Source organism: Clupea harengus, chromosome 16 (assembly GCF_900700415.2).
Source record: "Clupea harengus chromosome 16, Ch_v2.0.2, whole genome shotgun sequence".
Taxonomy (NCBI): domain Eukaryota; kingdom Metazoa; phylum Chordata; class Actinopteri; order Clupeiformes; family Clupeidae; genus Clupea; species Clupea harengus.
Window position 1 is genome coordinate 16,915,391 of NC_045167.1, and position 70,405 is coordinate 16,985,795.

The 70,405-nt window shown below is 42.9% G+C and overlaps 5 protein-coding genes across 10 annotated transcripts; 2 read left to right on the forward strand and 3 right to left on the reverse strand.

The window, feature by feature from the left end:
• Positions 1-14,558: 14,558 nt before the first annotated feature.
• On the reverse strand, positions 14,559-21,950 carry LOC116224148. Of its 3 annotated transcripts, XM_031583060.2 has the most exons (6): positions 21,700-21,932; positions 21,556-21,596; positions 18,774-19,082; positions 18,057-18,095; positions 17,430-17,566; positions 14,559-16,251 (listed from the first exon to the last, which is right to left on the reverse strand). In XM_031583060.2, the coding sequence occupies exons 1-6, from the start codon at positions 21,711-21,713 to the stop codon at positions 16,093-16,095; spliced, it is 699 nt and encodes a 232-aa protein (XP_031438920.1). In that variant the 5' UTR covers positions 21,714-21,932; the 3' UTR covers positions 14,559-16,092. The 3 variants fall into 3 exon arrangements, with proteins under 3 accessions (XP_031438920.1, XP_031438921.1, XP_031438922.1); XM_031583061.2 differs by lacking the exon at positions 18,057-18,095 and having other exon boundaries at positions 21,700-21,929; XM_031583062.2 differs by lacking the exons at positions 14,559-16,251; positions 17,430-17,566 and adding an exon at positions 17,581-17,946 and having other exon boundaries at positions 21,700-21,950.
• A 12,501-nt stretch (positions 21,951-34,451) lies between these two features.
• LOC105889589 lies at positions 34,452-38,311 on the forward strand. Of its 2 annotated transcripts, none has more exons than XM_012815461.2 (5): positions 34,452-34,626; positions 35,943-36,263; positions 37,051-37,317; positions 37,421-37,570; positions 38,096-38,311. In XM_012815461.2, exons 2-5 carry the CDS (start codon positions 35,963-35,965, stop codon positions 38,263-38,265), a joined length of 888 nt encoding a protein of 295 aa, XP_012670915.1. In that variant the 5' UTR covers positions 34,452-34,626; positions 35,943-35,962; the 3' UTR covers positions 38,266-38,311. The 2 variants fall into 2 exon arrangements, with proteins under 2 accessions (XP_012670915.1, XP_012670916.1); XM_012815462.2 differs by having other exon boundaries at positions 35,946-36,263.
• Positions 38,312-38,385: 74 nt separating this feature from the next.
• LOC105889588 (protein SON) lies at positions 38,386-53,790 on the forward strand. 3 transcript variants are annotated; one of them, XM_031582808.2, is made up of 13 exons: positions 38,387-38,898; positions 40,437-40,555; positions 40,657-40,846; positions 41,121-42,931; positions 43,126-43,739; positions 44,004-44,132; positions 44,683-44,934; positions 45,190-45,300; positions 45,719-45,835; positions 48,284-48,431; positions 49,790-49,855; positions 50,226-50,341; positions 53,024-53,790. In XM_031582808.2, exons 1-13 carry the CDS (start codon positions 38,816-38,818, stop codon positions 53,180-53,182), a joined length of 3,915 nt encoding a protein of 1,304 aa, XP_031438668.1. In that variant the 5' UTR covers positions 38,387-38,815; the 3' UTR covers positions 53,183-53,790. The 3 variants fall into 3 exon arrangements, 2 of the variants coding, with proteins under 2 accessions (XP_031438669.1, XP_031438668.1); XR_004165421.2 differs by lacking the exons at positions 49,790-49,855; positions 50,226-50,341; positions 53,024-53,790 and adding an exon at positions 47,614-47,702 and having other exon boundaries at positions 38,386-38,898; XM_031582809.2 differs by lacking the exons at positions 50,226-50,341; positions 53,024-53,790 and having other exon boundaries at positions 38,386-38,898; positions 49,578-49,808.
• Positions 53,791-56,201: 2,411 nt separating this feature from the next.
• LOC122133562 lies at positions 56,202-57,438 on the reverse strand. Its single transcript, XM_042710016.1, has 2 exons — positions 56,943-57,438; positions 56,202-56,655 (listed from the first exon to the last, which is right to left on the reverse strand). The coding sequence occupies exons 1-2, from the start codon at positions 57,253-57,255 to the stop codon at positions 56,363-56,365; spliced, it is 606 nt and encodes a 201-aa protein (XP_042565950.1). The 5' UTR covers positions 57,256-57,438; the 3' UTR covers positions 56,202-56,362.
• A 5,935-nt stretch (positions 57,439-63,373) lies between these two features.
• LOC105889566 (DNA replication fork stabilization factor DONSON) lies at positions 63,374-68,865 on the reverse strand. Its single transcript, XM_031582815.1, has 10 exons — positions 68,333-68,865; positions 67,903-67,983; positions 67,590-67,796; positions 67,074-67,252; positions 66,418-66,596; positions 66,040-66,139; positions 65,710-65,841; positions 65,173-65,371; positions 64,472-64,687; positions 63,374-63,923 (listed from the first exon to the last, which is right to left on the reverse strand). The coding sequence occupies exons 1-10, from the start codon at positions 68,750-68,752 to the stop codon at positions 63,789-63,791; spliced, it is 1,848 nt and encodes a 615-aa protein (XP_031438675.1). The 5' UTR covers positions 68,753-68,865; the 3' UTR covers positions 63,374-63,788.
• Positions 68,866-70,405: the final 1,540 nt, after the last annotated feature.

A 70,405-nucleotide genomic window follows, 5' to 3' on the forward strand; every position in this document is an offset into this window, starting at 1 on the left:
AAACATTTACAAGGAGATGCAAGAATTCAGCCCAGCTTTTCACATATGTATGATATGCCATAGGCCACCTACCCTGCCTTTCAATTCATCTTTCTCTTTATTGCTCTTCCCCTCTATCCTTGTGTCATCTGTCCATCCCTGTCGTTTATGGCCATGAGCTTTGAAGGTCATTACATAACCATCGACAGGCTAGGCTCCTTTCATTATTTGCAGTTATGTGATTCCCTTTACACTGATTTTCATTATGCGGGTGCATTCATTGAATTCAGCCACATCATTTTAAAGTCACTTAAAAAAATCCTCCCGTCTCTCTGTCAGCGATCAAATGATCCTTTTCTCCTCATGACGTCTTCTTTTCTCTCCTCACGTGCACTTATCAATGCTTAAGGCTCTCTGTGTAATTTCACTCTTGTGCCAGAAGAAAAAAAAAAGGCCCTTTTTTTTAATCTGCAGAAAGACTAGCGATAGGAAGATATTAGTTCTCCTCCTCTCCATATTATTCAACCTCACATACGCTTGCCGTACGTCTTTATCAAGCGAACAAATGGTGGAGAAATGAATGCGTTTCCTGTTTAGCCTGCTCAGGGATTTCAATTCGAAAGGGTGGCAGATAGGTATGATTTGGGTTGGTAATTTATTCTGTGAGTATAATGCTGTGAATAAGAGCGAGGGAAATGAAGCAGACCGGGAGGAGGAGTGCGTGGAGTGCCAGAGAAGTGATTACAGCTCTGGCACTTTTTTACTTTATCAGCTTTACCTGACGGAGCACTCATGAGGGGAAGTAGAGATGTTCACGCACGCGGCACACACAGAAGGCGAGAGGCGGCGGTGGAGTGGGGAGAGAAAGAGAGAGCCAGAGGTGTAGAAAGAGAGAGCGAGAGGTGGAGAAAGAGAGAGCGAGAAAGACAAATTACCACGCCCCCAGTTACTGACACATACCCTCTTTCTCACACACTTATTCGCACTCTTTTTTGGCACGTAACCAGTGTTGTGCACGTTCACACCTCTCATGAACTAGTTCAAAGTTCAGTTCATACAAGTAAACATGAATCGTTCACGTTCATAGTTCACCATTTAAATTCTGAACTAGTTCATAGTTCAGTTCATTTTCATTTTTTTTTAATTATTGCTAATTTTTCAGGAGGACATAATTTGCACAGAAAGGTGAGATTTTTACTGTCGGAAACTTTATCAGACAGTGTGTAAAAATCCCGCACATAATAATAAGGTGGATCGGATGTACTCGCTGAGTCTGCGTCTCTGTTTTCGCTTTCACTTGCCATTTTTATATTGAGACCGAGAGCTGTTGCCTTGGAATACGTTGCTTGTTTGGTACACATGTGTGTGCGATGATTCATGGGTAATGTAGGGCGAAGTCGAGTTAGTTGGTTTAGGTAGGCTATCGCAGAAATTATACGGGTACTGTTATAGAGGGGGTTCGGGAAATGTGTAATCACTGAGGGTCATCCGATTAGAATGGAAAAGAATGGAGACTTGGATAATCAGTTTGATTCTTCACTCTTTGTATTGCATTAACAACAATGGGATAAATTGTAGGTGGGTTTATGTTTGTATGTGTGTGTGAGTGTGTGTGTGTGTGTGTGTGTGTGTGTGTGTGTGTGTGTGTGTGTGTGTGTGAGTGAAAGTAAAGTACAAACAGAAAATATACATTAATACACAGCCCTGTAGTACCATTTAAATAATGAATTATACAGGGAACTAAAGGTAATAATTTAACCTCTTCAGCAATGACATGCTACTGGCTTAATCTCAGATCAACAAGGGCATGTACACTAAATGAAAAACCGCTCAAAAGTTAGCATAGGTAAACCCTGTAACACTCCTATTTGTACATTAGCAGCTTATGCTAAGCGAGTTCATGAACAGTGCATCATGCTAGATCAATTAAGTGACAGTGCTCGTAACAATTATGAGAAAGCTAAACTATAACAAACACATTGTTAATTGAATAATTGACAACTGATTGTGCTCCCAATTATTGCTCATGCATTTCAGGTGTGTGTGTCATGTGACGGTCTATAAAAGCTGATGCACCTGCACAAAATAAAGTGATTGAGTGTTCTCTGAACTTGCATCCAGTCTCGGTATGTTATTTGTCCTCCCAAAGTTTATATAGATTGAGTCTGTATATCTAGCAGTCAAGCTCTGTTTAACAGGTTATGGGCCCAGATGCGTTTGACGTTTGTGTGCAGAGATATCCAATGTGAGTAGCCACCGAGAGACATTTGTTTGTATGCGCGTTTGAATGCGTGTCTCACGGATTGTAGTGCCAGCACCATGAGCGAACGTACAAGTTCACGTTGGTCTCGTCTTGTGTTTAACGGAGACGAAAAGAACTATGAACTGTGGGAGACTAAGTTTTTGGGCCATCTGCTGTTGCAGAAATTGAAGGACACAATTTTGAATCAGCCTGCCGATGGCGCGGAAGAAAACGCACTGGCTGAGGATGCAGCGAAGAACGCAGAAGCATACGCGGAACTGATCCAATTCCTTGATGACAAAAGTTTGTCTCTGGTCATGCGAGAGGCAGCGGATGACGGCCGTGGAGCGCTCAAGATTTTGCGCGACTATTATGCAGGCAAGGGTAAGCCCCGTATTGTATGCCTGTATACAGAACTGACTTCTTTGCAAAAGATGAGTAGTGAGAGTGTGACTGATTACGTCATACGTGCCGAGACTTCAATCACAGCGCTGCGTAATGCTGGAGAGGTTTTAAGCGATGGACTATTGCTTGCAATGATTTTGAAGGGGCTGCCAGAATCATTTAAGCCTTTTTCCATTTTTGTCACTCAAAGTGATGAGACTCTCTCTTTTGCGGAGTTCAAGACAAAGTTGCGCAGTTATGAGAACACTGAAAGTATGCGCACAGCTGCGGCCGACGACAATGTCATGGGGGCCCGTGCGCATCCAAGGAGGGTTACCCCAGCAGGCGCAAGTGCGCGCAGCACCGAGAGCGGGGACATTGTATGTTTCCGTTGTGGCCAGAGAGGTCACAAGGTAAGAGACTGTCAGCGTGGTCAACAGTGGTACAGCCAGGGCGAGAGTACCGCACGGCGAGGAGGATGGCGACAGCGGCAGCAGGACAACGCGCACGGAGTGTCCGAGGAGACGGATGACAACACCTTCGTGTTCAAGCTTGTGACCAGTGAGCCAGGCAGTGGTGTCACCAGAAAGGGCCTGATGGTGGACACCGGTGCGACTTCGCATATCATCACTGACCTGGCGAAGTTCAAGAGCTTCGATGACCGATTCCAGTCCGAGACGCACTGCGTGGAGCTGGCCGATGGCACAAGCTGCACAGGGGTCGCGGAGCGCAGAGGAGACGCCGAGGTGTGTCTGGTCGACAGCAGGGGGCGGCGCCGCAGTGCCACACTGAAGCAGGCGCTTTACATCCCCTCGTATCCCCAAGACATCTTCTCTGTGAGAGCTGCAACTTCCAGTGGGGCAACGGTGATCTTCAAGGAAGGAGAAGACGTCTTGCAGCACAGAGACGGTACGCGCTTCCTCATTCATGAGCATAACAGACTGTTCTATTTGCCTACTGTGCCAGTAAACAATGATCAATGTATGAGCTGTCATGATATTCAGACGTGGCACGAGATTTTAGGGCACTGTAATTTTGATGATGTCATGAAGTTAGAGAATGTTGTGGACGGCATGTCAATCAGGGGTAAAGTGTCCAAATCCATGATATGTGAAGTGTGTACTCAGGGCAAGTTCACTCGGAGCAGGAACAGGAATCCTGATGTGAGGGCCAAATCAGCCTTAGAGCTGGTTCACACTGACTTGGCAGGCCCCATTGACCCAGAATCCAAGGAAGGGTATAGGTATGCACTTTCCTTTACTGATGACTATTCAAGTGCAGTGTTTGTGTACTGTCTAAAGCACAAGAGTGACACTGTAGAAGCCACCGAGAGGTTTCTAGCCGACACAGCCCCATATGGGAAAGTGAAGTGTATCAGGTCTGACAATGGTACCGAGTTCACAGGGCAGGGTTACCAAGCCCTACTGCGTAGAAATAGAATCAGACATGAAACATCAGCACCATACTCACCACACCAGAATGGCACTGCCGAGCGTAACTGGAGAACCCTTTTTGACATGGCTAGATGTATGCTCTTGGAGAGCCAGTTAGCCAAGGAGCTATGGCCGTATGCGGTCCAGACAGCAGCAGTGGTGAGGAATAGATGTTTCAACAACCGCACCAGAGAGACACCTTATTTTATGCTGACAGGAAGGAGACCTAATGTCTCCAGGATGCAGAAGTTTGGTACTGTGTGTTACGCCTACAGGCAGGACAGGAAGAAGCTAGAGTCAAGGTCTGACAAAGGCATCTTTGTTGGTTATGACAAGAACAGTCCAGCCTATATGGTCTACTACCCTGACAGCAGGAAGGTGATGAAGCACAGACTGGTGAGGTTCATGTCATGTGTTGAGGGACAGCAGACTGATGACATGTCCGACAATGACAGTGGTGTGCAGTCTAGCACAACCAGACCTGACCCTGACAAACCCGAGCAGAATGACATCCCAGAGGCTAGGCCAGGTCCAAGCCAGATAGGCCTACAGACAGGTGAGGCCAAGCCAGAATCCCAGTCTCCACGGAGATACCCTGCTAGAGAGAGGAGGAGGCCAGACTTCTATGGGATAGAGAGTGATCAGGCTCAGATCAACATTGATTATTGCTACAGGATAGTTTGTAATGTACCTCAGACGTTCAGAGATGCTGTGACTTCATCCAACTCAAGAGAGTGGGTAAATGCAATGGATGAGGAAATGAAGGCACTGAGGGATAACAACACATTTACTCTGACCACCTTACCTGAGGGCAAGAAGGCAGTGGGGGGTAGATGGGTGTATACTCTCAAAACCAATGTTGATGGATCTGACAAGTACAAGGCCCGCTATGTAGCCAAGGGATACAGTCAACAGATGGGTGTAGACTATGGAGAAACGTTTTCTCCTACTGCCGACCTGACTAGTGTGAGAGTGTTGATGCAGAAAGCTGCCCAGGAAGATCTGATCCTACATCAGATGGATGTAAAAACTGCCTACCTACATGCACCAATTGATTGTGAAATTTACATGGAACAGCCAGAGGGTTATGATGTAAAAGATCAGAAGAAGATGGTGTGTAGACTAGAGAAGTCACTTTATGGGCTTAAACAATCAGGTCGAAACTGGAACAAAATGTTGCATGACTATCTTTGTGAAAACATGTTTGTACAGAACCCAGCCGATCACTGTGTTTATCAGAGAGAAACGGAACATGACAAGGTGATCGTACTGATCTGGGTTGATGACCTGGTTATTGCAGCCTGTGATGAGAGTTTTAAAAGCAGTAAAAGAGATGCTTACTGTGAAGTTCCAGATGAAAGATTTGGGTAGACTGAAGAATTTTCTTGGTATCACTTTTGACCAGTGTAATGGATGTGTGACCATGTCACAGCAGAGCTATGTTGACAAGCTGCTTGACAGGTTTGATATGCAGGATTGTAAACCCAGGTCGACACCTTGTGAACCAAAGCTGCATTACACTGATGATGAGAAGCTAGGTGACCCCAGAAAATACAGAGAGGCAGTGGGTAGCCTAATCTACCTAACCTCATGCACCAGACCTGATCTGAGTTTTGTTGTAAGCAAACTGTCACAGCATTTCAGTGAGCCGACAGAAGAGCAGTGGACAACTGTTAAGCATGTACTGAAATATTTGAAGGGCACAAATGACAAAATGTTGTGTTACAGAAAATGTGATGGGCTGAGGTTGTTTGCTTACAGTGATGCAGATTGGGCAGGTGATGCAACTGACCGACGCAGTACAACTGGTTATTGTGTTAGTCTGAGTGAGAATGGTCCTCTGATTTCCTGGAAGACCAAGAAGCAGCCAACTGTAGCACTGTCAACTTGTGAGGCAGAGTATATGGCGTTGGCCGCCACCACACAAGAGTGTCTTTACTTATCTCAACTGCTTGAACATCTGGATGACTGTTTGTATGATGTACCTAAGATTTTTGAAGATAACCAAGGTACAATTGCATTAGCCAAGAATCCAGTCAGCAGACAGCGATGTAAGCACATTGATATAAAATACCATTTTGTGAGATCAACTGTTAATGACTGTAAAGTATGTTTGGAGTATTGCCCAACAGACCAGATGGTAGCTGACCTGATGACAAAACCAGCTACTAAAGCAAAGCTATTTACTTTTTCTATGTTCCTGTTTGGGGTATAGCCAGTTAAGTGCAGTTGGTTTCCATGTTTGTTTTATTTTTTATTTTTGTTGTTTTTTTTTTTTGTTTTTTTTGTTGTTGTATGATCTATGGTTGTCAATAATGTGTGATCAAGTGGGGGTGTTAATTGAATAATTGACAACTGATTGTGCTCCCAATTATTGCTCATGCATTTCAGGTGTGTGTGTCATGTGACGGTCTATAAAAGCTGATGCACCTGCACAAAATAAAGTGATTGAGTGTTCTCTGAACTTGCATCCAGTCTCTGTATGTTATTTGTCCTCCCAAAGTTTATATAGATTGAGTCTGTATATCTAGCAGTCAAGCTCTGTTTAACACACATAATGACAAGGTAGGCTACACAGTCAAACTCACGTATACATGGACGCACACAACTTCAACAAAGTGCAACATTCAATATGTGAAAATATGCCCGAAGTTAACTGCTACTCCATCTAAATATGCCATGTAGCGATATCAAAACATTGCACCGTGAGAAGTGGAGTCACATGACCAACGCAATTACCAAATATGGTCATTTACCCTAAACATGGTCTGTCTGGGCAATTTAACAAATAATTACTATGGCCTTTTTAACAGGTACTGAGCAACGACATGGTACACGCATTCGATTTAGACAGCGTCTTTCCTCAGTAGAAGGAAAACATTCGGTAATGTTTTAGCTAGACCTCAGTGGTGCTTGACCTCAGATAATATGAACGTGTTCACCGTTCAAATTCATTATTTGTCATGAAGTTGCGTTCAGTTCATCGTTCTCATAAAAATGAACGTGTTCAATGAACGCGTTCTTTTGAACGCGTTCATGCACAACACTGCACGTAACCCCCCACACACAAACACACACACACACACACACACACACACACACGCACAATCTCTCTTTAGTACAAGCACAGTGAACACTTTAAGCGTCTCCTCAACACTCTTTCACACAGTTTCTGGTGGTTTGGAACCAGTTGGTTTGCCTACATTATCATGTGTGTTGTTGGTTTTCCTACATTATCATGTGTGTTGTTGGTTTGCTTGCCCTACATTATCATGTGTGTTGTCGGCAAGTCCCACGGGTGCAGTAGGAGGCCATTTTAGCTCTGAGTCATTTTTCACCAAACAAATACTTTGACCTAACACACCAGCCAAAGAGTTGATAAGAGCTCTACCGTCCTTACACATGAGTTTTCTATAACTTGTACTATTTTACTTTGAGGAAGTTCATCGCATATCAGAACTAACAGGAAATCCTTAATTAATGCAGAAAATCTTACCTTCAGTCAAATTCTGATAATTAACCGAGCAGCAAGGAACGAATATCAATAATATGGCCATGTAGCCAAGGCATAGCAGTTGTGAAATATAACATATTAAGTCGGTAATTAAAATGGAGTATCCTTTTCCCCCCTTGTAGCACAGGGAAGAGTCAGCATGCCTCGAGTTGCTGAATTATGAGGTACGTATGTTCTATTTTAGATGGTGCTGCTCCACTCTGCTCAAGACCGTAATCCTGTGAGTCCTCTGTCGGCGCCCCTCTCAAACCTCTTCATTTCAAACCATGCTGATCTCTACCTCTCACTGATGAAGCCACTGAAGTTACGGGTACGCCTGAAGCACTCAACGTCTGTGTCTTTGGCTGATGCATACACACACTCTCTCCCACACACACATTGATGTATTCACACGCTCTCTGACAAACACACATGCGTATATACTCATGCTCTTACACACTCCGACCTGTATATACACTCTCTCTTACAAATGCACGCACACACATGCATATATATATATATAGTATATACACACACACTCTCTCTTACTCACACACTCATGCACACACACACACACACACACACACACACACACACACACACACACACACATTTTTAGTGTGTGTGGGTTTGCCGGTCACCAGAGAGTGACAGTGAGTCAACAGGCTCTCAGAGAGGCACGGAGGGGATCGAGCGCAGATCCCTCTCCAGCCGTGCCTCATCTCCCGCGGCGCGCTGAATTAGCTTGCGCAGTCACGACGCCGCAGAACAACCACCCGCACCAGACAAACAGCAGCTACAAGAGAGGGAGAAATTGAGAGGGAAGAGGGCATGGGTGAATGACAAGTGCACTGAAGAGAAAGAAAAGAAAGATAGGTAGATAGAGAAAGAGAGAGAGAGAGAAAGAGAGAATGAATGGCAGAGGCCAGCTGTTGAGAGATCGGAGAGAGATGTGAAGAGGCAGGTGACATTGTACATTGGAGTGTGTGAGAGAAAGAAAGATGAACAAAAGGATTAAAGGTCTGGTATTCATGCCTGATGCTGAACTGTAACGTTTGGAGTGCTGTAGTGTAGTGTGTGACATAATGATGGTAAAATCCAATTTCGATTTCTGATGCAATTTTGAAGTCTTTTTAATCTTTCATCACCAATTTCTTGTTTTTCAAGTTTTGTGCCCATGTATTGAAGCGACAAAGAAAATTGTGTGTGTGTGTGTGTGTGTGTGTGTGTGTGTGTGTGTGTTTAGTGCATGGCTTTCTTCACCACTCGGTATTGGTTCACAGGCCACGGCTCTCCTCTGTGTTTGTGTGCGTTATCTTGCACCAACAATTCACCATTACCTCCCCCAGGCAAGCCGCTCATTATTCTGTTCCATTAGCAGCTCCAGGATTGATAATGGAGTTAAATCTGAAACATGGCCGCCGTCCAGATGAAGGTCCCTCAGCCACCCTCCACCCTCCGAACTTCCCCTCGGTCCGTGTTGATTTTAAGTCACTAAACACCCAGCGGACATCAGACTCGGAGGTCTTTATTCAGCTTCAATGAAACGGCGCCTCCGCCTCACCGCACGAAAAGAGCCGGGGTTTTTGGGGGAAGAAGAAGAAAAGCAAGGCTCCTGCCGAGCAGCCAAATAAAACAATTTGCAAAAAAAGATGAGCGGCATCATGTTTACCCCCCCCCCACCCCTCACCCCCTTTTCAAGGTCCCAACCTAATTTGATATGTGGCCTTGTTGAAAGGAAAACATATGCGGGCACTTGTCCTCAGGAAAGAGACTCTGAAGAATTGTCTCGGCGGTCTCACTGGGGCAGCGAAATAATGACTTCATTCACCGAAAGCCCATTAGATATGCCTCCAGTCGAAGCAGCCGAACAGAAACACCAGCACAGCCCGACTCCCGCCTCACTGCAGGCAAGCATCTGTGCTTGTGTTTTTTTTATATATATAAAAGAAAAATAATAATTGCTTTGTTTGTTAGTTTTGATTTTTTTTTCTGTATCTTTTATTCTGTGTAAATAACTGATGGGCATGATCAGCTGAGCGGTGGCTTAAATCCACTCCCCGAGGGGTTCTTTTTACAGTGGGCTGGTTTGTATGAGACGAACCAGCATTGTTTGGCAGAACTGTTCACTGGAACCTTCCATGGGTTCGCTGAAATAATACTGAATTCTAGTTGTTCATTGTTGCATGTGCGGAAGATCCAAGGAAAACAGCACAGTAGTGACCCTCTCATTGACTAGGGTTGCTCACATTGATTGATTAAGATACGATTGGTAAGCTAACAAATGGGAAATGTCATCATGGTTTATTTTTTTTTAAATCACTGTCCACCAAGTCAGTCCAAACATACATGAAGCAAATCTTAGGAATGGTCTCTCCTTTTTCTCCCTAGGGTTTTATACTCCACTTCTTAATATACAGGTCCAGTAAGTCCAGTTAGTTTAATCAATAGAGTATTTAAAAATACGAACCACCTAAGTACCACTACTCACTGCATTCTGTGACTAAACGGTTGATTAACCTTAACTGGGGTTTTATATCATGCTTGGAGCCCCTGGTGTACGCAGAGTTCTGCCCGCCCGCCTGGTCACACAGGTCCTCTGACTGTTCTCAGGTCTGCTAAAGGTTTTAATCATTATTCATGAAGTGAACTGCTGACATCCAAGATAGATTAGAGGCAGGTTTAAAAAAAAAAAAAAAACATAATTACCTGCTTGACCAAGCAAATTCCAGGGCACCGACTTAATAAGAAACCTCACCTCACACCTTGTACATGAAACTTATCAGAAATTAGTAACCACTCACGCTCCAGCTCGCAATACTTCTTAATGTCAAAAGTAAGGTTGAATTCATTTTTCTTGCTTTCTGAATCGAGACCTGATGAAGAAAAAAAAAATGTCATTGCTATGTGTCAAAACAAGTATGTTATGTATAAAAGGATGTTAAGCATTCGTCTTATTTATTTTTTATAAACGTTTTTTTTTCATGCCCATGTGCCAAATGACAAAAAAGGCCAGTACACAGTTTCTCCTCCTCTCGATCAGTTCCATGGATACGTATTCCAAGATAAACTTTCTGAGGTATGTCTAGTCTTATAAAGGAAATACAAATCTGAATCTGAATTAAATTGAACATCTGTATGGCATTTTATGTCAAAACAGAAGTTGTCTGGGTGCTTGAAATGTCATTCGGACTCATTTCATGTGAGATCATTTCATTTTGTAATGGCATTCAAACATATAAACCCCTTTACTGTAATCACATCAAGGACGCCAATGAAATATGTTATATCTGTACAAAAAAAAATTGACTTTCTGTGCTTACACCACCATTACCTACCAATCTGTGGTGAGTATACTATCTTCGTCATATCTGGGTGGGTGCTACACATTGGTGGTGATGGGATGAGCCCCCTACAACAGGTGAAGCAATGTGGGGCTGTTTTGACAGGGCCAACAGGGCTATAGAAGTGCATTCCCCCATTCTTTCATTCATGCATTCATTTACCTTTTTATCTCTGTCTGGTTGAACAAATACCCTGGCAGATAGATCCTTGATCATATTTACTGATGCGATAAATCTGCACTAAATCTGCACACATTAAAAGGTAGACACGGTATATGCCCTTTTGGAATCCAGGCTACTTATTACTTAAATACCAATCATAACAAAAAACAGTCATATCAAAGCAGCTGAGAAATAAGCCTTTTGTCATTGTGCCAACATCAGTATAGTCAAAGGGCTATTCAAAGTTAGAACATAACAAGAATTCAGATTTTTGGTTCAATGCACTTCCCTCTAGCTTGCCGATAAAGACAGACATCATATAGTCTGGCTAAAGACAAGGCTAAACACTTATTCTAACAAAATGATGAAATCTATGACAAAATGACTTGAGTTACATGTTTGCTGAAAATGCGGCAGGCCGATGTCTTGTCGTAAATCCGTCTTTTTTCTAAACCACTTCATACAAATTTATAACCTGAAACTACTAAAATAAAACCACATATAGCAGTTGTGTAACTGCCAATGGATGAGCAAAGGGTTCTTGACAGTGCCCTGGCACCAGAAAGTCTTCTCACACTCAGGTTGACAGGTTGAGGTTTATCTTCAAACACCTCTAAGTGGTGGATTAAGTGGTTATTAAAATCATAAACTGAAACGGAGGAAAGCCTGAATTTGCCCGTTGGTGTCTATTATGTGATGGAACAGGAGCATAGTTTGAGTTTAACATTAACACAACAATCATGACTATTTTATTGAATTAGCTTTGGGGTTATTGAGCCAACCTACAGTATGCATTTTAGGTGATTCATGCCACCAAACCTGTCAGAGGTTTGTCTGAGGACAAGCCGTCTCTGATTTACCCACAGGACTGTGGTATTATAACTAAGGTAGAGCCAGGTAAGGAATCTGACATAAGACAGAGTTCATAAAGGATAGAAATATACTCTTTGATAGTCTTCTAGATGTACCTTACAGGAAAACACAGTGAGCATTTTGGTGACCCACTTGTTGAATGAGTAGAGAAATTAGAGCATTCTCTCTCTGTCTCTCTTTCTCTCTCTCTCTCTCTCTCTCTCTCTCTCTTTCTCTCTCTCTCTCTCTCTCTTTCTCTTTCTCTCTCTCTATCTCTCTCTCATTTTCTCTCTGTCTCTAGCCTTTCATGCCCTCTTCACATTTGCATAGAAATGAAAGTTACAGATCAAAAGATGAACACTCAAGCCAAGCCACACACACACACACACACACACACACACACACACACACACACACACACACACACACACACACACACACACACACACCTCACATCTGCGCACTAAACAAATACACAAATACGCTTCAGCATGCCAAAGTGTCAGGGGCCAGACCATTGAGAAACAGTAAACACTCAAGGAAAGGGCCTGGCTAAAGGGCCAAATGCATTTGAAAGTGAATCATCATCGTAGCCAAACTGGCAGCTGAGGCAGTCACACGAGCCCTTTCCTCCCTAAAATGCATTTTTAAAACCAAGCCCGCTTGCCTCCAAAGAGTCAATTTACGTCTTATACAGAGAAACATGAATTACTGTAATAGCCTGTATTTTCAACTGTGAATGAAACTGTGTTTTAGGTGTTAAAATGAGTTTGGGCTTGCAATATCCCAGCCTATGGCTCCAAGTCAGTGTGAAGTTGACAAGAGAATGAAATAGAGAGAGAAAGGGAGAGAGAAAGAGAGAGAGAGGGTGTGTGTGTGTGTGTGTGTGTGTGTGTGTGTGTGAGAGAGAGAGAGAGAGAGAGAGAGAGAGGGAGAGAGAGAGAGAGAGAGATGGTGTGTGTGTGTGAGAGAGAGAGAGGGAGAGAGAGAGAGAGAGATGGTGTGTGTGTGTGAGTGAGAGAGAGAGAGGGAGAGAGAGAGAGAGATGGTGTGTATGTGTGAGTGAGAGAGAGAGAGGGATAGAGAGAGAGAGAGAGATGGTGTGTGTGTGTGAGTGAGAGAGAGAGAGATTGTATTACATTACGGTATATCACACAGTGTGACTAACAGAGCAAAATAAGGTGAGATTAGACCAGCAGGTTGGACCAGTACACTCCCCCCCTCCTCCTACACACAATTACAAAAACACAAACATGTAATCAGTGCTATATAAAGCAATAAATGGGCCGTGGGGGATCTGTTTGGACACGTTCTTTTCATATGAGCATGGTCACACACACACACACACACACACACACACACACACACACACACACAGACCGTTAAGACTATAATCAAGTTACAGAATATTTCCTAAATGTCAGAAGGTGATGACTAAATTGGCACCGAGTGCTCAGCAGGGAATATGCAGGTGAGTTGTTGTTTGCGTGCATTTGTCTGTTTGTGTGTGTGTGTGTTCCTCTCACTCCTGTAAGTGCTGCTGAGAAGAAATGAATATTGTGAAGCAGACATACTGTAAATGTTTTTTAGCCTTGAGCCCTCAAGCTAACCCTCGAAGTCGAAAGGTTTGTTCTTACTGATTGATTGTGGAGGGGGCTCCCTTTAGCGTGAAAAAGACGTGATATGAACATATGACTGCATACGTCTGCTCAGCTTCCCTTGCATTCACTCAGACTGTCAGTGTATGCCAACAGAGGGGCTTTGCCACAGTTCACGTTATTATTTTTAGGCTACCATATCGAGCATAGTGGGTTTGATCATTCTCCAAAACTACTTCACGCTAATTGTGTGTATTTACCTGGGCTGGTCTCCACACTATGGAGCAATTTTCATTATTTGCCTCTTCAGTTATGGATTGGTTGTTGGTGCTTTATTGGTTTAGTGTATTCCCTCAAGCCATACGCGTGCTTTGTGCCGATCGAGATGGTGAGGACTGATTATAAACAGCTTCAAGTGTTGATCTTGGGTTGGGAGAGCTCTACAACTGGAAAATATATAACTTAACCAGGTCATTAAACCCTGGGAGGTCATTTACTGCCAGCCACATAATGCAGGAATGCAACTCTTTTTTTTCGCTTGGACCTCACGCCATGTTTCATAATTTAGCCTGTGACACCAGCCAAAGAAAGAGATTCAACTGGGTTAAATGGGAAAAGAATAGGGATTCAGAAAGTGGGGAGAAACAGCTGGCTCTTTTCATGGACCCCTCCGTGGCTTAACTGTCCTGCTACCTGAACACATCCCCACAGCACTAAGCACCTGGCATGTTTTTATTCATGTAGGACTGTTTGTTTGTCCCAAGTTACCTCCCTCATACTTGTCCTGGTGGATTATGTCCCGATTAGGGTTCACTTTCCATATGGGGTGGGCGCTCTCTTTGGCTTTCTGTTTGGCGCTTCATATTTAAAAACACGATCCCTGCATGCTCATTGGTTAAAAAAACTCAATGTTACTGTATTCATAGTGATTTGCAGGATTTGCATGGCATACCATAATAACAGCATCACTCTGTCTTGTAGTGTCTGTGCTCAAGGCTCTGCTGAGCACTTCAAGCCATAAAAAATGTATCTTGTGAGCTACACACACACACACAGACACACACACAAACATTAAGTGACTTCATTTTATTCTTTCATGTACATATTTTACAATCACACTAGATAGCTGTGCAGACAAAGAACAAAGCTAGATAGTAGCCATGGTGATTTTGTGTCAAGGGTCAACAACCCAAATACTACTACATGAGTTTGGAACTGAACAATCCTCTTGTTTGTTCTGTAGTCATCGTGCCCAATAGAGTTTATGTTGGTTGGCAGTCTTTGTCTATGCCTAATAGGTCACTATGGCAGGGAAAGAGTCATTTTAGACGGACTAGGTGAGTGCTCCTCAAAAGCTAAAAGCGGATTATTTTCAAAATGCTAAAGTGCAACATTGACACCTACTGGCCATCCCTGTCATTTCCTGTCTCCTTTTCTGTCTTCCAGACTCTCCCCCAACCACCCTCTCTCTCTCTCTCTCTCTCTCTCTCTCTCTCACACACACATACACACACACACAAAAACATCTTATAAAATAGCAACATCAAATAAAATAGCAAGGTCATGACATTAGAACAAAAACGGTATCAAAAGAGAGTTAACTATTAATTACTGTTTTGCTGTTGGAAATTGTCTTAAGTATTTCATATATTTTGAAAGATGCAACCACCACTGGAATGTTCCACCACAAACAGAAGGCTCAATCATTAAGCGTGTCATTCACAGCTTAAGTGGGTTAACACACAAATACCTTTACATGAGCCAAGAACAACAGGGAAGTTGCACAGATAAGAAGTGACTTGGGGACATGAATGAACTTGAACTAGAACTGAAATATGTGAAATCTTGTCGAGTTGTATTTTGAGTTGTGTATCTGTTGTTGTCTCTGGTAGTGGTATGTATTATAACCCATGGTGAGTATGATGCCAGACAGATGCCTTCTGGAAGTACCGTGGGCCTACTTAAACAAAACACTGAAGAAGGAAGGTGCCTGCTTGAAAAAAAAAACAGTGAAATGGTCCCGAAGGCAGCTTTGTCGATGTTCTTGTATCCTGCTGCTCAGGTTTTATGGTTGGGCAGTCATGTTGTTGTGTTTAGCACTTGCGGGCTACAGACAGTGCATGTTGTAATGTGAAGGATTTATCTTTATAGATCCCGGGCTCAATAAGCAGGACATGTTTCAGCTGTCTCCAGCCAGTTGTGCTTTGTTGTCGCATCAGGATCTATGGTTGGGCAGTTGTTATATTGGTTAGGTTGCTGGCTATGAGTACTTGTATGTGACAGTGAGAGGATAGGCCACAGTGGGAGGTCCCCATGCAATAGCACAAGGAAATTTACAACTTGTTATCACCTGCTACTAATGCTACTTGTTATCACCTGAGTTATTTTCTTGACACCTTTATTGGCAATATACATTTTTACCTTATGGGAGGTTCACTGAAATGGAAAGTTCAGAGTGAGGGGGTACACCCTCACCTCCAGAGAGTCTCTGTGGGACTTAGCTGCAAATCCTGTCCTCTGTCAGACACCGTATAATTTCCATCAACGATCGTTGGCTTGGCAGCTGTTCCAGCTTGCCAACCTGAACTCACTCAACTTGCTTAAGTTATGTTTGTTTACCCGTTCCGTTTATCTCTTCCTCTTTGTCTGTGAACTGTGAATTCTCCTCAAGGTGTTTGTGTAAGTGTGCAGGTCTGTTGCACAAGGGTTGCAGTTGGGTCCCTGCATCATCTGTCACCGCTGCTTCCATACTGGCTGTGGGCATCTTTCAACAAACATACAAATCCGTCATGAAAACCAGCGTTATTCAACAATGCCTTAATTCATTGTGGCTCACCGCGCCTATCTTTTGATGGACCGCATTTCTGCGATCAACATTATAATGTACATTAATGAAACTAATTATAATATGAATGTGTTTATAATCTTTTTCAAACTTTTTTCTTTCGTTTGGATGTCACTTTCTACCCCATTCCCCATTAACCTAAGTGAGGGGCCATTTTCATGTGCATGTCAACAAGTGAGAAGATCAAATGGAGTCAAAGTCAATACATTCCAAGGCTATGACTACAGTCAATAAGGAAGGCTGCCGTGCACCGTGCTGAAGTTTCTGTAAATAAGTAGGTTAACTACAAATGACTGTAGCTCACAAAGTAGCCTCCACTGACACTAAGTCAGTGGTTCTCAAACTTTTTTCTGTCATTCCCCACTTTGAACCAGGGGGCCTTTTCAAGCCCCACCTGTCCCTCGTTGCTCCCATAAAATGGCAGGCCAAGCTTAAAATTGTCAACTATTGAAATAACCTCAAGTAATAACAAATAGCATCTTATTTAGGTCAGCAAATGTATATTGCTTGGAGTGATTTCATGTTTCATGTTGTAAGTCAATCATTGTGCTAGCATTGTGCTAGCTTTCTAGCAGCAGGCAACTGAGCAGTAACTCGGCTGCGATGTTTTACCCAGGTCTGGTTAATTAAAATGTTCTTTTTTCCTCAGCAAGTGATTTTACCCGGCAGAAAATTACTTTATTTTGCCAGGAACATTGGTCTATTACTAAATGCAATATATTAGCACCTTACTATCACCTGGTTTAGTAACCAATGCCTTACGGAGGGGATTAGGCTTAGATGCTGATGCTGTGCTAATGTTTCCATAGATGGATAAAGAATGACGATACAGATTTTTGAATGGAAAAGTCTTTCTTCAGAAACTTTTACAAAATTTGGATTAACTGTAAAAAAACTACACTATACCTCAAAATTCAATCTCTGGCTGCATTTTATTCATATTAGTCACAATAAACTGTGAAGTGATCACTTGACAGCTTTTTTTATTCTTTGCCTAAAGCAACAACCGCATTTCAGAAACCTGAATCATCCTCAACATCCAAGTTCCAAAGTGGAGCAAAACAATACATTCTCAGTGCATAATTAGCACAGCTCACCTTATAAATCAAGCCACGCCGCTTACACGTGACAAGTGCAAGCAACACAATAAGCAGTCCCACCACGAATAGGGGCATGCAAATCAATGTTGTTGTCGTAGTTGTGGACATCCTGGGTTCAGCTGGGCCCTGTGTTCCTGTATGCAGAGACACAACACAGACAGAATAAACATCCCTGGGTGATCTGTGGCCATGCAGATGTGCTTAGTCTCGTGCAAAGCGTTTTGCTACGCAATATGCTTACCAACAGTGTTTATGGAACAAAAACAACCTAAAAGCAAATCATTTCATCTCAATGTCTTGTCAGTGCAACATACATCAAATATAGGTATGCACTTTTATATATGTACTATGTACAATATATGTATAACATAAAACCATAATAACATTAAAAAGTTATATTGTAATTTATAAGTTGCGAAATGCATTAGTTGTTTAGTTGCTTAGCTCCATTCATTGTCAGAGAATGTACGTACATACTAGCACCCTCATACTCCTCTGGTGTTTCCCACATCAGCTGTTGGGTTAAATGCATTGATATCAAGAATCAAGTAGGGTCATATTGACCCTTCACAATGACCAGCCCTGATTAAAAACAAGGATCAGTCCTTGATAAGGCTTACTGACCTGTGTGACTCCATTTACGCGCCAAGTCCAAGTCAAGCCCTGTTAATCGCAGGTTGAGTAATAGTAATGTACATTTACATTTACATTTAGTCATTTAGCAGACGCTTTTGTCCAAAGCGACGTACAAGGGAGAGAACAGTCAAGCTAAGAGCAATAAAAAAGCATGGTGTAACAATAAATACTACTTTACATGAGAATTAGAAAAACAACGACTTAGAAAAAAGGAAAAAGAAGTGCAGGAATGTAACTGCTGAAGTGCAAGTTAAGCGCTAGTCAGGTGCAATGTAATATAAACCTACCATAGCTCTACATTTCTGTTACTAATCCTAATTGCATTGTATGTAGGTGAGCAGCCTTGCGTTGTTGACCACACAGCGAACCTGCCCTTGAGTTGTGCTGGTGTTGATGGATAGGTCACTACTCAGTCTGTAGAGACCAGTGTGGTGATCATTTGTCGCTCCGCATGCTGTGGCCATTCTTTATAACGCTGTCATTCATCATGCAGAGAATTTTACCCTCTGGGTACCCCCCCTTCTGCCTCACAGTGGTAGATTCCATGCTCCTCATTAAAGGAGCAATTACAACGATAAGGAGTTTAAGTAAAACGACATCAGCGGAATGACATTCAAACACTTAAGGAAACACGGTTAGCTCACCGCTGGATTGTTGTGACCTGTGATAGGGCTATGACAGAAAGGGTGCATAGTGTCAACTCACCAGTCACTTTTAATGTCACATTCAAATCTTGAAGCGCAGCACCTTTGTAGTAGCACCAGTATTCCCCTTCATCTCTCAAAGAGACATTGCTCAGAAGCAACGAGCAGTTTTTATTCTCCTTCGACAGGTTAATGTGGGTGCGATTTTGGTATGACTCATCTATTTTGGCCTCTTTATTGGTGTTATGGTTCACAATCATACCATTCTTTTGCCAAACCAGATAAAGCTTGGGGCCGATGTTAGGGCAGTCGCAGGGCAGGACCACATCCTCACTAAGGTTTGCCCTCACCAGCATGGTGTTCACACTGACTGGAAAGAAAGCACAGATTTACAGCTTATTTCACACCAGTGCGTAAGATTGCAAAACCAGTTTTACTGAAACAGCAGCTCAGAATATCAACATACTTCGACCAATATATCAAACGGAACAGGCAGGGAGAAGCCTCTTTTGCATTAACCCTTCAGCAGGTCCCGCCACACCGGTGTTTAGAATCTTACATTATTGATGAATGCATTCTTTTATTAGAAGACTCCCCTGCTGAAGGGTAAATAAATGCCTATAGGTTTGAAAGGTGTGAGCAAAATAAAACGTCTTCAAAGTCACTAATAGATCTAGGGCCTGATATCATTGACGGGCAACGAGCAAAGCAATGAACAAGGTCTGTCGCGCATAAACTAAAGCCATCATGTGGCGTGTGGGAGCATTGCACTGACCCACTCATGCTTGCGCTTAGGATCTTGCTCATGGTATTAAATTGGCAAAAATGATTTTTCCCAGTTATTTAATTAACTTTAGTTCATGTGCCGCGGACTTTGCTCGTTACTTGTTGCTTTGCTCATTACCAGTTTCCCATCAATGAAACAAGGTTTCAAGTATGATCACAACAAACACAAAGTTTCACACGAAGGACATTATTATTATTGGCATGGTATTATCAATGACCATTGCTTAAAGAAGAACTGCACACTTGAATGTGATGTTTGAGCTGCAAACTAAATGACACGACTGTACTGTAAAGACACACATCAAGGTTGGTGTTAATATTGATTCTATTTTATGAGTTCAAAAATCACCATTATTCTTTTAAATAACTGAAATTAGTTCAAAAATGGCTCAAAATGCCAGCTACTGTTTAAAATCATCCTTAGTCGATACTAACATAGAGTCAACTGTTTGGGACTTATCTACGTCATGAAATTTAGACCCTTTAACAGTTCACTACATGCTTGTGTATGTGACAAATAAAGCACTGATCGATCCATCGATCATGACGTGCACATCTTCAGTAATGCAAACAAACTGGAACATCACTGATAGACTGAAACTATTTATGGGTTAAATAAAATTGCTACTCACCAATTAATTATTAAGAGGGGGGTGGATGAAGAAGAGAACTGACCCAGCTTCACATGTGCAGCTCAGGTGAATTTGCTCTTCCCAGAATGCAAAAAATACTGCATGATTCTCTTACTTAGGATACTTTGGACAGTGGTTTAGCAGTAAAGTGCTATATTTTAGAAATACTTTATAGTTCTTTTTCAAAAACGGTCAATGGTGTGTAATTTAACTGATTTTATTTTTTTATTAACAGTAAAATGCTGTGTTTAAAAATAACAAGTTAATGCTGTTGAAATCCTGCTGTTATTTGACTGCAATTATTTACAGTGCCTTCAACTACTAATCCTACATTTTATGTATACATGCATATTTTTTTAAACTTTGTAAATAAATCCCTAGCACAGATACACTGTCGCTTAAATATATCTGTTATAAAGTCACACTCATCTTCATATCCAGTAGTCAGGTGGCAAAACCGCAGAACGTAACTCACAGCTACGCTACTGCTTTAAACCTGCAGGCTACAGCCACTACATACGCAAACTTTTTAGTCTATCGTTGCCAGAAACGTAGGGTAGGCCGAGTACAGTTGTTACACTTTTTGCTTTTTGCATTACCACACACAAACTAGTAACTGAAAGTATGTGATTTAATATAGTTCATATTTTCTACAATTTGGCAGCTGGCCACCTTGCATGTTTGTCTAGATAACGATATTATCATTAAAATCCACCAAGTCTTGAAATGTGTCATGTTACAGCATAGATTCATAGATTAAAGATCACAATCATCTAAGCTAAGTTTAACTGTGATATATTGTGAAGACGCAATTCAATGTGAAAGGGAGCTGGTGATCTTAAACCACCAAAACCAAAATCTCAATCATGCTTTCGTTTCGTTTCGTTTCGACGTGGGCCGATATCTTCAGACTGGAGAGGAGAAACTCTTCAAATGTTCCCATCATCAAAGAAGGGGCTAAGCAAGTGCAGAGCAAACTCAGACTTTCCGCGATTGTTAGTTTTTCAAGGTGTTCCAACTCTCCCTCTGTACAAACTGTAGTCGGTCTACCCAAATCATTCCACATAACACACTTTTCTTGTAACGGAAAATATCTTATTTCACTTAATTCTTGCAGCGGTCATAATACGCAATGCTGTGCGAGACGTCTAGTTAAAGCTACATGTGTACAAGTTATTATAATTCTAAATAATTCCCACAATTGTTCTAAATATGTACCCTATATTTTCATTTTATAGTGAAACATTTGATTTTGTTATGATAGAACCCTACTTGAAAGAGTAAATCTATAACAGTGACTTCAAAGAAGTGTTGTCCTGAAATGACAGAAAAGCATTGTACTCCTTTGAATTGGCCTAATTCGCATCAGTATTGATTTATTAAAAGGCTTATAGAATCCCCATAAAACGTAGAAAATCGCCTTACCAGTTAGACACATGGAGGCCAATGATAACACTTGGAGAAACCTTGGAGAAAGGCAGAAGAAAAGAGAAAGCGTGCCGTTAAAATAGGCCAACCACTTTTACTGTGCGTCAAAGGCTCAACATTTAGGAAGTTGTCCATACGCACCAGGACGGCTGCATGCTAGCCCGCAGGGAGATATCGGAAGCGCCGGTGGTTCGTCAGTCGTTAACTGATTTAAGAGCTACTGACTGATCAGAAGCGATGGCAAAAGAGCCCAATGCTGAAATCAATCCATTGCTTCATATCGCTAGTTTAAGGAATGGATAGTCTACCTCCATGACCATGCCACTGAAATGGAACACTTAGCTCTTGGTGACAGCTCACTTCTCACTATGTGACCTTTGGCACAGTGAGACATGAGAATGAATTCCTTATTTGTCCTTCCTTCCTGCCTCCATTTCTTCCTTTTATTATGTTGTAGTCCGTCCCTCAAAACATGGAGAAGAAAACACACACATTCATGCATCACTTTTAAGAGAAATAAATTACTAATGACACAGTAGCATCACCTCAAGCTTGACTATGGCATGTAAGATCAAGATCATTCAGAACATTATTTTACTGTATATAATTGTCATCGGAGAGTAATCAAATAACCATATGGAATGTAATGATTTGTACATTGACACAGGCCTACATTTTAATTTCATTACTCATTAACATTTTCATTGTCTATTATGCCAAATGTTAACATCACAATTGTCGCGGTCTCTATTTAAATGCACAACCTAGGCTAAATGGGTTAATACATTAATTCCAAACTGAATAGACTACAGCAGAAAAAAAAGCTATTGTACTAATATGTATGCATGTAATAATGTAAACATTATTATTATAAACCGATCTTTCAAAACAACATGTTAAGAAGGAGATTCCATTATTTTAAACACATTCTGAAGTGCATATCATAGGCGGAGATCCCGGGGGACGGGGGGACGTGTCCCCCCCTACCATAAAGTTGTCCCCCCCAACAATCATTGACATTTTTTTTTTGATTTAAAAAAAAAAAAAAAAAAATTAAAAATACGACGACACAAGCGGTGCTAATTATAGATGTAAAACAATGTGTTTTTTAAGTGTTGAGAAAAAATCATGTTCCCCCTATTCCTCAAAGTGGTTTGGTTCACATGCTGTTTCCAACGGGCAGGGCTACCGGCAGCTCCGTGTTGCAGTTAATCAGCCCAGTAGCCTACACGGTCAGATTGTCAGACTGTTTCCTACTCTGTCCCCTGTCGCTGCCGCTATGATACACGATATGTAAAGAGATTTACCTCATTCTCGAACGCAGTAAGAACATGTAAAGAAGAAGTTTTTTTCTAAACTCCATTTACGAAGTTCCAATCGATATGCACAAGTATACATAAGTTTATTAATGGATTGGCATGACAACGTGAACGTTTGCCGATAACACACGAATGCCGGTAATTAACACAGTTAAGATGGCTAGCTAGACAGTCTAGGACACTGTCCTGTCAGGGGCAGGTTCATGCTAGTTAATAAACGTAGGTCTACATCTCAGTGCCTCTCCAGATTTGTTAAATTATCTGAAGTTAAATGAATGTCATATTTTTCTGCGGTCCATGAACTATGCTGGTAGTGTACTATGGAGTTACAGTGGCGCAGGAGGTAGAGAAGTTGTATTATAATCAAAAGGTTGCTAGTTCGATTCCCTGTTGAGCTGTTTTATAACTTATTTTGATCATCAAGTTCTCTTGAACTTATTTGTCTGTGAATAGATATTTCGTGTTAGTACATTTAATGCTGTTTAGATCATTCTAAAATGACTTCGAATTTCTGTTTGTAAATGTGATAAGAGAATTCCGTATTTAGCAGTTTATGCTAGCTCTCGTGAAAGCAATTTTTTCATGTCCCCCCCCCCGGAATTACTCTCTGAAATTTGACCATGTATTGTCCCCCCCTACAATGAAATGGGATCTCCGCCCCTGAGTGCATTAGGCATATGTCGAAGTCTATGCCTAATGCACTAGAAACATTGCTAAGGTGCAACCGTTTCTCGCTCAGGCTGACACCGAAAGACTGATGCACGCGTTTATCACAAGCAGGCTAGACTACTGTAACTCGCTTTTGTCTGGTCTACCAAAAAAAGCCATTAGTCAACTACAAACAATACAGAATGCAGCAGCGCGAGTCCTCACTAAAACAAGACGGAGAGCGCACTTCACACCAGTATTAAAATCACTGCACTGGCTACCTGTTAGTTTTAGAATAGATTTCAAGGTTCTCTTACTAGTCTATAAATCACTCCATAGTCATGCACCTGAATATAAACTCCTCAAAAAAAGTTCGGAAATGTTATTTTCGATTATTCCTCCCCTTTCATAATACCAATTCCAATTATCGTGGGAAAGCCTGATTAGTCACCTTTACAACGAGGTACAACTTGTAAGGATCGTGCATTCGTGGAATGAGCAACACAGCTAATCGTGTCGGTAGCGGCCCAAAAAATGTGCCAAAATCCCCTGCAATATTCTTCTGTTGGTATTCACTCTCGTTTTGAGTTGCTTGGTGGATTGGATGATTGCGCTCTCCCACAGTAATAAGGAAGGAAAAAACAACACATATTGGCCATATTGGTGTCAGAAACGAAATGCTTGAGTGCGTCCAATGGGATCACCACCAACGTCTACGTAGATTTTGAAGCACGCCCATGTAGGGAGTCTGGCTACATGGCCTTGGACCGCCCCCCACCACCACTCGACCCACCCAGTTTAAAGACGGTTCGGTGACCTGGCGCCATTTTATTCTTGCAAGCCTTAGAAACACTTGGATAAGCTAGCTAGCAGCATGAATCAATGTCGACAACCAAGATGCTCAGTGGTCGGCTGCACAGATCAGCACAAATGCCTTCATGTGACTCCAGCTTCAGAAGATACAAGATTGAAATGGATTGATTTCATATATGAAGGCAATCTTCCTGCAAGAGTTGGCAAATATCTGTTAGTGTGCGCTAACCACTTTGAATTGGACTGTTTTGTCAACCTGGGCCAATATAACGCTGGACTCGCTGGAAGGTTGATATTGAAAGGGGGGTCGGTGCCATCTATCCGTCGCAGGACTGAAGACGAGGGAAATGTAAGTATTTTTGTTTTTAAATAATTCTGGTATTTGCTTCTTTTAGACATGTTGTGTGGTGGTTAGCGACGTTAGCATGTTGTAGGGGGACTAATTCAAACAGCGATTTATCTACCGTGTTATTTTAGTGGTGGTTAATTGATACAATCGTGAATAAGTGCTGTGTCTTATCAAAACTAATCTCCTGAGCAAGCAAGAGTGCCAATATGGGCTAACGAGTTGTAGCTAAAACCCATATAAAAGAGCTATACAGCTCGTTAGCTATTAGCACTCTAGCTTGCTCAGGAGAGTTTAGCAGAGAGCAATTGTTCACGATTGTATCAATTGTACATCTTGGTTTCTTTGGCGGCTGTTGTCACATCCAACAGCACATTATATCCCGGGCATTTTGAACTTTCTGTGGGTTGTGGCCGTAAACAGCTCGCTAGCTATTAGCACTGTAGATTGCTCAAGAGAGTATCATAGCTAAAATAATCCATGAATTGAGAATTTCATGCAGCCATTAACGGCGCCTTGGCTGTTCACGAACACCCTCCTCCTTCTCAAACGCCTAAGCTAAAGCAAGTAAATGCATTTTATTCGCCATAGTAGCTAGCTAATAATAGTAGTTGATAACCAACGGATAATAATGTATCGCTAAAATGTATGATTTCCGTTGATAAGGTTAGAGAATTCTCGCACTAAAAAGGCGCTGAAGGCAGCGCTTTTTTCTCAGGCGTGAACAAGTCTGTTCCATGCTTACATGAACAGCAGTTAGTTTGAATGTAATTTTGCTAAGAGACACTTTTTTTGCGGTGTGTTTGTATGCAGCTAGTGTGTGAGACCTCGGAGCCAGTTTGTGTATAGCAATCCCTAAGGATTTTTACAATGATGGGCGTCATTCATAAACGACTTGATAAGCAGCTTAGACTCACCTGCAGTTACCAAAACAGTTTGTCACTGTGGGGCATTTGAGGGTTTTGTGTATAGTACAGCACAAGTTAAAAATACTCTTCACTGTATGATTATTTCATAATGATTTATGAGAAAAATGCCGGGTTGGTAGTATGCCAATGTTATTGTACCTACTGTGTTGTTATGTGCATTACGTTAACGGGGTTACCCATAATGCAGTAGGCTTACTGGCAGTAGACTGTGAGATGCATGTTAGAAGTCGCCCAGTAAAAGTTATAGCAAAACCCACACTGACCGTGTGAGCGTATTATTGTAAAGTGCACTACACGGCATAACATGGTGTCAGAAGTAGAACTTCTGTGAAGCGACGGAGAGAACGGCGCACTGACGAAAGATTTGAGCAAGTTGGAGCTGTACAGAAAGTAGGCTACCAGACGGCTAGTCAACGTCAATGCTAGCGCAGAAACTTAGCAGCGAGAGCGAGGGAGAAGAACGTGACGAGAACGAATGGAGTAATGTGGCCGAGGCACAGTCGGTAGAGCCTCCAACGTCGTCAACTTCGCAAGAAACGTCCTCAACTTCGCAAGAAACGCCCAGAGAAAGGATTCCAGAACGAAATACAATCATGGATAAGCTAAGTTCACCCACACCCATGCAGTTTACTGGCAATCTTGCTGATAATTGGAAACGTTTCAAACTAAGATTTGAAATATATGTAGCTGCAAGTGGAATAGGATGGAGAGATGAGAAAGTGCAAGCACAAATCCTTTTGCATGTAATTGGGGAAGATGCACTAGACATCTTCAATAGCTTTCAAATTGAAGATGAAAATCTCAAATTGTCAACCGTGGTGGCTAAATTTGAAGCATACTTTATACCCACTAAAAACATCACGTACGAGAGATACAAGTTCTTTTCCTGTGACCAAAAGTCCGGCATCAGTTTTGATCAGTACTTAGCTGAACTGTATGTCTTGAGCAAGTCATGTGAATTCCAAGATCTTAGAGATTCACTAATAAAAGACTGCATAGTTTGTGGAATTGCAGACAATGGATTAAGAGAGAGATTGTTGCGTGAGAAAAATTTGACTTTGGACAGGACTATGGATTTGTGCAGAGTTGCGCAGAGCTCGCGTGCGCAAGTAAAAGAACTGAGTAAATCAGAAATGGCTGTGCATGCAGTAAAAACAAATGAACACTACAAGAACCGTCAGGCTAGACAAAAGACTGAAAAAGGGACTGAAATGAAATGCAACAAATGTGGAGGCAGTCATGCTCCTCGATCATGTCCTGCCTATGGAAAGACCTGTAATAATTGTAACAAAATGAATCACTATGCGAGATGCTGCATGGCTGGTGACACAAAGAGAAAAGTGCACACAGTGGATGAGGAACCAAAGGAACTTTTTGTTGATGTAGTGCAGGCATCTAGTGAAAAACAAGAATGGATCTTACCAGTGACTGTAAATGAAACAATAATTCCTTTCAAATTGGATACCGGAGCCCAAGTTAACCTGCTGTCAGCAGCTGACTACAGTACACTCAAAGTGAAAAGCAAGATTCATCCTGTGAATGTTAGAGTGACAGGCTATAGAGGAGAAAGTGTGCACGTTAAAGGGAGTTGTTTAGCAACTTTTCAGCACAAGGGCCAGAGCCTAAAGGCACAGCTACTGATAGTTGACAAGAAAGTGCAGCCAATATTGGGCCTATCTGCCTGTGAAAAGCTCAATCTTGTCAAAACAGTGTTCGTAGTTGCCTCAGAGCCCAACAATGATCAAGATGCACTCATGACTGAGTACAAGGATATTTTTGAGGGACTAGGCTGTTTACCTGGTGAGCACAAAATACACATTGATGAGACTGTTGCACCAGTAGTTCATGCATGCAGGAAAGTTCCTTTTGCACTAAGAGAGAGACTGACAGAGGAATTAGCACGCATGGAAAAGCTTAACGTCATAAAGAAAATTGATGAACCGACAGATTGGGTGAGCTCACTAGTTATAGTGCAAAAGACAAATGGTGCAATGAGGATATGTCTAGATCCCAGAGATCTGAACAAAGCTGTAAAAAGAGAACACTTCAAGTTGCCAACACGCGAAGAGATCATGTCCCAGTTTGCTGATGCCAAATGGTTCAGTAAACTTGATGCATCCTCAGGTTTTTGGCAAATGAAGCGTAATGAGGCTAGTTCAAGACTCTGCACCTTTAATACACCTGAAGGGCGCTACCGCTTCTTTCGCCTGCCGTATGGGATACTTTCTGCTCCGGAAGTCTACCACAAGACGATCCACACAATATTTGAGAACATCCCTGGGGTCACGACCATGATGGATGACGTCATCGTCTGGGGGTCAACAAAGATGGAACACGACACACGGCTGAGGCAAGTACTGGACCGGACACGAACCATCAACCTGAAACTCAACAAAGACAAATGTGAGTTTGCAGTCAAGTCACTTACCTTTATTGGAGATGTCGTATCCGAGGAGGGGGTGAGTCCTGACCCGAGGAAGACGTCAGCCATTGCAAACATGGAGAAACCCCAAAACAAGGAAGAGGTGAGGCGTTTCCTTGGGATGGTGACCTACCTTGCGAAATTCATCCCCAGGCTGTCCACCGTTTCAGCACCACTAAGAATGCTGTTAGAGCAGAACAATGAGTGGATGTGGCAACATGAGCAAGAAAAGTGCTTCCAGACACTGAAAAACATATTGACCTCAGAATCTGTGCTCAAGTTCTACGACCCAAAGAGGAACACAAGAATCTCAGCGGATGCATCACAGCATGGCCTAGGAGCTGTCCTTCTACAGCTGCATGAGGAGACCTGGCAACCAGTGGCCTACGCGTCTAGGGCCCTGACGAGTGCAGAAGTCAACTATGCACAAATTGAGAAGGAGTTGCTGGCCTCAACGTATGCATGTGAACGCTTCCATCAGTACGTATACGGACAAGCCGTCGAAGTTGAAACAGACCATAAACCATTGGTCGCCATCATGTCCAAGCCATTGACTGACTGTCCAATGAAAATACAGCGCATGTTGATTAGGCTGCAGAAATATGATGTGAAGATGATGTACACACCTGGAAAATACATGTATGCGGCTGATGCGCTCTCTAGAGCTGTGGACAAACATGAAAGACAGGACAGTGAGAAATGCACTGATATACAAGCGTATGTTGATATGATCATGACGTCACTTCCTGTGTCAAGCGAAAGAAGAGAACAGATCAGAAAAGAAACTGCAAAGGACGAGACGATGAAAGAGCTCAAGAAGATGATCTCAAGAGGATGGCCTGAACACAAAAGTGACTGTCCACTACAAGTTCAAGACTACTGGACATACAGAACTGAGTTGTCAGTCGTCGATGACATAGTGTTCAAGGGCAATAAATTCGTAATTCCATCTTCCATGCGCAAAGACATGCTAAGAAAGATACATGAAGGGCACTTGGGGGAAGAGAAGGGTTAACGCAGAGCACGTGAGGTCATGTATTGGCCAAGAATGAACCAAGACATTGGCCACACTACGGCCTCGTGCGAAATATGCTTGACCTATAGACCTAAGCAGCAAGCAAAGCCACTCATGACGTACCCTGTGCCAGACAGACCATTTCAAAGAGTGGGAGCAGATTTGTTTGACTGTCATGGTAAGAGCCATATAGTGGTGACAGATTACTTTTCCAACTACCCAGAAGTAGCAACTCTACAGACGACATCTAGCAAAGCTGTCATTGCGTTTCTGAAAACTGTTTTTGCAAGACATGGTGTACCATGCGAGCTTGTCTCTGATAATGGTCCGCAGTTTGCAAGCAGTGAGTTTGCTGACTTTGCAAAAGAGTGGGGGTTCCAACACACAACATCCAGCCCACATTATCCAAGATCAAATGGCCTTGCAGAAAGCTCAGTGAAGGTGGTCAAAGGCCTCATGAAAAAAGCACAAGATGGAAAGGCAGACTTTCATCAGAGTCTGATGATCTACAGAAGTGCACCATTGCAGAATGGTCTATCACCAGCTCAGATGCTGATGGGACGGCGCATACGCACAAATCTGTCTATACTTGAGGACCTGCTGACACCTAAAGGTGCACACAAAGTTAAAGTGGCCAAAATAAAAGAGAAACAGAAACAAAAACAGCAACATGATAAGAGAGCTAAACACTTACGTGACCTAAAGCCAGGAGAACATGTCAGAATCCGAGATCATGTGACTGGCATCTGGAACATGCAAGGATCTGTTCAAAGAGAAGTGGCACCACGCTCTTACCAAATCCAGACGGAGCATGGGGCGTCTCTGAGAAGGAATCGAGTGGATCTCAAGCCACAAGTGTCGAGCCAGCAATGTGAGGAGCAACCGGACAGTACAGCACAAGTCGGAGACACCACAAGTGACCTGCTTGACCAAACTTCAGAGAACGAGGCGACAGATCCTGATGTACCAAGCGTGACGACACCTTGCAGACCAAAGCGCAATGTTCAGCCTCCTAAAAGCTGAACACTAGAGACTGTAAATGGGTTCAAATGAGTTAAAAAGTTATAAAATGTTGTATTGTGAGCATAAATGCAAGAATGAGCATTAGATCAATGTAATGTGAGGTTCGTGGTTGATTTGACATATGTTGTCTGAGTTAGGTTAAATGTAATGTCTTCTTTCAAAGGGGGGAGATGTGTTGTTATGTGCATTACGTTAACGGGGTTACCCAGAATGCAGTAGGCTTACTGGCAGTAGACTGTGAGATGCATGTTAGAAGTCGCCCAGTAAAAGTTATAGCAAAACCCACACTGACCGTGTGAGCGTATTATTGTAAAGTGCACTACACGGCATAACACCTACTCTTCTGTGTTGTGAAACTGATATTAGATGTAATGGAATACAACATTTCTTCAAATGCTAGTGATGTATTTGCTTTTAGTTCATGTTGTATGCATGGCAGTGCAAGGATAATGGTCAGTGAGATGACATTTTAATTTGTTTAGCTTTTATTTACAGTATGGAGTATTTTCCTTTTACTACATTCAGGAAAAAAACATGCATAACATTGCTTTTGTTCTTTAGGAAGAACATCTGGACATTGTCCTAGGCTACATCATGTGGCCTGTCAGACAGATCCTCCAAAGATGCATATCTGGAGCACCAGCAGAAGGGCAGGACCACTCTGATTTTTCGTCCCAGAAAGCCCCAAAACCAGCTAACAAAGCTTCTGTAAACTTCAAAACTTCAAACTTCAAAGTACTTTATTTGTCATTGTCACAAAAACAACGAGACAGTAGAGGCAGCAACAGACAGCTAAAAATGTAGGTTGCTGTGGACATTAACTGCCACAGCTAAATAATAATAAATAACAATCAATGAATAGATAAATAAATATCCCTGAGTAAATTAAAAAAGAAATATATACATTGAGGTGCATCAATAGTTGCAGGGTGGAGTGTTAAGAGTGCAGTCTATGAGGGCGGGCCGGGCCGGGCCGGGGGGGAGGTGGGGTGGTTTTGGGTGAGCTGTTGAGAAGCCTTATTGCACGAGGGTAAAAGCTCTTTGCCATTCTGGAGGTGCGCGCTTTTGTTGATCTGAACCTTTTCCCTGACGGGAGTAGCGGGAACAGATAATGGGCAGGGTGGGAAGGGTCCGTGAGGATGCGATTTGAACGCTGCAGGCATCGGGAGGAGGAGATGGAATAGATGTCGGGCAGCTCTGCTCCGATGATCCTGCCTGCTGTTTTAATCAGCCTCTGGATGGCTGCCTGCTCCGCTTTTGTGCAGCTGGAGAACCATACGTTCAGGCAGTATGTCAGCACACTCTCTATAGCGCAGCGGTAGAAGTTGCTCAGTAGTCTCTGAGGAAGGTGTTCTTTCCTCAACTTCCGGAGGTAGAAGAGGCGTTGCTGGGCTTTCTCCAAGACGGAAGCTGTGTTGTTGTCCCAGGACAACTCCTCCGTCAGCGTTAGACCCAGAAACTTAAAAGAGGTGACTCGCTCAACCTCTTCCCCGTTGATGTAGAGTGGGAGATGGTGATTGTGCTGAGCAGACTTCCGGAAGTCAATGATCATCTCTTTTGTTTTCTTTAAGTTGAGGCTGAGGTTGTGCTCAGAACACCAGGCTGCCAGGTTTCCCACTTCTTGCCTGTAGGCAGCCTCATCGTTGTTGGAGATGAGGCCAAGCACTGTTGTGTCATCTGCAAATTTAAAGATGTAGTTGGATGGGCAGGAGGGAGTACAGTCATGGGTGTAGAGAGTGTATAATAGTACGCCAAAGACCTGTAACGTCTGAGCAAAGTTTACATTGTATTGAGAGAATAAATGGTGACACACATCTGTTGAGTCTTCCTTTGTAAACAGTATGGCTACTGATGGCACAAACAATGTTTTTTTTTTATTATTACCCATGTACTAGCCAGTACATTTAAAAGCTATGCTTAAAAAGTCTATAGACACAGTTTTGGTATGTAACATGTCAACAGGTACAAGGCCCGGATGATTAACCATGCATGCATGTTGGTTGGTTTGGAAGCTGCAGTAGTCTTCTTGTTACCTTGAATATTGAAAGTGTAAGTATCATGGAATATAAAACAGAAGATGACTGCATAATTACAATGCCATTCACAAAGAATTATACTTGTGGGATCTTCCTGCAGCATACATTCTCAGGCTCTGTAGGCATTTGCTCACACTTGGCACAAATACACCTGTATAGATAGAAGAGTTTTAAAAAGTGACAACATTGCAGGTAAAGTGTATTTGAATGTTGTGTTACAGTTACAGACATAAGTCGACAAATACAACAATATAATGAGAAAACAAGGTTTGAATGAGGTAAATACGTTATGTTCTACACCTGCTTGGTCCATTACTGTTTTCAGATAATATTTTACTTTACAGCTGGAGCTTAACTCGTGTATTTTGCTATGCACCACTTGAGAAAAATTATTAAACAGGATACATAAAAATTCAAACAGTCCAGCCATCAAAAGCAAGCTAAGTCCCACATGGTAGATAGCTAGCTATCCTGCAAGCCATCTGGTTGAATTATTGAAAAATTGTATTCTGACAGAACACTGAAGAGAAGGGTGTATTTGTTTGGCTGTTGCTCGTGTAGCAGGCATAATGGCGTTCCCATTACCTGCATTTATATAAACACTTTTCACAAACAGTAACTTCCATAAACACACTGTATTTGTTACATACTCGTACATGCACACACTATTTACTAGCATTGCGATGCTCTCGACACCGACAACAGACCATATTTCCTAAGCCAAAGTAAAAAAATAAAAAAACAAATGTAGAATTGACAAAATGTACTTACCATTCAGAAACGTCCTGTTGTACCCTACATTCTTAAACTTGTTTGGGAGCCTCTTCTTGTTCAGGGTCTGAACAATCTACATCTCAATCTCGTTTCCAGTGGCCATATTTTTCGTTTCAAACGTTTCAAAGAGTAGCCCAAAACCACGGAGGAGGGGGGAGGGGGAGGGGTTAGCTGGCTCATTAGCATAGGAGCTCAAAACAGCTTGTTTGAGAGAAGGGTTGTATTAAGCAGGGTAAAAGGGTACAGTTTATAATGATCCTTGTGGTATTTTGACCAAACTATGTTACAGACATTTCATCAAGACCCCAAGGAACCATATCAACTTGTGGTAAAATGGGCATACGATGGGTCCTTTAATTAATGTAATGGCATGGCAGATGAGGAGTTATATGAATGGTTAATGAATGTATGTATGAATGTAAACGGTAAGCTTAAATGTTACAAGTGTCAGTCAAACTGAATGTAATATACAATCCAAAAGAAAAAGTACAACTGTAATTAATAGCAAGTGAATACACAGATTGGATGCCTATTAGACCAAATTCACATAAATTACCAGATAAACCTGAATACATGACATAGAAAATAACATAACCTGAGATGAATAACCAAACCTGAAATTAATGGGTGAGATAAATGGTGGACGAGAGACAAACAGACAGAGTGATCTAATAAGATTGTAAGGGGAGAGAGGACCTTCACACTCAAATGAAGGAAAGCAGAAACAGCAGCAAAAGAATAAGAGAGAAGAGAGAACAAGAGAGAAAAGTAAGCCTCCATAAACTCTAAAGTGTTTGGTTTTGTACCTCAAGACTCTTTGCTATAACTTTCCCCACCAGCCAATTTCTTAAGGCCACCATCTGTCCTTGATGTCCTAAGATAATATGCAGCATGTGGCATTTAGTTCAAAGGGGACCAGGATCTTGGGTGCCTAATACCAATGCATGAGGGTTGCATTGAAAACAATTTTGACCCCCTGGAATAATTTAAATCCAGAAAATGGATATTCTCTAAATTAATTCTGCCTAACAAGTGTTTGTGATTAAAAAAAAAAAACTCTGGTGTTTGTACACAGCCGTGACCCTGTAAATGGGAAACGAGCACAGTGGCCCAGACTGCGCCACAAAAAAAAAAAAACATCAACACAGTGCTTCAGGAGTACAGAAGGGAGGAGTGTGTTTTGATTGACTGTAGAGCTCAATCAGTTCCGAAACTGAAACGGAATCGCAGACTGCATTTTGATTGGGTTAATAGTTCTACCAGGAGAAAACACTACAGCATCTTAAAAGTCGGTCCTAGATCCATCACACATTTTTGTCAAATTTAGCGAATTTTCCATTATGGTCCTCTAGATTCCCAGATGTGAGCGCTCAAAAAAAAGTGGCCCGGACAGAGACTGTGTGAAGCACACCGCGGATTCTAACCTTTAATCAAATAACACTTGAATAGAAGTACGTTATTTTTTCCAGTAGGGGTCAGCAGAGGAACATATTCTCAAAGACCCTCTGGTACGTAGGTTGCATTTTGAACCAATTGCATACAACCGGAGAAGTCCGAGCCAATCAAAACGCATTTTATTTTCACATCAAGAAAAGAAGCTGGGGAAACATAGGGGACTTTGGTACAATCAGCATGGCGGAGGACAGCGTTACATTGACTTGACATTTATTCAAAATGTTTGGGAATATACCCATCATCATATTTACGATTAGGTTGTGTGACTCGAGCTCCCAGATTAGCCAGGTTTGTAGAATACATATTTTCCCGGGTTTGTTACTTATGTTTGTCAGGCAATTGCTTATGTGTCTGACCAACCAACGCTGCTTGGCGTAACTGAGATGCTAAAATTAGATTGTCGTGCAGCTACAGCCGAGTGAGGGTATGTCATATGCGCCCTTCATGTGCTATCGGAAATGTCTTGAAGAGTTGGGGAGGATAATACATTAATGCCCATTCGAAGTCGCAATTACAAAGGGGAAACAATTGGATTTTCCTGATACCGGAGTTGACGAGTTGTGACGTTGGAAGGGGCGTGAAATGTCAACAGTAGGCTATAAAATGATTCAATTCTTTCGTACTGCACATCATTAGTTTCTTAAAACAAAATTAGACTGCTATTAACGTGAATCATGAAACTCCATTAATTCAACAGTCAAGTTTATTTAAGTCAAATTCAGGAGTAAATAAATGTAGCATGGTTCATTGTTAATCTAATCTCAGTACTTGAAATGCAGTTGAAATCCCTCGTGCTAAATATTTATAGGTTTCTCTCTGCGAAATCATTTCATAGTGATAGTTTTAAGGCAATGCAGAAAATAATTAATTTGGTATTACGTTCAAGGCAGATTTTACGTTTTAAAGCTATTTTAGTAACAATGAAAAACTGTTTATAGCCTAGTAGTAGCCTAGGAAGATAGAAGGTTGAAGAGATATGCATTACCAGAGTTATTTTTGCCACAGTGCACATGCAAACAATAAGATGAATCTATAAATGCAAAGGAAGGTGTGATCCTTTTGGCTTCTTAACTACATTTTAACTACTTTGCAAGAGTCAGTAGAATACTGTTTGAATATGTGTTTGAATACACATAGATAACAACTTCCCACTTATGATAATGTGTTTTAAATGATACATTAATTATAGTATAGTACTGAAATAGTCTGTAACTATAGACGTTAAACTCAATGATGGCGCTATTTAAAACGTGGTGTTTTCAAATGGTTGGTTATAATCAAACCCAAATTCACTTTGTGAGGTGTGGGGTTGGGTTCTTGTCCCTGGGCCTGAGCTGGGACAAACGGCAGGGCCTGGCTGGGTGCAATAGCCTGGCTGAGCTAGGCTACTGTTGAAATACTTCTGCGGAAAAAACACTTAATGTTGACTGGATAAACTGAAATGTGTACATAGTCTCTCTGTATTTTACACTAACACACTAAGCTTAGTTTTAGACTAAATGTATGCTGCGGTCCCTAATGTCATTTTCACCAATAATATTCCAACCCTGCAGTAGGACCATAAAAAATTATCCCAAATGGAAACCTGTCCTTATGTTTTTCAGCAGTGTCCGTCTCAGTGAATATGGAGAGGGGGTCAGCAGATGGGGGACGGGCACAGGCTGGGTCCAGCTGTTCCCCCTCTGCCCCCGACACAAACAAGGAGGCAGAGCTGAGCATGGCCATGGTCTGGTCCATCCAAGAGGCGGTGGAGCGCCAGACGCTGCAGATTGGCATCTCGGCTTGCGGTGCCACAGCTGTGGTAGACGTCCTGCAGGCACTGGGCATCACCGTGGTGGCGGAGTTAGTGGATAGCCATGTTAGGACGCGCCTGCGCAGGAATGAGTCCCCGCTGCCAGACTACCTGCACTCACGGAGTGAAGCAGGTGTGTGCACGCAGACATGCACACACACACACACACGCACTTACTGTCACGGCTGCAGAGGCCGAGTAATACAGATTTGGATCCAAAAGCAGACAAAAGCAACAAAGTCTCTTCAAAAAGGTCTTTTAATTAACTGCTCTTCAGCAGAATGAACGTCTTTCAAAACAGAGGCAATGGTAAGAGATCCAACAGAAAAAAAACAGCAAAGCTCAGAAGATACTAAACATGGGGATCTCAATGAGGCAAGGCAGGCAGCAATAGACAGAAACAGAAAAACTCACAGGCCAGGCTAGGGCTAAATACTCAGTCAAAAGCACTTCAAGAAATCCCTCAAAGGGTTAAATCCAAAATGGTAATCCAAGGCAAACATACAGGCAGGAGGAACGCAACAGGCAGACGAGGCAAGAGAGTTTTCCAGACAAGCGAGGAGATAATCCAGCACTGAATGCTCCTCAGAGCGGGATTTAATTAGATAAAATCAAGATGATCCGGAGCGGATCGTAACACACACACACACATACACACACACACACACAAACATAGACATGCACAGTCACTTTTATCTGCTTGCATATAGCATGTACACAGATACAAATTTAGTTTGTTGTTGGATTTTTTCACACGGTCATGGACACCTAGCCCTCTATAGTTAATGATCAAGTACTGAAGTTGTGCATACCTGTAGGGAAAAATATGTTTAGCATTAAAATATATATGTTGGATATCTTTCCATCTCACTGATTTTCTTCTTGTGTGTATGTGTGCGTGCGTTTGTATTCTGTCTCAGGTGCCACCCACCAGCAGCTGATAGCTGGCGCAGAGCAGGCCAGTGATGGCAAGGTGCTGGGGCGCTTCTTCTCCCTGCACCCCCAGCGCAAAGTTAGGCTGGTTCCCTGGCTGGCCAGTTGGATCCGCAGGGGAGCAGTGCCTGTGGCCACCATGAACATGCAGCGGGCAGTACCCGCAGGAGAGGAGATACCTGATGCCTGGCACCACCAGCTGATCTTTGGGGTGGGACCCAATGCTGTGTTCATGGCCAATCCTTTAGATGTGGGTCAGTATGGGATAACACAGTTGTACTCACGTACAGTGCCACAGTAGATATGTGTGCGTGTTTAATTTCACAGTGTGTGTTGTACGTGTGAATACATTTTCAGTAAGTGAGGGGGAGGTGCATGAACGTCTCTGCAGTGAGTCGGTCCTCCTGGTTCGGAGAGAAGATGTGCTGCAGAGACTGACAGGTGATACCCCCCAATCAGCAATCTCAGATCACCCTGACCCTCGATGGAAAGTTCTTGATGTGGAAGGTGGGTCTGTTTCAGATTTTTCACTGGTGGCTCCTACTCATTTGGAGTCCTAGGGTAATTTATCTCATCCTCCAACGCAATCTACCCTTTCTTAGCTCTCAATTAATCTTCTATCACAATGTAATTTGCAATCTTTTTTTTTCATTCAAACATGCAGACCTAAAATAGTGTCTAACAGGCAAGGAAGAATATGCTATGAATTCTAACGTCAGACTCTAGCATGTCTGAAGGCATTTGGGAGAGAGGTTTATACACTGTACAGCTCTGTACATGCTGGCCTCTGTGACACAGACTCTCATTAACCTGAACCCCAGTTGGGTTTAATGGCAGAACGAGTAGTAAGAGACAGTGGGATTGTGGGATAAAATAAGCAATCTTGAGCAGAGGCAGAGCTCAAGTGTCAGTCGCTAGCTACAATTGCTACATCTCTGAAGGTGTAAGGGTAGATGTTTATACATCACACAGACAGATCTGCATTAGTTGGCCGCTGTTACAGAGTAAACTTTTGTGTTGTTGTTTTCACAGGTCAGGTGAAGCAGATGATCACTGAGGAAGATCTGAGTGATGAAGAACACCCTAAAATGATGCATATCGTAATCCCTGCTGCTTACACCTCTGGGGTCACACTGTTCACCCTCAGAGACTCTGATGTTGGGCGCAGTCTTTTACATGCTCCTGAACTCCCTATGCTGTGATTGGACAAACTTGGTATTCTTTATTAAATATGACAAGGTGAAGGCCTACCTTTGTGACATTTGCTGTCTGGGACATTTGCCCCCCCCCCCCCCCCCTTTGGCAGATGATTGGAAGTCAAAGGGCTTTGCTATATGTGCTGTACTGTATTTGATATGTCATGAAAAAGGATGTTGATGTAACTTGTTATCTTTACATCATTCAATGGGGATTACTGAAAAATAATTTCCTTCTGTATCTAGTTGTGGTAAGATCTCAACTGCATAAGCCCTACTATATATTTGTTAGCTCAGCCACTACATCTGATGTGGCAAGTAGATGTAGCTGTACAGTTGCTATCCAAGAAAACTGTGTAGTTCAGTTAGGCATTATGGTTGCGTTGTTAACCTGAAACAAAACAAAGATGGGAGAAACATTCAAACATTTTCAATGTACTTACCCGAATTATACTGAAAGGTGTTTGCTGACCCTCTCTGATGTCACTTTAAATTACAAAAGCCGTTGCCGCTATGAATTGTGGGAACATGAGGGGACGTTCAAACTGGAGTTGTAATGGCGACGAATATCGAGCAAATTTTCCGGGATTTTGTCATGAATAAAATAAAAGAAATAGAGGATGAAGGTCACGATGACAGGTAATCTGATGGCGAGATACTGAAGCAAGGAAGTACTGCGAATAGCTTGCCTTGCCATATTTACGTTTTCAGATTGTTGATTGCTAGCGTAGTGATATATTGCTAGCTATTGGTAGTAGGCTAAGGTGTCCATGACTGTATTTTTGCTAACCTGAATGAGCTCAGTGGCCGCTGTACGTGGCAGATCCAGTGTTTCGCTTAATAATGCCGTGCTTTTCCTGTAAATAACTATATTTAGTTTCACCATGTGTTACGATTAGACAGAAGCCAGATCTTAGTTAATACAATTCATCATATACCAATATCAGTACCAACAATGATCAGCTAACGTTAACTAGCCAGCCAGACAACCAGCTAACCAAGAGCATCATAGACTTAGCAAGCATGGAGAGTTAGCCTAATCAAGAGGCAGCAGTGTGTTTGATAACATTTTGCGTCTCCATGGGTAAGAGGAAGGTCGCCATTTATGCAGCTGGCTGCAGTTCATTCAAAATATTTTCTGTAAAGACATGTAATAAGCACACATTAACTGTACCAAAGGTAACGTTATGTCATTACAAGAATGTTGCGCAATGAATCCCAACTCGGTTTTTGTAATGTCCCTTTAACTAACGTTGATTTTAGCCATGGTTATTACAAGCTAACGTTTACGCGATAACATTGGCCACCATGTAATGTGTGCACCCATGTGTAAGCTTTGGTCAGCTTTTACTGAAATGCAAGTTTCAGATACGTCCCCCACAGTTCGGTACATTCCCGTGCAATTATGCATAAATGTATATGACCCTTTTAGGTAACGAGTGTTATAAGTACTTTCTGTAAACTAAGCGACTGTGTCGAAAAGAGTTAGTAAAACCAAATATAGCTAAACGTGGGCGTTTTTGCACTGGAATGACTTATCAGGTATCAATATATCGTTCGACGAAAGAAATGTCTTCCAAGATGCACAGTTCACGTTACTTCACTTCAGTGTAAACGATTCTGTGCTTGGTCAGTGTTCACTGCGATTTGTAAGACTACAGGTCCGCCACGATTCGATATAGCCCAAGTCTAGTTCAGATTTGCATGTATAGATATTGCCTAGTTTTGGCTCTGGTTGTAAGTAGGCTGTACAATTCTCAAATAAATCATTGATACAGTACATGTTTATTTTGTTCCAATCAAATAGGGATCGATAGCATTTTTGAACCTACCCAGAGTATATGATACACACCCAAATGTGACCACGGTATTATTCCCTCAACTATGATGCGTCATTATATCCATTATCACATTTTGGAGTTCTAGGGGAACAGCTGGTATTTCTGAGGTGTGAACTCGTATCCACATACATGACCCCTGTTATAGTAGATAGAGTGGGTTCTGCCAACTACAGAGCTGTCAAGTGTTGGTACCATTTCAATTTCAAATCCTGCCAGAAAATTAGCCATGATATTGCCTAACCCTAATGACTAATGATGATGAGATGAAAAAAAAAAACCTTGAGCAACATTATGACTTTCTTTAATGTCATTCATTTTAACTTTTTACTTGTGCAGTGTAACAGGTGAAGAGCATTCCAAAGGTGTAGAGAGTCTCTCTAGCTGTACTGCAGGTATGGAGGACACCTGCAGTCTCCCCCGCGCCTGTCCTGTCGACGCTGCCAGCACACAGATAGGTGAATTCAGTTTGTTTGAAACCTGCTGCTACTTTTGCAACTCTCTTGGTGACTGTGTTCTTGTTGGAATTGACCACAAACCCATTTTGTCAAACTTGCAGGCACTGAGAAGTTCCCTGGCTCCATAGACGCAAATAAGGACCCAGCCAGCAGAGAGGCAAGCAGCACCCCACGCAAGAAAAACAAGAAGCACAAGCGGCACAAGAGCAAGAAGAAGAAGAAGAAACGGAAGGAGGAGAAGGGAAGCAGCTCAGACTCGGCATCAGAGTCAGATGGAGAGACTCAAACCAAGTAGGAGTTTTTCTGTTTTGCGTTTTTTTTTTTATCAGGACATTGGTGACAACAGCAACATGCTCTACAAATGCAAACATTAGAAGTGCACATGATTAATAAGCGTAGTTTGGCTCGGGCTGAGTTTTGATTGCATGCTGTGTATAAAGCATGGTCCTTAGAGCAAAGGTGAAGAAAATACTGTTTGGATTATGTATTTTGTTTAATTATCAGATTTTGAGTTACATAATTGCATATCTTTACCTTTTGCCTCTCACTTGTTTTAATGCTAAAGCACAAAGAAGAAAAAGAAGAAGAAAAAGAAACGACGGAAAGAGGGAGAGAAAAAGTCCCGCTCACACTCACCCACAGAGAGTACATCTGCATCAGGGACTGAGTCTGAATCAGAAAAGAAAACCTCTGTGGCCGCCTCTGTGAACGTCTCAGAAAAGTCTGGAGGTCAGGAGAAGGGAAGTTTGCAAACACCTCAAGATCTGCCTGATATCATTCCAAAAGTTGACAGTGCACCTCTGAAGACCACAGAGAACTCCAACGGAGATGTGAAAGAAAAATCCAAAGACAAAAAGCAGTCCAAGAAAAGCCGCAGTAGGTCTCCACGAACAAAATCCTCTCGAAAAGAAAGCTCCAGAAAGTCTCGGTCTCCATTGAAAAGGAGATCTAGATCTAGAAGTAAAAATGGCCACAAATCAGGAAGGCACAGGTCTAGGTCTCCATCTGCCAAACGGTCACAACGTAAGTCCAGGTCCCGATCTCCTAAACAGCGTAGACGCTCAAGGTCAGTTTCTCGGCATGGCATAAGAACAAGGTCCAGGTCACACTCTCCACGACGTAACAGGCGTTCAAGGTCACCGTCCCATTCGGGTAGGGAAAGGCGACGTTCACGGTCAAGGTCACAATCACGACATAGATCTCGATCAGCGGGGCGGACCAGACGGACTCGATCGAGGTCCGTCGTCATATTAAAAAGCGATAAGTCACGGAATCACAAGAGTCAACAGTCGCGGTCCAAGTCACCTCGTTCTCCAAAGCGGTCAAGATCCAGGTCTTTAGACAGGACTTCCAAGTCACCTTCTCCTCATGCCAGTAGGCATTCCGGATCAGGATCTCCGTCAGCTGACAAAGAGCAGGTCCAAATTTCACAATCAAACTCTAGGGAAAACGAAAGTGCTAGTGAAACGCCTGAGAAGGCAACAGGCCAGGATGTGTGTGAGACCACAGACACCATTGAAACGCCTGCCACCTGCGATTCAGAGAAAGACAGCATAGATGCCACTGAGAATGTCATCCCTAAAGGGTCCTGGAAACCAGTGCCCTTCATCTCTGCCAGCTCAAAGTCTGTAACAGGAGCATCAACCAGCACTGAGAATCCTGCACAGGAACAAACAACTGCCCAGGTGCCTTTGAACGAGCAGAGCTCAAATGTGAAGCCAATCTCTGGAGAGGCTTCCTCTCTTCTTCTAGACTCTTGTGTGCCTCAAGGTGATGTTGCCACTGAAATGTCTGAGAACCCAGCTGAGAAAGATGGTCTTACTTCAGCGTCCCCTGCTATAGAGAAAGTTTCAGTGTCACAGCCGTCTTCAGGGAAAGGTTTGAAATCTCCAAGTCATCAGAGGCGTTCAACGTCCAGTTCACCTGAAAGAAAGCGCTCCAGATCAACCTCAAGGAAACGGAAGTCTAAGTCTAAGTCAAAATCTCCAGTGAAAAGCAAGAAATCAAGGTCATCCTCACGCAGCAGAAAGAAGAAATCAAGAACTCCTCCGCGAAGGAAGAAGTCCCGGTCTAAATCCAGAACTCGAACGAAGCGCTCCAAGTCCAGGTCACCCAAGAGGAAAAGGTCAAAGTCTCGTTCTCCAGGACGACGCAGACGTTCCAGATCTCGCTCATCAGGCCGGAACAGGAGGTCAAGGTCTCGCTCTGGTTCCCGGAGAAGACGGGGTGGTGGATTTGGTGCGCAAAGGTTTAGTGGACGTGACCGGTGGAAGCGTGAACCAAGCCACTCACCTGTCCTCATTCTGCGCAAGAAGCGATCTTCGTCACAAACACGGCGGAGCACCAGTAAGACACCACCACGTCTTACTGAACTGGGTAAGCTCACTAAAAGCCCACCTTCACTTGATGTGACCAAATGCTTGAATACAAACTGACAGTATTCTCAGATTTGCAGGCATATTTCAGATGCAGTCTTTGGCTTCAGATAGTCATCAGTAATTACTTAATGTTTACAAATGTTGTTTTGAATTAATGTTGATGTGTTGCCTCTCTCTCCCGCTCTAAATCAGATAAAGACCAGCTGCTAGAGATCGCCAAGGCTAATGCTGCTGCTATGTGTGCTAAAGCTGGTATGCCCATACCTGAGAGCCTGCGACCCAAAGCCATCCAGCTGCCCCTACCAACCCCACACCAATCACCTCTGTCCTTACCACTGCCCTTACCTAATATGCAAGGCATGGGTATGCAACAGATGCAAGGCATGGGTATGCAACAGATGCAAGGCATGGGTGGTATGTGTGGTATGGGTGGCATGGGAGGTATGCAAGGCATGGGTGGTATGGGTGGTATGCAAGGCATGGGTGGCATGGGTGGTATGCAAGGCATGGGTGGCATGGGTGGTATGGGTGGTATGCAAGGCATGGGTGGTATGCAAGGCATGTGTGGTATGCCAGGTATGGGTTTACCACCCATGAATGCTGCTATGGCCAGCACAATTGCAGCTACCATGACTGCAGCGATGTCGAGTATGGGGGTCCTGGCGGCTATGCAGCCTTTCCCACCCTTGCCCACCATTACCAACAAGCCCCCACCTGCACCCACTCCGAATTTCACCAATATTGAGGAGGCTAAAAAGAAGGTCACTAAGCAAGTGAACAGCATCAGCATCAAGGAGTTCACAGAGGTAAGGAAAGGAAGGATACGTGGGTTTTGTATCTCTTGTGTTGGAATCTCTGGGCCTAGTCGACGAGCTGTTTGAAAGTTGAGGTTGTTACTGTATTGGAATAGAAATATAACACAACAGAATGCATTCTTAATGTTTTAAAGTATGAGGTACTTCAAGAGAACTATAACTACTAGCTAATCAGTACGGTATTTAGGACTACCTACCATCACAGTTGGTGTATAGTACAGCACAGCATGTTTTTAATTTTTTCTGCCTCAACAGAAATGCAAGAAGATATCCGAGAGCAAAGAGGAGATGGCTGTCGCCAGGCCCCATGTGTCGGACGATGAGGATGAGATGTTTAAAGGAGGAGCCCTGAAGGAGAACAAGGGCATCTCCTTCAGCCTCAATGTAAGAGCTCCATCACCATACACCCAAACTTCACTTCACTTACGTAGCATACTAGTTCCCCCGACATTGTAATATCACTATGGGCCACCCTTTCGGCCTTGTTCAGTTGAAGTGAGATGTGCTTAATTAGGCAAATGGTTGAAGTAGGCTGCATTGATTTGTTCACATTTAAAGGAAGAGTGCATATTTAATCGTATGATAAAACCATTCAGCCCCAGTCTAAATCCATATGTTGTGTTTGGCAGACTTGTTTTATTTTGTTTCGTATCTTTATCTTTGAATGACTTGGGCTGTTTTGGGCATAAACAGCAGCATTTGTCTGCAGTTGATGCATGCTGCTCTTCTGAAAAGTGTGTCGCTTCAACCATTTGTCCTGTTGAATGCATCTCTTGTTTTTTCCTTTGATTTTTACAGTAACCCCTCCCCCCCTCCACTCCCCCCCCATCCCCACTACCACCTCCCTCCTTCCCCTTTCCCCCCTCCTTCATCCTTCCTGTGACGCCTCCACCCCACCCACTACACAACCCCCTTCCCCCACACCCTTCTTCAGAACGCCACGGTGAAGCCGGCCCTGCCGCGCTCCGAGGCCTCCTTTGCCAAGGAGTTCCCGGTGTCGTCGGGCTCACAGCACCGCAAGAAGGAGAGCGGGTACAGTGACTGGGTGCCCGTGGAGAAGGTCGACAAGTCCGTCTCCGTCGCCGTCTCTGTCGCCGCTGCAGCCTCTGGTGCAGGGTCGTCCGCTAAGGGCTCAGAGGAGCAGGCGAAAGACAGCGACAGCGTCTTTCCAGAAACACCCTCACAGGTGAGGATCCGCTTCGGATTCATCCAGGGTGCAGTTGCTGAAGTACAGAGGGGTCAAGCACCTTCCGACTCAGCAAACAGACCAAAATGCCTTGTTTAGAAATGAACAATATCAATGTCCTATAAGCAGTTACACTGTTTAGTTGTCTGTCAGTCAGTCATTAACTGCTTTTATGTTCTCGTACATTCTTGCTGATGTCATTCTGAACAATGTTTCCCCCCCCCTCCCCCCCATCATGCATCGGTGTACTTGAAGCCGGTGGACATCACAGTGGCTGTGAGTGAACGGGCTGAGGCTCAGAAGCGTCTGGCTGAAAACCCCTTCGACGTCAGTGCCATGTGCATGCTAACCCGAGCGCAGGAACAGGTAGAGTACTTTCAGCCAAATGCCTTGATGTCGTCAGATGGTCTTAGATGCCTAGCTCGCTATATTTGGGTTGAGAAACTTGTTTCGTGAAATAAGTCAAGTCAAGTAGGACCTAACTAGTCCCCAAAGAGGCAATTGGTTGTGCAGCAGTAATAACACAAGGTTGTCTCTGTTTATATGCAAACACTGAATCTGTCTTTTGAAACAAGTAAAGTTAACCAGGGTTATTTATCACAGCGGGTGTAAGTTCTAGCCTGTGCCATTTACCCTGCCCACATACAGCAGCAGTGGAGACACTATTATTTGTTTGGAAATGGTGCCTAGAACTCAGAATGAGAAGTGAAAAACTGCCGTGGGTAAACTCAAAAACGTCACTATGTCTTGCTAAGTGCAGCTTGTGTTCTGTGACCGCGTGCAGGTGGACGCGTGGGCCCAGTCGAACACCATCCCGGGTCTCTTCACGGGCTCCACGGGAGCGCAGGTGCTCTCCTCAGACGAGCTGTCCAACAGCGGACCGCAGGCTTGGATCAAGAAGGTAAAGCCCAAACTGGGGACACCCTCCTCAACCTAACACCAAAGATGTCATTCTTTGTCCCCATTCTGCCCTAAGTCCCCAGTGAAGTGTACGTGTGTGTGTGTGTGTGTGTGTGTGTGTGTGTTAGAGTGAATGCAGTCTCTGATGTGTATGTGTGTCAACTACTAAGGGTCAAAGTAGATTTTCAAGCTAATATTCTTTTCAGCATTAACTGACTAGAAATAAGTACAATGGCAATATAAAGACACATGACCGAATGCCCCTCTCAAATCCTTCTGTTAACGTCTTGCAGAAAAAGAAAAAGAAAAACGTTTCGTTGCTGCGCAGTGGCGCTCCCCTATTATGACCCTTCCAGAATCTCTCCCCCTCTGAATACTCCCTGTCACATTCAGGCTCCTCTCAAGTGACAGAGTGACAGAAATGACATCACTGTTGCTGAGGAAACCCTGAGTGTGTACATACAACTTGGCTCTCACCGTTTGCTGATGTCGTCAAGTTTGGCGTCAGCACTGGGAGTTTATTTAAAAGAATAAGGAAAAAGAAAAGCTTTGTTTGTGTGTACCTCACGTCTCCCTGGCACGAGCATCCAAAAGTCTCAAGAAGTGAAACGGTGGCGGATAGGGCTGGACTTTTTTTTGCATTGGATGCATTTTCAAACCTCACACAGATATTGTGACGGAAGTCTTAAAGTGTTTCTCGTGCACTTGATCAAGAGGCATTAGAACACCTATCCACAGCCTGTTAATTGTTTTCTCGGTCAATTTCGGTCTGCTTCTATCAAGTACTTCATGATAATTCCACAACTAATTTTCCCTCTATAATTTTCATTGACATTTAAGTCCTTTAAGTCCTTAAATACTCATGTTGGAATATCTTGATCTCAGATCCAGGTTAACTGATATAGTGCGCCAGGTATTCTCTTACAGTTTTTTCATTCTTGCTTGATTCTAGCACCCGCTCGTTGTGTAAAGCAATCCACCCGATACTCAGAAGTGGTAATCTCAGTTTTCTAATATAGACTCTGGAATCCTTTTGAGCGGAATGAAATCCGGAATGGGACGGGTCGGTTAGTCATGTTCTCCTCTCGAACAACAGCATGACATTCCCACACCTTGGAGAGAACATACTTCCTTCCGTCTGTCAGCCTTTTAAAAAAAAAAACGTCCGTATTTACCTTGTCGTCATGGCGGATCCTCCTTCAGCCCTCCCATTGAGTCCTTTTCTGTGCCTGCCAGTTGGTATTATTTATAACCAGTGTTGCCACATCGGGCACATCTGGGTGATATATGCAGAGCTCGCCCAGCAGTAGGGGGGGGGGGGTGTGGGGGGCATTTTTTAGATGGCCACACGTCACTAAATCAGCCTGTCTTGTTTTGGCCTGGATCACACATGCCAGTTGCAGATGGCAGTGTTGAGGCTTGATCAGGAATTTGCTGGCATGTACCCCGGCAAGGTCTTCTGCCGTGAGCGCTCCAGTGACTTCCACACCCCGCAGGAGTTTGGTTACAGCAGCCCCAATCACAACAGGCTCAGTGATGAACAGATCTGTGTGTACAAGCTTCCCAAGATGGGGGTGGGGGCGGGATCCGTGTGTCACAACCACTGGGGAAGGAAACATGGATGGCTGGATGGATGAATGCAGAGACTGATGAGTGGATGAGTGAATATCTGGGCGGGCTGATGGCTGGGGAGGGGAACGGGGGAGGATGGGGCAGGGGGGTGTGGGTTCACAGTCTGCCCTGTGAACTCTCACCCCTCTGTATGGACACTTGTTGCAGGCTCAGTCCTTGTAGCTGCCTTGTTGCCATGGTGTCTGTCAGGCCCCCTTCTTGTCCCGTCTGAGGCCGTGCCGCTGAGCGGGGCCTAGGTACGTACTCCACCCTGCACCCTTTCTCTCTACCTCTATGTGTGTGTATGAGAGAGAGATAAAGAGTTGAGTGTGTGTGTGTGTGTGTGTGTGTGTTTTCTCATGTTTACGTGCTTGTATGTATGCAGGTATGTGTGTGTGAGTGTAATACTTCTCTGTGTGTGTACACAGTTATCCCAGCCCTGTTTGAAGGTCTATGTAATTGTGTTAGTGTCACGCTGCCCTTCTGTGTTGGCATAAACGTTATAAAGAATACCTTTCATCCAACATTTGGCAAAACTTCAAAACACTCCCAAACACCAATTTGAGTACAACTGGATTTATAGTTTTTAATAAAAATCAGTTTATCTGACATTGTTTATCATGGGAAATTATGGAATTCTCCTAATGTATCAAATGTGACTTAGATGATGTTTTCAAGAAGAACAGAAATATGTTGAATACCTCAACATCATCACTGTGTCCAAATACTCATGATCTCCCTTTTGGTCTGTGTGCCCCCCCCCCACCCCCCTTTCCCTCCTCCACTTCCTCCTCCTCGTTTCTCTTCCTCCTCCTCTCCCTGTCTTCTGTGGTCTCAGGACCAGTTCCTGCGCGCGGCGCCCGTGTCAGGCGGTGTGGGCGAGCTGCTGATGCGCAAGATGGGTTGGCGCTCGGGCGAGGGTCTGGGCAAGCACCGCGAAGGCACTGTGGAGCCCATCATCATCGACTTCAAGATCGACCGCCGAGGTGTGTTTATGTTTGTTTGTTTGTTTGTTTGTGTGCGTGCGCGCGGTGGATCTTATTCTCAGCTTTTGACATACACTCTAAGTCACATACTGTGGTGCTAAGGACTGTAGTGACGAATCTAAAATAGTCATGATCACTACCCGTGGTTCCACTATCTGCGAACGAGGGCTATCTTCGGGCCAACTTGAGCTAATGTCCTGAGGCCTCAAGCCGCAAGGACGAAAACCATTTGTGTTTCTACTATCGGGCCGATAGCCCTGCAGTACTGCCCTAAAACCCACCCATAACATGCCACTTTTGTGTAAACGTCATCCATCCGCCCATTTCACAAGCGAGTGGGAAGTTCAAGTTGAGATATGATGAGATCTGTCTGGATGCCAGACACCTATGACCTACAGCAGAGTATGTTAAGAAAAGGATTATAATGGAAACCGAAGTGGCTGTTTGCGGTTTCTGATCTTCGCTTTGAGGAATGTATAGTTAACACTCAAATATAGCATATCCATCATAGGTAATCCGACTCGTCAGACTCTTGTATTCCTTAAAACTCTCATGCACTGGAATAGTTTAGCATTCCATATCACAGGTATCCTGAAGACGTGGCTCTAATATAAGTGAGCTATAGGCATAGTTTACGTTAGATAGCAAGCTAGTTTCAATTGTTTATATAAGTGAAGTTAACGTTAGCCTTTGTTTAAAGCACATCATAGGTCAAATAGCATGCTAAACGTTCATTGCAATAAATTAGCTTCAACAATCATGCTGTATGATGTTACTTAAACATTCATACATATTTCGTTCATTTGAGCCAGCTGAGTTTTGTATTGAAATATATTGAGGTTTGATCCACCAGTGTTCATGGATCATGACATACACTGTGTCTATAGCCTGCCTGCCTCAAGTTCAAGTTGTAACAGACTTGGATTGTAATTCATGCGATTGCGTATCTTGGTAGTCGTGCAACTTCTGATTCACCACTCTACTGTCTGGGTGTTTAGTGTTCAGCAAATATTGGCAGATAATGGTGCTATATTGCCCTGAACTATCCGTATTGTCCTTCAGAAATGTCCCCATGCTGGACTTGCATATTGAGATACAGTATTGATCTACCCCTCTGATTTTGTGTTTCTGCATGTGCTGGTTAAGTGATGGAGCCTGTGTTCAGCCTTTAATGTTGTCCTGAGTGTTGGGTGTTGGGTTACGGTCTTGTGCAGAAGAAGAAGGAGTGCAGCTCATGGCGGAAGTCAGCATTTTTCCCCCCCCATGGCTGTAATGGGACTGCAGTGAGTCAGCAGTTTTAAACGTCATGTCATGACAAACTGGAGGAACTGTTCATGAGATCTTGTCTTGATTGACAGGTCTGGTGGCGATGGGGGAGAAAACCCAGAAGTCTGGAGGTCTGATCGTGATGAAGGACCTGATGGGTGAGTCTCTCACACACACACACACACACACACACACACACACACACACACACACACACCAACAGTTCCCACACATTCTTCTAATTACTTTCACACATGCATTTGCAAACTTAAGATCTACTCTGGCTGCAGGGACACTTGCTAATAAAGCAGGAACACAACCAATGGCATGAGCAGATGGGCTACTACTCTGACCATCTGATTAGTTTTGTGTTTGATTAAATGATCAGTGTTTTATTTTTGCTAACTGATTGTTAGGCGTGATGGTGCAGGTCACGTTCTTGTCCTGACATGGGTCAGTACAGATTCCAAACAGTCCTCACAGTCCGAGGTCGGCTCAGTAACCAACACAAATTTCGGATCCCTTTAGGGAAGCATCCAGTGTCTGCCCTGATTGAGCTGTGCAACAAGAAGAAGTGGATGCCCCCGGATTTTGTCTTGGTGCAGCACAGCGGCCCTGACCATCGCAAGAACTTCCTGTTTAAGGTTTGTCACTGGTGGATTTTCAACATGCCCTTACCACAACATAACATTGGTGCAGTCTAGGGATCAGCAGGATTACAGGAAGCGATTTTTATATCGTCACATTTGACAGTAGGACAGGAAATTGAGCAAATGGAGAAAGAAAAACAGATATTTCAATGCAAGGGGAGAAAATGCTGAAATTCAGAGAACAGGTGGCTCAAATTGAGTAAGGGGAATGTACATATCCCCGCCACTCCCTACTTGTAAATCATACATACATTAAACCAGGGGTTCCCAACCTTTTCGACTCCGAGGCCCAACTTTTCGTATTTGTAACAGGTCGGGGCCCAACAGACACCCTGCTTATTTTAGCAAATCTTTATTCCATTAGGCTAATTGAATCTATAATCCATTCATTCTAATTAATAAGCGATTGTTATGTGTCACAAAAAGCAACATCAGCACCTGCTACAGGTGGAAGCCTAGAAATGAATAAAAGAAAATCTAACTCTAGATATTGCATCCAAATTGTATTGTGCACCAGAAAACAACATAAAACCACACAGAGAACTTACTTGCAGTAGGCCTAGGCCTATTTGTGCACAGCAAACAAGCAAGGAAATAAAACCAGAATAGACCCAAAAGATAGCATGCACTCAAAACAAGTGATGAAACATGCAAACAAGACCACTCAGCTAGGCCTAATTAAAATAGGTGATGCTTCAGACATGCAAATAGTAGGTTCAAACAGGTCAATATAATGATTCAAATAATTGAAATAATGATTTAAATCTGTGGCTGCAATCTATTATCAACATAAATAGCACCGAGCATTCCTGGGCAGTAGTTCGAGTTGGTAGTTCTCCACAGAAAAGCATGTCCTCTTGTAAAAAAAAAACAGCACTAATGCAGCTTTACTGACGTCCGTCGACCCGTCTTGTTTTAAAAGGAACGGGCTGCCTTTCATCCTTTCCAGGACCTGGTTCTGTACGTGAGTGCTGGATGTTGCGTCTCCAAATGTCGATTCAGATTTGAAGGTTTGAGCGCCTCATAAGACAGCTTTAAAACGCACTCCGCACACTGCGCCCTGGGCTCAACCTCCATTCAGAAAACCAAATCTAATTTAATCAGGGGTGTATTTTCGCTGAATATTAGTAGTTTTCGGCAGTATGACATTACCAGTGCTGTCATTCTTCCGCTTAAGAAACCGCTAATATCGCCACAGACTAAATCTTAACTGAGCGCCTCAACTTGATGACGCTGTAAAGTTTGATAGGATAGGATATTATTTTCATGATCTGTCTGTTATGCCTATTTATTAGGGCTGTCAATAGATTAAAAAAAATTAACTAATTAATCTCACATTTTGAAATTCATTAATCTAGATTAATCGCGATTAAAAGTTTGTTTGTCTTTTTTTTTTTTTTTTTTACTTCCAATGAAAAATATCTCAATTTCCATACATTGTCAATCAAATGAGCTGTGACACCCAGGTAATTGTCATTGCTGACTGATGTCCAGTGGTCACCAGTAAGGTCGTCAGTGGCAGCTTGCTCGAGGAGCTGAATTTTTCGTGCTCTCTCGCCGTCATAAAAGGAATGTATGCGAGACACAATGGTGCCCCTCGACGGTAAATCGTAAGAGTTGTCTCCTGAAGCAATTCACCTCAGTCAGCCCAACGTCCTTAACTATGTTGATGGTCCGACAGTCACCGGCAACCCAAACTGCTAAAGCGTTGGTAACCTTTTCACGGACTGGTCTAGTGATTTTCCTAGAGAAGTCGTGGAGTGTGGGTTGGCGACCATCTAACCTGGGACTGCTTTCTGTCGGGTCCTTTGCATTGAGGTGATAACTTAAAGATGAGCTGCTTCTGTGATGGCTAAATTCAGCTTGACAAATGCTACATACAACTTAAGTTTTACGATTGTTCCGTCATTTTGCCTATTAAACAGAAACATTCCGCCCAACAATCCCTCAGCGCTCTCCATCTTCCACTACCGTCTCGGTCTCTCCTGATTTGCGCGGTATCGTGTCATTGGTCAACGCACACCGGAAGTAAACAACGTTGCGTTAACTGCGTTCAAATATTGTATTGCGTTAATTTCGGCCACAATAATCTCATAGATTGACGCGTTAACTGGAAGGTGCTCCGCGGCCCATGGGTTGGGAAACCCTGCATTAAACTACATGTAAATCATAAATAGTATAGCATTTTCTGTATCGGTTTAATTCCCTGTACTCTGTTAATGAGGGCTAGTTTTTAACCTAACTTTGCGAATAACCGACACAGTTAACATGACAAGTTTCACGTCTCAATATGCACATGCACAAGGGTCTGGTTTCAGCACGTCCCCCCACACATGAATAGCACTAGTCATGAATAGCCCACTGACGTTAACTACCGGTAGACAGGTCTGCTGTGCAGGGGTGTTACTGAGGGGTCAGGAGACTGTAGGGTTTCAGCACGTCAGGCTCATAGGTGCAGCGGGCTTTACAGGGAAAACTCTCCAGTCATGCTACGCTGTTGGAAACAATATGTTTTTAAATGACAAAATGCTGAAGTTGGGAAATCTTCTGACTATAAAGCGTTTATTGTGCGTGTTAATGTTACTCTCTCAGAGGTTTGTGTGGCCCGTGGCCGTGAGTGTTTCTGTTGACATCTGCTGTGTTGTTGTTTGCATGTGTTCGTCTGTCATCACACAGGTGGTGGTCAATGGGAGTGAATACCAGCCCCAGACGGCCAGTCCCAACAAAAAACACGCCAAGGCCATGGCTGCTACGGTGGCCCTGCAGGCCATGGGGGAGGTCTCTGGTGACAGTGTCCCTACCGGCCCTGTGTTTACCGCCGCCTCCACAACCTGAACACACACACACACACACAAACACACACCATAGAATTTTCACTCAGCAGCTATACACGTACACAGAGCATGTACACAGACACCGTGTACAGAGAGCTATATATGGGGCGAAGAAAGAAAACTCTCCCTCTAGCCCACCTTTCCCTACAGAACTCACAAAGACGCTTACGCTCTCTCACCCAGCTGTCAGACTCATACACACACACACACACACACACACACACACACACAAACACAAACACACACCCTGTGAGGGCAGAGCTCAAGTTTGATGATCATGCTTACTTAGGTCAGAACCTCAGTGGGTCGCATTTCAAAAACAAAATAGCAGTTCATATTTGCATTCTGGCCAGCTTGGATATTTTTTCACAGAAATGCGTGTATGTATCCCTGTATACCCCAAGAGATTTTTTTTTTTTCGTTCCTCCCCACCCCCTTTCCTTTTAGAAGGCCTCATCCTTGTTTTAACTGAAACAAACTGTAATTTAGATGCACATAGACGTTCTATGAGGAGGTCCAGACCTTGTGTGGATAATGGCAGAAATCTGTACGTTTTTTAATTTGATCTCTGTGACTGAGCTGAATTAAAGATGAGATTTTGTCTGTTGACGCTGAGCTGCCTCTGTTGTGACCGGAGCCCATTGGGTGCACTGATAGACCCCATTTTCTATTGTGACGTGTCACCTCATTTCCACGTATACTGTCCCTTTCTCATATTGCCACTAGTCCTCTCCTCTTTCATTAACACCTCTTATTTGCAAGGGGTTGAGTTCAGTAGATGAAAGAAAGAATGATATTTAACATGCATACACACACAGGCCCAGGGTAGTCCTGTTACTGGAGATGGCAGGTATGTGTTTCTCCCTCGCTACCCCCCCCTGCTGGTTTGTGTGAGAATCAGCAGTGATCAGTGTTCCACATATGACCAAGACAATACACAGTTGACTATTTTAATGTACATTTTGCAAAGCAGAAGACACAAAAGATGACATTCTCATAAAACGAAAGAAACAAAGTTCCATATGTAGCATTGTCAATTCCAGAAGCGTTGCCTCTATCCTACTCTGCACGTTCAGAATAGTCCGGGTATTTCTAGTTTGACTAATATTACTCTCTCAATATCTATTTCCCTGCATGATGAGCCCTCACGTAAATAGGCCAGATGGAGTTTACATAAGGCACTGAGGCCAGTGCTGGGACGGAAGACTATACCATAGTGGCGTCATGCAAACTACATCTTGAGGTTGGCACAAGCTAAGTCCTGTTCTCTATGAAGTATCACTACACAGTACAGTGTACGTGTGAGTTACATCCTTAAGTGGCAGCCATTTTTAGATGCATGAATACTAAACCTAGCACAAGGCAATCATTTAAAAAAAATGAATGAATACAGGTCACTTTGGATGATCTATTGCAGGGTTACTTCGAAACTGTAGCACCTATTGTAAAAAAGGAGTAGGCATGTGAATGCTTACTTCTTCTCAGCCCTTGCCACACACAGGACCTGTAATCTTATAGCATCACAAAGGGCTGATTCAGGGCCAAATCAGCAGTTAGACTCAGGTTCACATAAAGACTAGAACATCCTGGTCCCAGATAACCACAATAGGATGCTTTAGAATTATAGGTCCTGACAACTTAAAAGTTTAGCGGAACAGGAGCCATTAAGCCCAGGAAGCACCCCCTGTACAGCAGGAACATGACATGGTCTCATGGCAACACATTTTGGTGGGGGGAGGATTTTCAGTTTATCTGTATATATATATATATATATATAATTTTTTTATTTTTTTTAAACAAGATATAAAGATTGTTTTTCTTGCCTACCACTGGATGAAGTACTTTGTTTGTGAACATTTATCACCTCTGCTGTTTAAAATTAGCCATGCTAAATCTTTCCCATAGCCACCAGTGGTCCCAATACGAGAGCAGTGATGATCAGAACCCCACTGATAATTCCAATCCGCACCCACGGCAGTTGGGCTCCTGCCTCCTCTGCACCTAGGAGAGAGTGAAAGAAAAAACTTACCTTAAAACCACATGGTCAAATCAAAACCAATGGAAAACAAACGTACTTGTTATTGCTTTTGTACCGCAGGTGAGCCAAACATGCAGACACCTGTAGTTTGAAAAAGTGGCCAAATGTGTGCTCAAGCTACTGTGGGAGTGTGGTGTGTGTTGAGGTGTCTGCTTTAGAGTTGTATTTGCCTCAGTGAAGTGTCTTACCGGTTTCTGGAACTGATGTGCCCTGCATTTCTAGATAGTCCTCAGCTGTCTGTGAGTCTCCTTCTGTTCCTATTGTACATGAACACAGATTTATTTGCAATTATTATCTATCTTTTTTTTAAAAAGCAAGTTGTATATTTAATTATTAGTGTGCCATGTATAAAAGGTTCTAAGATGGTGTTAACTCAAACAGAAGGGTCCTTTATGAGGGTTATGCTACAGCTGCATCCAAACTTACACATCCCTATAAATATTAGTTGAACATTTGGCAGTAGATATTTAGGGCAGTGTTTATTAGGTAGCTTATGCAGTGAGTACTCCATCTGGATATATTTTAAAACAAAATATTCACTGCTCACTCACAGGTAGTTATTCATTAGCCATCTGGCACATAAGGCTAATTCTATATTTGCGTAATAAAAATAGCACTGCAATGCAGTGACCTGAGGGATTCCAGCATTCAGTCACATGCCTTATGACATTAGAGCCAACGTGTATCGGTACGATCAAGCTTGTGAAGAATTTACTCTCCACCGAGCTCTTTTCACTAATTATCTCACATTCACACTATTTCTAATAGGGTGATATAGTAGTGTGAATCAGTTGGCATTTCACATTGAGGAAAAAACAAACGGGGAACATCAATGACTTCAATATCCATCCTGCTGTTTAGAGTATTCAGGTCCCTATGTAAGATGCAAAGTGACAGCAAGAATCACCCAAACTTTTCATTTCAGAAGGTACAGAACAAGGGCTGATCACTTTGCATATTTACAGCAAATTAAACTAGAATGTATGAGGTGTGAAAGAACAGGCAAATTCGACATTTAGCCAATGCTTGGGTAGTAATTTCCAGCAGCCAGTCTTCATAGGGTAAGTATAGAGGCATTGTTATAGCACACTTCATTATGTCAACTGTCTCATATGGGCCTCCATGTTGTTGCAAATTAAAGGGTTATAAAATGAAAGGAGTTGTTTGATATCCCTCTGGATATCCATTGGTGTCTATACACTGAATTAACTCGTTGCATACTATTAACATCAGCACATGTATGAACAAGCCAACTTGTTCAAACAGTATTAGCAGGTTACTCTGTGTGTGTGACTGTGTGGGTAACCTCCATTCATGTTCACCTTCCGAGGACTGAGGTTCCGTTAAGGCAGAGTTGGGCGTAGGGGTGACATAGGTCAGGTCGAGGCTGGTGTTCCCACTGATGTCAGAAGGCTCTGTCTCAGTTTCAGGATATTCTATAGGAGGATGCAGTAGAAACACAAGGCAAGTCACAAAACTGCCCCGAACACAGCCAACACAATACACCCTAAAGCTAGAGCATTGCCACTAGTATAAATATCGCCATATGGCCATTTTTAAAAGATGTTTGGCTCTAATTTCATTTAAGGGCAACAAGCAAAGCAACAGGCAACGAGCAAAGTCCGCCGCACATGAGCTGTAGCTAATTTAATCATTTGACAAAATCATCTTGCTAATGTAATTAAAATTTTGTATTTTGTTACCCTACGGCTAAACTCCTTACCCAACACAGATAGTTCCATTGACTCTGGTATCCCGTGCACTTCAGCAGAAAAGTTGTTGTCACGGTACAAACATTCGTAGGTCCCACTATCTTTAACTGTCAGGTCGTAAATGGTCAATGACAGATCGCCATATTTAAAAATGCTCTCAAGGTCCATAAATGCATTGTTGTATTCGAAGCTGGGGGGATTCGGGGGCTTCCCTGCAATCAGACTGTAGACGACCTCGCCATTTCTCTTCCAGTAGACAGAGACTTTTTCCAAAGTTCCTGATTTGGAAATCTTACCATAGCAGGGCAACATGACAAAGCCCATCACAGGCCTTTCAAATGGGTCTTGTATGTAATCACTTTCTTTGGAGGAGAATTAAAAGATGTGGGTGTAGGTGGTAGAACATAAAGAAAGACAAGAGATACAGAGATGAACATAAAGAAACAAAGCCATTATCTTAAGGAAAAATAGAATACAGTAAGGCCTATACAGCAAAACTGTACGCACCCCCGGTCAATATCACTAGCATATTAAGTAGTGCTTATCAGCAAATCCAGTTCATTTAATATATTTTTATTTGATTTCACTCATGAAACGATATAATTCAATCAAATTCAAAGGTCAGATTCAGATAATTTCTCCTCACGGTCCCCTACATGTCTGTTATGCACTTGTTTAAAAGACCTCTGCTGTTCAAACACAGTTCTGGCTCTGTAAATGGGGAAAAGCGTGGCTTGGGCTAAGCAATAGACTATTCTTATTGGCTAAAATTCTAGCCAATCAACAACCTTGTTTTAGGAGCACTGAAGGGAGAGATGTATTTGATTGGCCGCTGAGTTCAAATAACAACCTATTACTTCCACCAGGACTGACTTTTAATTGTCCATATTTAGGAAGCAATTGCAACAGAAATCAACATACCCTTCATTAGTGAAATTGTATTATTTTTCTTAAATGAAGTCCATAGTCTTTCTTGATGATGGGTACAGATAATATGCTACCAGTTTTGCCCAAATCAGTGTGAAGGTGAAGTTCTTCACAGATGACCCAGCTCTGTAGCTACTTTCTCCACCAGCCCCACCTCCGCACTCCCACACACATATGTTACAATCAGCACCATCTGCAATTGGCCAGGTCCACGCCAGGTCCACGCCAAAGGTGCTGAGTCACATCTGATTCAACACATTTATTTTGGTTTCATCCAACTCAAGAATGTGCTGCCCATATGCAGCAGGCTTCTTATCGTGTTCTTTGGTTTAGTTTACCATGCAGTTTTGTACTGTTTGGGCTGAGTCTCTTGGACCTCCACCATTAATGGTGTCATATGATTGGTATGACTAGTCTGATTAGATCAGTAATGTGGCTCTTCCTCAGAACCTCTGCTGCATCTGTTTTGACTAATGTTCCCACACCCTCTCCCATCTTTATCAATTCTCACAATCTGGTTCCTTACATCTCCAGGCAATTCTTTACCATGTGGAACCATGTTATCTTAGACACAACCCACGCAAAAGCTGAGAAAGCTGTGGTGCCCGTTGGTCATTCTATAGTCTTGTTCATGCAATGAGCCTTGACACAAATCACAGGGGCAATCCAAGGGGCTATCACTTTTGTCACAGTACTCACAGGTAAGATGACTTTAGTTGCAGTGGTCACATGTGTACTCACTTTTTGTAGTCAGTTTGTATTTCCATAGTAACCTTTCTAAACTGTTGGTTGTTAATTATACATAAGTTGAAATAATGCAATTATTGTAAGACGATTATGATTATTATTACGTTTAACGTGTTAATGGTATTGCAACAGGGGTGCACTCCATTTCATTGTATACTGAAATGGTCATCTTTTTTTACCCTCACATTTTAAACATCTACATTGACTATATTGACAATAATCCAAAGGAACTAAGAACATCAAGGTCATGCTTTATTAGCTACCCAATAGTAATTGAACCATTGATTTGGGATTTTGGCCATTCAGGCTGACTTCACTTTGAAATGGATTTCACACGCAAGGCCCCTGAAGATGGGGTCTTCTTGCCCGTACTTACCCAAAACTGTGACAATTACTGTGGAGAGGGTCTTCCTACCGTTCCACAAGCACTCATAGAGATCCGCGTCACTAAACACCACAGGAAACAACGTGAAAGAGAGCTTCATGTCGTCCAAGGAGGTTGTGATCCTGTCGTGAAACAGTGGTCCCAAGAACGCTACACCTTTGTCATATCGGATCACATCGTTGCCCATGGTCTCCCAACTAACGTTCAGCAGCCCATGGGCTACAAGTTCTCTGTACGCTGAGAAGTCGCAGGTCAGCGTGAGTTTCCCTAGAAAGTCTACGCTTACCTGCTGTACATCTTGGGTGCTAACAGGAGCTGCTGAAGTTGGAGAGAGAGATAGAGGGAAAGACAGAGAGCGAGAGAGAGTGTCAAGCTTCCTTTAAGGATGTTGTGTCGGTCATTAAATTATTTTACATACAGTATTTGGCATGCTTAAACAGGTCCATATGGTGTTATGATTGGTTTTCAACTTTACAAAAACAAACTAAATAGCGAAAGAAATAGGACTGAATCATCAGGGATATTCATTTAAAAATGACCCATCACCTCAACAATCTGCAAGAAGAGAAGATAGCCATGTATGATCAGTAAGCCACGCTTCAAAGCTATAGACTGACTCTATGTCCTGGTCCTTACCAGATGAGACTAATATGACAGTCAGAGCCAGGTAAAGGGCCTTCATCCTGCTGCAACTCAAGATCCCCCTGAAAAAAAATACAAGCAACTGAAAAGGCCAAGCTGATGTTGTGCAGTGTTTCATCCACACATTAGAATAGCAGACTACAGTGGTTTAAATAGTATAGTATCTTCAGTAGATGTATACTTTATATTAGTGATGTGTATGTAGCTCTAGCTATACATTTTCATGACTAATATTTGTCATCCATTTCCCCCATCTAGAGCATTGCAAATTATTAGAATATTCCTAATTAACATTGTTGCTATTACAATATCACTGCAAGAGTGACTGCAAGAGTAACTCATACTAAGAAATAAAATAATAACGTCTACAAAAGGCAAAATAAAACAAACAAACATGTATCAGAAGCATAATCTGAGAACAGAGTGTCAGAGTAAAACTTGTGCCGGGTCCAAATAATTTACTACGCTTCCTCAAATGTTACAGTGGTGTCAGCCATGGGCTGGTGCCAGCTGAATGGCTCAACTCGAGCGGCTTGCGTGTGCCAGTACGTTTAAGGGCGAGGCGGCGGAACATGTCAGGTGATCAGTAAGTCAATCCTGCTGCAGAATCCTCACAGGCTCACCCATAGACATATATACATGTATATATGTCTATGGGCTCACCAGCCGCGCAGCTGTCTGCGGCGCGAACGGACGGGAGGTCCGGCAGATGAACCCCTGTCCACCACACTGAAGTGTGAACTGTTTTCCATGTCAAATCAATGTTCATTCAAACAGTCCAATAATCACCTACACTTCTCCAATAAAATGCGCGGTCAGTCTATTCCAGTGTGTAACGTGATAAAATAACTTGAATGTTCTTCAAGAACATGCGAAACTATTTTAAATTGTATCTGATAAGCAATTTAAATGTAATCTAAAACAAACATTATATTGATCTAGTCATAAAATAAATCATATTATGTACTTGTTGTATGTTTTTTGGCAGTAGTCTGACCTCCTTGAGAAAAGACAACGCATACTGGGTTCCTGATAAAAAAGTTTAAAAGCCCAAGAGATATGCTTAGACTGTACGCACACACAATTCAAAGTGAAAACAAAGAATTCCGATTTGATAGCTGAATCAACGAATTTAGCCGCAGCTGAATCAACGAAAATGCATAGCGAATTAAATTGAGAAATCCATTAATGATCTAGATATATTAAAATCAGGCAGGCTTTCGTGCACAAATGAACACGCCAGTCATAAATGCGCCGAACACAATCTTGGTAGAGTCCCAAATTGCGAAGAAGTTTTGTTCATGTTAATATAACAACCGATGCAGCAGACCACCGTGTTAAATAGATTGTATCTGTAACTAAAGGTGTACTCACCTAATTTCAAGTTATCACGCGGAGACAAACGAATCGACGTGAGAGGCGCGACCAGTTGTATGACTCACTTGCAGCTTTCACGCGCTGCCTTTTTTTTAGCCGTCATCGCATATGCTTTTCTCGCCTCTCGCGTTTCAATTTATTGCATTAAATTAGAAATAAGTTACCTAATAGCGGCGATAAATGCTTAGCTAGCCACTGGGTAAAGCTTGCATACCCATACCATCATAGTTGGCAACGCGCACTGTCCTCAGAGTCGCTAAGTGCGCAAACCAGTAGCATTCTTACCGTTTAATTTTCCCCACGTAAATAAGTCATAAAAATATTCATGTCATCTCATCCTATCACAGCCCTATTTTATCACCCATAATAATTCAGCAGGATTCGGACAACTCGACCGCACACTTGTAACTCAGTGCTCTATAGCTGTGAAGATCAGTGTCTGCCTAACACGAAATATTAGATGGCAAGGGGCTGAATGCCTATGCATACTTTACGCAAAGGCTGCAAGTAGCAGAGCGTATGCTGTACTGTAGCCTACATACAAAAATAGGGCTAGGTCTATACACCGCGTTCCACATTATTATGCAAATGACACTTTGCTCAGATTTTCCTAAATAGTAATGCACATTCAGTCAGTATCATTTTCAAGTCATCAACTGTTAGAGTATAATTCAAATTTTATTGAACAAACCTCCTAATGATAACAGTATTTTTTTCAAAAACAAAAAACTCAAAATGCAGTGTTCCAAATTATTATGCAGAATTTCAGAGTTTCAAGATATTTTATAGGTTGTAAAGAACAAAAAATTGTCATTTGTTGAATTTGCAGCATTAGGTCGTCATATTTACTGAAATCAAAAAAAGTTTGAATCAAAAACATCTTAACAGGTCAAGTTACATGTTAACATAGGACCCCTTCTTTGATATCAACTTCACAATTCTTGCATCCATTGAACTTGTGAGTTCTTTGATAGTTTCTGCTTTAATGTCTTTGCAGGATGCCATAATAGCCTCCCAGAGCACCTGCTTGGATGTGAACTGCCTTCCACCCACATAGATCTTTTAAGGTCAGGGGAAGATGGGGGCCACAGCATGAGTTTCTCTCCTTTTATGCCCATAGCAGCCAATGCCCCAGAGGTATTCTTTGCAGCATGACATGGTGCATTGTCATGCATGAATATGATTTTGCTACGGAAGGCACGGTTCTTCTTTTTGTACCACAGAAGAAAGTGGTCAGTCAGAAACTCTACATACTTTGCCGAGGTCATTTTCACACCGTCAGGGACCCTGAAGGGGCCTACCAGCTCTCTCCCCATGATTCCGGCCCAAAACATGACTCCGCCACCTCCTTGTTAACGTCTCAGCCTTGTTGGGACATGGTGGCCATTCACCAACCATCCACTACTCCATCCATCAGGACCATCAAGGGTTGCACGGCACTCATCCGTAAACAAAACAGTTTGAAAGTTAGTCTTCATGTAGTCCTGAGCCCACTGCAACCTTTTTTGCTTGTGAGCTTGGTTTAGGGGTGGCCGAGTAACAGGTTTAAGGACACTTGCAAACCTCTTGAGCATCCTACATCTTGAAGTTCGCGAGACTCCAGAGGCACCAGCGGCTTCAAACACCTGTTTGCTGCTATTCAATGGCATTTTAGTGGCTGCTCTCTTATGAGAAGCTATTACGCTAGTTCAAATGCGGAAGATAACGACTAATTTGTTCCAATGGTATAGTGGGGCAAAGGACGAGAGCAGTAATCCCACCCAGCCTTGAACCTGTGGCTCAAAGGCCAATAAGCCTGCGAACTGACTGCAATGCCAGTGGTTTGGCAGTCCAAGCACATATTCAACCCCTGTGATTATATTCTATCACACGTGAACTGTGCCACTTTTTTAAAGACAAAAATATAATGTATGGGTATAATGTATAAGCAATGGTGGAGGTGCTTTACCAGAGGTGCACTGTACTGTTGAAACTTGCATGCACTTGCTCCTCTGATCATGCTTAGTATAATACATTTAAGAATGGCTTTAGAATGCCTAGGATGATGTTTTAGCACAATAAAGAACAACTGTATTTTAGCTCCACTGTTGTGAAATGTATTTTGTAAATACCTTTGAGGGCATTTTGTTGCGTTGGTATGATAGCATATTCAAAGAAGTGATGTGAGAAAGTAGGCATTACGTGCAAATCCTCTGATCTGTCTGATATAGAGCAAAACTGCTGAACCATTATTAAAACTGCCATGAGGCTTTGATATTCACTGATAACCATGGGGTGGTAAGTAAGTAAACAAAGGTAAGGGGAATTCATTTAGTAAAAGACAAACAATAATAATGATGATTAAAAAAAACAACAACAGACAACAAATGACACAAAAACCTACTGCTCTTTTTAATCACTCCCATCATACAAGGCACAATCTCAAATTCATAAAAGACTTCCAGATAATACACATTAGGCAGTAAGACTAAAACACTCCCTTCCCACTGCCCCTTTTGACTTAAAAAACACAGATAGCTCTGAGTATGGAGACAGATGTTACAATGACCCAACACTGAAAGGGAATTGATAGTTTTCTTCATTGCATGTCTAGTGAAGCTCTGGTTCTCTGTGAAGAAAAGAGCTGTGATGGCCTCAAGTCACTTCTCCCCATGTCTCTCTTCTATGGAGAATGAAGTGGTGTCTGTGTCTGGTGGCTTTGTGTGTGTGTGTGTGTGTGTGTGTACGTAAAAACGTAGTTGATAAAATCAAAATGTATGAGTGCCTTTAAGCGTGTGTCTCAGCTTTTCCAGGTGTACCCATAGTTCCTCATGTGTAAATTGCGAAGGGCAGACTTGCCCAGAGACGCTGGCTCCACGAACTGCTGCAGGGTTGCCTGAGACAGACCACAACCAGAGAGAGCTCCTGCCGTAATCTGAAAATGAAGAGGGGAAGAACGGAGAACCATTGGTAAAGGCAGAAGACAGACAGACAGACCCGCGGAGGATTAGAACTGCATCAGCACGGCAGTCATCCAGCCTGACCAGCAGTCCAGCCCCAAAGCGTGTGGGACTTGAGAGTTACATACAAAATGACAAACAAGGCTTCTGTTTTTTATTTCCATCACTCTTTTCACACCGTGTCCAATTTTCTAATGTCATCTTTTCATATAAGCCAGCATATTTGCATGTCACCCCTTGCAAAAAAAAAAAACACTTTTAAAAAATGATACCAAGATCTCAACAACCTGTGGTTTAAAAAAAAAAAAGTATGGACATATTGTTTAAGTATTGATACATGTTTTTAGTTAGTTACATACATGTTTCTAGTTTTGGAAAATAAATATAAAAACCATATCCATCCATGTTTTCCATATTGCTTTTCTTTACTTCTAGATCTTCACATTTGTTGACTAAGGGATCTGAAATGCTTTACTTTACTCTAAGTATGTGTGTACTCGTGTGAGGTCGTCTGATATCTGACCTGTTCTTTAGGCTCCGTGTTTTTACAGACAGGCACATTGAAGACAGCCGTGGGCTCGTGTGTGTTGAGTCCTGCGCTGAAAGACCCTTTCTGGGCAGCGCGCAAGAGTTGAGTGAGCATGTGCAGAGAGTGAGGCATTATGGGACCCGTCACCTCCAGACTGCACAAATCCTGGTAGCCCGTCCGAACTTGCGTCTTAACGTTCACACTGCGTGCCTATGGACAGAAATCATAATGAATACAAATGTTGGAAATCAAAGTGTGTGTGTTCCTATTCTATCTGGCTGCATGGGCCCGCCAGAATGTGGATGTGTGGGTATCGCCACCAGGTGTGTTAGGCTTTATGGGCCGTATTCCCCCATTCGCACGCAAGTCCTATTTTGCAAACCTCCAGTTAAGTGTATCCTCCCCTACATGCTCCAATCATGCCCACAGCACTCAACTGCATAATGAAGGCAGTCTCACGAAAGACATGTGATTTATTTAAAATAGGAGGAAAACCTGACCATCCCACTAGTTTAGTTTGGCTTAGAATCTGCTAAGTGTGTAGAATTTTGTGTCTGGGTGAGCAAGTGCATCCCCTGTAGGCTCCCTCTGAATGCTTTGAGGAGCACCTCTGTGTGTGTCTGTATACTCTACACCTAAGCGGGATCAGTGTATCAATGTATTTTCGTGTGTGTGTGTGTGTGTTTAAACCTCACCTTGAGCGTCTGCAGTGTGGCCCCTCTGAAGGCACTGGGGGCCAGCAGGGTGGGGGGCAGGCCTGCCTGAGAACCCGCTGCTGCCACCAGGCTCTTGCAGTTGATGAGGAAGTTGATGAGCGTGTGTGTGTGCGCTCCCTCCACCAAGACCACAGACTCGGGCTTGTGGTCCAAGCACACAGAGCTGCGCTCTTTATGACTGGGGGGGCGCTAGTCAAGGGATGTTACTGAAGAACTACAATAGAGACAAAATGGATGCTCAATATTTAACTAACCTAAACAGAACAGGAGGAAGACGTGTAGTGCTTCCATATGAATGTTCTGTATTAATCCCCGTTTTGTCACAAAGTTGGCCTTTATATCTGAATCCCCCTTCAAATGATTCATGTGCATTCATTCAGACACACACACACACACACACACACACACACACACACACACACACACACACACACACACACACACACACACACACACACACACACACACACACACACACACACACACACACACCCCACCCAAACACTAAAAGGATACAGTTTGAGGGTGATGGAGTCTGGCTTCTTGATTTGATCCTGAACACCCATCTCCTTCAGCCAGGAGAAGCCACCGTCATCATCATCATCGTCCTCACCATTGTCAACTTCTTGGTCACTGTGCTCTCCAGACCTGTGGCAAAAAAAAAAACAGTTATGACCAGACAAGGAAAATCAGAAAATGTGAGTGCATCACATCACTTTATAATGGAGTTTGTATGTTTGAGTGTGTGTGTGAGTAGGAGAGTGAAAGAGAGGGGACAAGAGACAGGGAGAGAGACAGAGAGAGAGAGAAAGAGAAAGAGAGACTCTGATGTCTGTGGTTACGCACGCTTTGCTGTCTGGGTCCTCTCCTTCAGTGGGTTTGCACTCCTCACTGTGGTCCTTGCTCTTCCTCTTGTCCTCCAGTAGGGGCAGTGTGAACTCAATCCCTACATACACACACACACACATTTACAAATCTGTTCCCTTACTACAAATTCATTCTCCATTGTGAATTTGAACTACAACAACATCTACAATGAAAATATTTGATCACAGTTGAGTGCATGTGTAGATTGTGGAAAGGACAAGGGATAGCACAGGGATGGGGATGACAAGTGGACGTATCCAGTTAATTCATGGTGTGTTTGTGCACGTCAGTATGCATGCAAGAAGGCACAAGTATGTGTCTACTATGCTGTGTCAGCAGGTGCCAGTGGTCTCTCACCGTCCGCTTTCATGGCCTCTCGGAGCCCCCTGGTGGTGGGCGAGAGCAGTGCAGTGAGGCCCGGGGCTCCGCTGAGGCCAGAGGCCCGAAACAGCACAGTGAACTGGTACGAGCACAGGTAGAAGAAGGGGCACAGGCGTGCCTTCAGCAGGCTGTACAGGGACGTCAGGCTCACGGACCTAAAGCACAGGAGCACGGGGAAGACCAGGGCAGTTTTAGCACACAGAAATATGACAGTGAGTAGAGAGACTACAGTAGCAGTAGTGATGCATAATTCAAAATGCTATGCTAGGTAACGCTACCTTTCGTATACGTGCAGCTGATGCAAACCTACTCTACTCTCTCTTCGGTCACTGTACCTTTGTAAAAACAATCTAAACAACTAACTCACGCTGATCTTCCCTCCATTGTGTTGAATGCCGTGTTAGTGTGCTTGCATGTCATTGTTTGATGACATTTTATATCATAATGTTTGTTTTGCTTCAACTATGAGAAAGAGACATCCACGCTGTGTCAAGCGTTTGGCCCTTGGGAAGAGCCTCCGAAGCAGCACTGAAGGGAGGGGTGTTTTGTTTGGCTGTTGAGTTCAAATATCAGCAATGTTTCTCCAGTATTGCTTACCCTACCTTTAAGACAAACAAACAGATATTCCTCACCACTCGCGCATCATGCTCTGCTGCAGCTCTGCGTCCTGGCTCCATGGCGAGTTCTTGCCAGCAAAGTTGCGCTCAGCTGCGATCCGTGGGAACAGGGAGAGCCAGGGCAAGGATGGGTGCTGCCAGTACTGCAGAGACTGCTGAAAGCCACAGCGCAGCTCCGTACAAGATCGAGGCTCCTACACAGAAAAATGCGCTGTCAATCACTCCAGGGGTTGTTTCCTATACTAAGATTTCGGAGGCTAGGTAACATTGCTCATTAAAAACTAGGAAAGTTTCACCAAATGCATCATTCAGAGTAAATCTTTCTTATAGTTTTTGTGTGTCTATCGATCTATATCTATGGGATATATACTGTATATATAGAGAGAAAGAGAGACAGAGAGATGTGTATTTACAATGAGAGGTTGACCTACATACTTTTTTACTATTTTAAACTGATTGTAGGAAATGTCAGTATGTGTCATGTTGTATCACATCGGTTGCATGTTTAGGGGGAGGGTGAGAAACCAGTACCTGTATGTTCTGAGGAAGACAGGCATACTCTGCCCTGCAGTGCTGGGCCAAACCCTGTGCCTCCTCCTGTGCTTTTGGTTGCTCTGCCCATGAAAAGGCATGCGATGAGGTAAACAGCAGACGTGTCTTCAGACTCCAGTCGGCGGGGTATTCTGGACACGCATCTGCTGGAGGAGCAGCTTCAACAGCTGCATGGCTTTGGGGACTCTAGAGAAGAGGGAGTGCAGTCAACGACAGATGGTACGAGTAGGGGGTGATTGACAAGCGAACGGGTAGCGAGCATTTAGTAACTTAAAGTTGACTAGCAAGTTACCTTAACCAAGGCGATGGTTTTCCCGTGTTCAAACAAATCGTCCTCAAATAGGGAATCATCTTCGGAGACAGAAATAGGAGCCTGGAAAATATTGTCAGGTAATCGTCAATAACTGTGCTTTAACGTCTGATAGCTAACGTCACATTTCAAGACGAGGTAAAACAGCTAACTATCGACAGCTAATCCGACAGGTTACAGCACCAGCTGTAAACATGGATTTTCCTATTATTTTACACCCAGCTGGTGCTAGTTAGGTAACATTGACGTTATACAAAGTAGCAGTCTTGTTATATTAACGTCAGATGTTAGTCACCCACCTGTTTAAAAAGAAACCAGCCTGATAAGTAACGTATCTATTCAAAAGTTACACATTTTTACAAGTTACGAATTGGTTGCTCATATTACATACTATTTAGCGATCTAACGTTACCTTAAGCAACTTTTCACTTGTTTTGTCTTCTTGTACAAGCTGGTCAACGTAGGACAATGAAGTCTTAATTTTGTGATCTGCCGAGTTCTCTCCGTCTGCCTCGACAGGAACACGTTTTTTATAACTTAAAAAACCATCCACATCTTCGTCGGATCGAACAGTTGCTCTCTTCTTCGGGCTGTTGCAAGTATTTTCTATGTTTGCGAAAGGATTCCTCCGTTTTAGGCCTCCACCAGGGCGATTTGGCGCATTTAGCATTGGTCCTGGTGAGAATGGACGGGTCCCAGGAACCGGTAGACCGAGACTTGACAGAGATCCACGGGCGCTGGGGCTTACTCCCTCACTCTGTGCTCGCTTTCTTCTCATTCGCATAATATCAGAAGGTTTCTTAAAACCCGGCGAGTACCCGGCCTGCTCCATTGCTGCAATAACCTATAACGCAACTTTAAACCGAAGATTTGTCGAAGACAGTTGGCAAACTAACGTTACTGTTCGCGGCGCTCTGTTGATGTTTTCTTCCTCCAATGGTTCTCGTTTGACACAATACAAATTTTCGCGCGAGACACAGTGGCCCGCTCAAATTTGGAGGCGGGCTCGCGACGACAGACATGCGTAGTCAGAACGTTCAGAAAGACGGGGAAACAGAAGCGAAAATGTTACTAGGTAGTTGGAGCAGGTCTTACATTAAGGTGTTCTCATGTCGATAGCCAGAACAGACCTTTCTGGGCAAAAGCTCTTGGAGAAGATTGACCATTATTGTTGAACGGTGGTGGAAGAAGTATTCAGATTGGTAAAGTAAAATGACCAATACAGCAATGTGAAAATATTCCATTACAAGTAAAAGTCCTGAAAGAAAAATCCTACTGAAGTAAAAACACAAAAATGTGGGCAAATAATTAAAGTAAAAGTACTGGTTTTGTCCCTCTGACTGATATATTATTATTTATGACATAATCTGATTATTAATACCGGAAGCATCAGTGTGTAAGCAGCATGATACTATTGTAGCTGCTGGAGGTGGAGCTAGTTTGAACTATATATACAGTTTAATATACAGGGACACCAGATAAATCTGAGGGGTCCTGAGATGATTTAATGGGAGGGGAAAGAAGAAAGAACTAAATTCTGATACACAAATCTGTTGCGAAAATGTTACTAGGTAGTTGGAGCAGGTCTTACATTAAGGTGTTCTCATGTCGATAGCCAGAACATACCTTTCTGGGCAAAAGCTCTTGGAGAAGATTGACCATTATTGTTGACCGGTGGTGGAAGAAGTATTCAGATTGGTAAAGTAAAATGACCAATACAGCAAGTAAAAACATGATTTAATGGGAGGGGAAAGAAGAAAGAACTAAATTCTGATACACAAATCTGTTTTCAGTTTTTTTACTTTTTGTCTAATCTTTGATTTTTGGTGGGATAATTTGAAGTGAAGATCATTTATCGAAGTGAGAAGTTCAGGGGGGAATCACTCATTGGTGGAGCTGTGAACATCTGAAATGTGACCCCGACTACACATTGCTTTCTGTAAGATGTCAGAAGCCAAAAAGGCTGGAAACCTTTGGTTTAATCTTTAACAATGTGTTGTATTTTAAAAGCTTGTTAGATTATCCATTGTGTAAAATCTTCACCATTAAAGTAACTAGTGACTGTGTATGTAAGTAGCTGTAAAATAAATTAAGTGTAGCAGAAAGTAGAATATTTCTCTCTGAGATGTAGCATAGTGTAAGTGTAAAGTAGCATAAAACGGAAATACTCAAGTTCAGAATGGACTGAAGTACAATACTTGAGTGAATGTACTTAGTTACTTCACACCACTGGTGATGAGAACGTCAGGAAGAGGAAACTGTTGGAAGCTTAGGTTTCAGTCACGTAGCGATTTTGATGAAGCAATGTTTTGGTTGTATTAATGTTGTAGCACTAATGCTATCTCTTAATCTTGATCTATATAGGCCTGTGATTAATTTGGTCCTGTAGACAAGAAGGGATCTCTTCTTTTTGACATTTTGTTTTAATTCACTTACAAAAATAAAATATATAATAATAAAAAACTTTATTTGTATAGCACCTTTC

Excerpts from the sequence above, each read along its gene's own strand:
- LOC116224148 (XM_031583060.2), bottom strand. Across the intron at positions 19,083-21,555 it reads GGCCTCCATGTGTCTAACTG|TCAGTGTGAACACCATGCTG; the intron begins GTAAGGCGATTT and ends CTTTCTTTCCAG. Across the intron at positions 16,252-17,429 it reads GGCGTGGCTTGATTTATAAG|ATGCCCACAGCCAGTATGGA; the intron begins GTGAGCTGTGCT and ends GTTTGTTGAAAG.
- LOC105889589 (XM_012815461.2), top strand. The coding sequence starts at position 35,963 with ATGGAGAGGGGGTCAGCAGATGGGGGACGGGCACAGGCTGGGTCCAGC. Across the intron at positions 36,264-37,050 it reads GCACTCACGGAGTGAAGCAG|GTGCCACCCACCAGCAGCTG; the intron begins GTGTGTGCACGC and ends ATTCTGTCTCAG. Across the intron at positions 37,318-37,420 it reads GGCCAATCCTTTAGATGTGG|TAAGTGAGGGGGAGGTGCAT; the intron begins GTCAGTATGGGA and ends ATACATTTTCAG.
- LOC105889588 (XM_031582808.2), top strand. The coding sequence starts at position 38,816 with ATGGCGACGAATATCGAGCAAATTTTCCGGGATTTTGTCATGAATAAA. Across the intron at positions 43,740-44,003 it reads GCATCAAGGAGTTCACAGAG|AAATGCAAGAAGATATCCGA; the intron begins GTAAGGAAAGGA and ends CTGCCTCAACAG. Across the intron at positions 48,432-49,789 it reads CTTCAAGATCGACCGCCGAG|GTCTGGTGGCGATGGGGGAG; the intron begins GTGTGTTTATGT and ends CTTGATTGACAG.
- LOC122133562 (XM_042710016.1), bottom strand. The coding sequence starts at position 57,255 with ATGGGCTTTGTCATGTTGCCCTGCTATGGTAAGATTTCCAAATCAGGA. Across the intron at positions 56,656-56,942 it reads AATGGAACTATCTGTGTTGG|AATATCCTGAAACTGAGACA; the intron begins GTAAGGAGTTTA and ends ATCCTCCTATAG.
- LOC105889566 (XM_031582815.1), bottom strand. The coding sequence starts at position 68,752 with ATGGAGCAGGCCGGGTACTCGCCGGGTTTTAAGAAACCTTCTGATATT. Across the intron at positions 67,797-67,902 it reads AAACCATCGCCTTGGTTAAG|AGTCCCCAAAGCCATGCAGC; the intron begins GTAACTTGCTAG and ends CCTCTTCTCTAG. Across the intron at positions 64,688-65,172 it reads CCACACTGCAGACGCTCAAG|GCACGCAGTGTGAACGTTAA; the intron begins GTGAGGTTTAAA and ends TTCTGTCCATAG.